Source organism: Homo sapiens, chromosome 11, assembly GCF_000001405.40.
Source record: "Homo sapiens chromosome 11, GRCh38.p14 Primary Assembly".
NCBI classification, from domain to species: domain Eukaryota; kingdom Metazoa; phylum Chordata; class Mammalia; order Primates; family Hominidae; genus Homo; species Homo sapiens.
In genome coordinates this window covers 49,041,181-49,108,123 of record NC_000011.10, presented here as the reverse complement: position 1 = coordinate 49,108,123, position 66,943 = coordinate 49,041,181, and the positions used below count along the sequence as shown (strand labels likewise).

The window sequence follows — 66,943 nt, the reverse complement described above, 5'->3', positions numbered from 1 at the left end:
AAATGGCCAGTTTTCCTTCGGCCTTCTACATTCACCAATTCACAAAGTTCATTTGTTCATGGATAAAGTATAAGCAAGCTGCACGAATTCTAGAGAATTTTTTGAGGGGAAACAATAAAGCAGCCACAGTTATAGAAGTATGTTTTCGGAAACAAATAATGAAAGTTGGAGGGAATGTAGATTTCATCTGAGAGAAATAATTTCCATGCATGTGAATGTTCAACACCTTGACACCCTAAATCTCCTTTCTCACCTGAGCAAGTCCGTATCTGGCTTGTGGCACATTTCCTTTTTAAGATCCCCCCTCTTATGAGCCATTCTGGTCTTATAAACCAGAGCTACATAAACATATACATATACACATATGTATACACACACATATGTGTGTGTGTGTGTGTATATATATATATATATATATATGAAGTTACTAAAAATTCTTCTTGCCCTCTATTTTCAGTCTTTCTAAATTATGTTGTCTGTCCTCATGGAGAAATAGAGGCATCTTCTAAAACTAAACACTGATTATTTTTCTCCTTACATTCATATAATTCTGCAGTGGTATTGGGTTAGCCAGAATATAAACCCATTTATCCATCTATTATTGAATCTTACTGATACTTCCTTGCTATCTTGCTTGTTATCTTCCTTGCTATACTTCAGGCTTATTTGCCAATTGTCAGAATCCATAAAACCTTATTTCCTTTTTTCTCTGCACCAAGAAAAGCTATTATCCACCCTACTTAATAAATTCTTGATGAAGTGCATGTTAAATGAGCCACCAAGAAGAAAAAAATAATTGCCTATTGAAGAAAAAAATAGTTGCTTATTCCTGTCTTGCAACCCATCTTTTTGGAGAGGTAGGACAGCTGGTCCTTAAGAGATGGGTTTTGAAGTTAAATTGGCTGTATTGGAGTTCATTATGGACTCCTATTTCCAAGATTAGACATCTCTAATTTTTGTAATTACTTTTGTGCCGATAGGATATTTTTAAATTTTCCTGTAATGTTATTGGATTTCCTTTTTGTTTGTTTTTGTTTCCCCACCTGTCCCCCACCCCACTCTTTCTCTTTTTCCTCCTTCCTAGTATGACTGTAGAGCAGCGGTCCTTAACCTTTTTCGCACCAGGGACTGGTTTCCTGGGAAGCGGTAAGGGGGATGGTTTCGGGATGAAAGTGTTTCACCTCAGATCATCACGGGTTAGATTCTCATAAAGAGAACGTCGCCTAGATCCAATGCATGCGCAGTTCTCAATAGAGTTCCAGCTCCTGTGAGAATCTAATGTCACTGCTGATCTGACAGGAGGTGGAGCTCAGATGGTAATGCTTGCTCACCTACTGCTTACCTACTGCTGTGCTACTGGGTTCCTAACAGGCCAAGGGTTTGAGGACCCCTTGTTGAATAGGGTGTCCTTTCCCCACTTTATATTTTTGTTTGCTTTGTCAAAGGTCAGTTGATGTAGAGAATGCTGGGTTTGGCTGGTCTTTCAGCTTCTCTCATACAGCCCTAGGCATTTCTGTCTACAGGTTTTTTTATTGGGCTGTACGGTTCGACCTACAAGCCAGTAAATGGTGCTTATGTGTTAGAGCTGGTTTTGACCAACATGGCTGGGTTTATACTTGACCCTTGTTTACTAGGAGAAGCCCCAGGCAATGGGCTGATTCTTGGAGTACACAACGTTCCCGGCTCCCTCCTCAGCTCTGGGGGCAGCTGGGGCAAGATGGGCAGGGCCATACTGGGCAGGTTCACCTACAAGTCCCCCAGTGGCAGGCACAAGCACAAGTACCTAAGGAGAATCCAGTGGGTGGCCACCTAGTGCCCATGGAAAGTGGTTTTTCAGAAACAATTCTTGAGGCTAAATCTAATGGCAGAAGTAAGTCCAAAAATTAGAAGAAATTTGGAGGAGATAATGAAACTTTGAATTAAGAAAGAAGAAATTAAAAATGTGAAGGACAAAATATACCTGACAGACATTTAAAGTTTAATCACTTAATAACACTGTGTAGGGCCTGACAGGATGTAGAGGTTGAGGAATAAAACAGCGTCTAATTCAATTAGGAAAAGAGGAAGTCAAAGTGTCCCTGTTTGCAGACGACATGATTGTTTATCTAGAAAACCCCATCGTCTCAGCCCAAAATCTCCTTAAGCTGATAAGCAACTTCAGCAAAGTCTCAGGATACAAAATCAATGTACAAAAATCACAAGCATTCTTATACACCAACAACAGACAAACAGAGAGCCAAATCATGAGTGAACTCCCATTCACAATTGCTTCAAAGAGAATAAAATACCTAGGAATCCAACTTACAAGGGATGTGAAGGACCTCTTCAAGGAGAACTACAAACCACTGCTCAAGGAAATAAAAGAGGACACAAACAAATGGAAGAACATTCCATGCTCATGGGTAGGAAGAATCAATATCGTGAAAATGGCCATACTGCCCAAGGTAATTTACAGATTCAATGCCATCCCCATCAAGCTACCAATGACTTTCTTCACAGAATTGGAAAAAACTACTTTAAAGTTCATATGGAACCAAAAAAGAGCCCGCATCGCCAAGTCAATCCTAAGCCAAAAGAACAAAGCTGGAGGCATCACACTACCTGACTTCAAACTATACTACAAGGCTACAGTAACCAAAACAGCATGGTACTGGTACCAAAACAGAGATATAGATCAATGGAACAGAACAGAGCCCTCAGAAATAATGCCACATATCTACAACTATCTGATCTTTGACAAACCTGAGAAAAACAAGCAATGGGGAAAGGATTCCCTATTTAATAAATGGTGCTGGGAAAACTGGCTAGCCATATGTAGAAAGCTGAAACTGGATCCCTTCCTTACACCTTACACAAAAATCAATTCAAGATGGATTAAAGATTTAAACGTTAGACCTAAAACCATAAAAACCCTAGAAGAAAACCTAGGCATTACCATTCAGGACATAGGCGTGGGCAAGGACTTCATGTCTAAAACACCAAAAGCAATGGCAACAAAAGCCAAAATTGACAAATGGGATCTAATTAAACTAAAGAGCTTCTGCACAGCAAAAGAAACTACCATCAGAGTGAACAGGCAACCTACAACATGGGAGAAAATTTTCGCAACCTACTCATCTGACAAAGGGCTAATATCCAGAATCTACAATGAACTCAAACAAATTTACAAGAAAAAAACAAACAACCCCATCAAAAAGTGGGCGAAGGACATGAACAGACACTTCTCAAAAGAAGACATTTATGCAGCCAAAAAACACATGAAGAAATGCTCATCATCACTGGCCATCAGAGAAATGCAAATCAAAACCACTATGAGATATCATCTCACACCAGTTAGAATGGCAATCATTAAAAAGTCAGGAAACAACAGGTGCTGGAGAGGATGTGGAGAAATAGGAACAGTTTTACACTGTTGGTGGGACTGTAAACTAGTTCAACCATTGTGGAAGTCAGTGTGGCGATTCCTCAGGGATCTAGAACTAGAAATACCATTTGACCCAGCCATCCCATTACTGGGTATATACCCAAAGGACTATAAATCATGCTGCTATAAAGACACATGCACACGTATGTTTATTGCGGCACTATTCACAATAGCAAAGACTTGGAACCAACCCAAATGTCCAACAATGATAGACTGGATTAAGAAAATGTGGCACATATACACCATGGAATACTATGCAGCCATAAAAAATGATGAGTTCATGTCCTTTGTAGGGACATGGATGAAATTGGAAACCATCATTCTCAGTAAACTATCGCAAGAACAAAAAACCAAACACCGCATATTCTCACTCATAGGTGGGAACTGAACAATGAGATCACTTGGACACAGGAAGGGGAATATCACACTCTGGGGACTGTGGTGGGGTCGGGGGAGGGGGGAGGGATAGCATTGGGAGATATACCTAATGCTAGATGACACGTTAGTGGGTGCAGCGCACCAGCATGGCACATGTATACATATGTAACTAACCTGCACAATGTGCACATGTACCCTAAAACTTAGAGTATAATAAAAAAAAAAAAATTAAAAAAAAAAAAAACAGCGTCTAAACTAAATCTTAGTTTTCCAGTATGGATAAGGAGGTAAGTAGTCATACTGATTCCTGAAACCAGGAAGACAAGATGAGAATAACTTTTCAAGAACAAAACCTGATGGGTTCTTTTGGATGTGAGGAACTTGAAGTGGCTGTAATTTATATTAAGAGCCTGGGTAATATCTAGGTGGCTTTATGAATGTGCAACTCGGAAAAGAAAATAGAGCAAGAAATAAGGATTTGGAAGTCCTAAGAATAAATTGCCTCTTAAAATCTGGACATATATAAGAAAAAAAAAGGAATTCAAACAATATTTAGTAAAGTGAAAATAACCTGTATTTATTTTAATTTGTTGACTATAACATTCTATGTTATATTATTCTGTACTTTCTGGAGGTGACTAAAGAAAATGACTTTTGAAATAAGTTCATAAAATGTAAAGTCAGCTGAGGTGGAAAACTCACAGTAGTGTTGGCCTGAATTAATTGAAAAGTTTCTAATATGTCTTTCTTATAATCTCCAGGGTTTTCTCTTAGCTAACAGAATGTTTAGTATATATTAACTTTATGAGAGTTAAATCTCCCAAATATAAAGCGTTAGCTAACCATGTGTGGGTATTGATTATATTAGTGAGATTAGCTTAGTCTGCCAAAGAATGATATGCAGAGTAATGAAGAAATTATATATAGCTATCTTAATAGTGAAAATAAATCTATTAGTCTTGTATCAGTCAGGGTTCAACTGGAGAAGCAGAACCAGTAGGAGGGCGGGAGGGAGAACAAAGAAAATAATGACATATTACTACAGAGACTGACTACGCAAGTTGGAGATCAATAAGGCAGTCGTTTTGGGGAAACAAACAAAAAAAACAAACAAAAACTGGAGCAGGAAGAAATGTAACTGGCACCATTGGATCCAATTATCCCATTACTGAGTATATACTCAAAAGAAAATAAATTATTCTACCAAAATGACACATGCACTCCTATGTTCATGGCTGCACTATTCACAATAACAAAGACATAATCAACCTAGGTGCCCATCAATTACACACTGTATAAGTAAAATGTGGTACTTATACACCATGGAATACTACACAGCCATAAAAAAGAATGAAATCATGTCCTTTACAGAAATGTGGATGGAGCTGGAGGCTGTAATCCTAAGCCAATTAATGCAGCATCAGAAAACCAAATGCTGTATATTCTTACTTATATGCGGGAGCTAAGCACTGAACACATATAGGCATCAATATGGGAAAAACAGACTCTGGACTACGTGAGGGTCGAGGGAGAGGGATGGGTTAAAAAACTACCTATTGAGGACCATCTCTACAGCCTGCCCCGTCCGTCTCTCTCCGAGTCGCTCCTCCTGCTGCTCTCCTGCTCCTGGCAGGCCTTGTGCCCACCGGGTTACCTGCCCTCAAGCCTCCGCCCAGAGAAGCACAGCTGCAGGGGCGCGTCCTGTCACTCCGCCCCGCCAGCTACCCTCCCCTGAGCCCGGGTGCCCGGCTTAGGCCGCTCCGTGTGAGGAGACCTGGGACCCGGCACCCTCCGGGTCCTACCCAGTGCTTCTGCCCTGGCGTGCGACACCCTCCTTTGCCCTGTGCGGGGCCTGGAGGGGCCCCTTCAGATCGCAGCCGTCACCACAGCTGCTGCCGCCCTCGGAAGAGCATGACATAGGGGTGGCTTTCCCAGCTGGCTGCCACGCAGGAGCTCTAGATGCTTAGCCCTCTCTGTGGAGAGATCTAAAATCAAGGCATGACTTAACAACTTACCTTGTAAGAGAAAAGCTCAACTCAAAGGCAGATTGCTAGTCCGGACTTTATTACAGGCAGGACTGCGATGATGTTTATAGCACTGAAGTGAGTTCCAGGCTAAGTACAGAAAGTGGCTTCTCTGCTTTTCCTCCCCAGCAGAAGTCTATACACCTTGCAGACTTGAATCACTGAAGATGTAAGCCAGCTGTTACTCTTAATATTGGGAGACCCCTGTAGACAGCATGAAGACTGTCCGTTATCAGAGTCTTTCGTGAGCACGAAGGAGTCAAGATTAAAGAATGTGTTTGTTTACCCTGGACTGCATTACTATGGAAAATGAACCAAGGCCTGGGTTTGGGTATGGAAGTCTGTCCTGCCTGTTTCTGTAATCTGGTGCTCTGCATCCAGGTCTTGGCCCTTTATGGACACTACTGTATGTTACTCTGATGATTCTCTGCTTTTCTGTGAGTTCAGACGTGGCACCTTATTTCATTTTTGAGTAACTCTCTGCCGTCTAGAAACTTAGTGGGCCTGTAGAACTATATTGTTCCGCTAAACCTGTGACCACTCATATCTCATGGTTACATAATGGAAAAAAATAGGATAGAAACATGGAATATATTAAGAATCATCAGGGGACTTTGACAATTTTTTTCTCTTAAAGCCTCCCTTTTGGGTTACTACCAATGCATTTCCAATAGGTTGATGTTGTTGTAAGTGGCCCTGTAACAGTATCCATAGCAGTTCTTGGTGATTTTGGTTCATCCACAAAGCATGTTATTACAGCAGAAGAAAAAAGTGCTGGTTTCATTGGCTGCAGGGTACCAGAGAGTAACCCCAAAGTTGAGGTGTGTGCTAAAATCCAGGGGAAGTGGCTGAAACATTCCACAAAGAATTACTTAATCCTTCCATCAGGACAACTTTACATTTTGAATGTATCCTTACAGGACAAGGGATCATACAAATATGTGGCTTATAATCCTGTCATACATGAATTAAAAGTTGAACCCATTGGCCAAAAGCTCCTTATAAGTCACCTTTCTTCAGATGATTTTGACATTCTTCTTCCTGCTTGTTCACAGGTATTAGTTGTTTTTTCACGTATTCCTCTAACCTTGGAGTGTGTGGTTAGTGGGGTCCTGGATCCTCAAGTGTATTGGCTAAAGGACAGGGAATATTGCTCCAGGAAGCAACTGGAAGAAGGTTATATTCTCATGTTGCGACAGATAGCATTGACCCAGTAGACTCTGGAAACTATTCCCGCATGGTGGGAAACAAGACTGGAGATGTAAAGTATGTGACATACATGGTTAATGTGCTTGAATATGCTTCCATTTATAAAGGACTACAGGATCAGTCTCTGGGTGCCACAGCACATTTTACCTGTCATATTCATGGAAACCCAGCTGCCAACCATACTTGGTTTTATATTGCACAGCCTATTCATCCTTCCCCATGACATCTAACTGCAGGAAATTGACTGAAAGTCAGTGGGGTTATCATGGAAGATACTGGGCTGTATCAGTGTTTAACAGATAATGGGACTGGATTTATGCAGTCTACTGGAAGACTTGAAATTGGAAAAAGACAATGGATTCAAGCCAGTTATAATCATGGCACCAATAAGTGCAAAGGTGGTATGTGGAGTCTTTGTCACTGTGTCCTGCAATGCCACTGGGCTGCCAGTGCCAGTCTTTCCTTGGTTATGACAGCTATGGATTAATAGCCAGCCATCTGTCTTAAGTCCTTAGATCTAAGTCCCCAAAGTCACACTTATCAAGACCTGGAATCTTGGACCTGAAGCCTGTCTACTTCATCATGTCCCAAGTTGGCTCTAGCTGTCTCCATATTCAGGATGTGACTCAGAAACATGTGGGGAAACACATATAGGAAGCTGCAGATGGACACAGTACCATGCAGGGAGAAGAATCTCTCATGGTTGTTCCTTTTGAAACAAATACAAAAGTGGAAACAGTCACACTTTCTGCTGCTACTCAGAATGATGAAAGAAATAAAAGAGATGGTTCAGAAACTGGATTGAGCTCATGTCCAGTTAAGGTACATCCCAGTGCAGTGGAATCAGCATCAGAAAAAAATGTTAATGGCATTGCTGTTCCTGACGCCCCCATCATACTGATCTCTTGACAGACCCACACACCAGATACGTACAACCTGGTGTGGAGGGCAGGCAGGAATGGTGGGCTATCCATTAATGTGTATTTTATGAAATATCAAAAGATGAACAATGGGATTGGTTTGGTAGGAATTGGGCATACGGTTCGAGTCCCAGGTAGTGAAAATGAGCTCCATTTAGCTGAACTAGGGCCGTCTAGTCTTTACAAAGTCTTGATAGTAGCAAGAAGTGGAGCAGGTGAAGGATAAACTGCCATGCTTACCTTCTGAAACAGCAAAGAAAAAAGAGCATTGACAAAAAACACCCAGGCATCCTGTCCACCCATGGGCATCCATAAGTATCCTGTTGTTTCAGAAGCTGCAAATAATTTTGGAGTGGTACTTACAGATTCTTGAAGGCACAGCGAAGTTCCAGAGGCACCAAATGGCCCTACTATCTCCAATGCATCAGAGACATTGGTCTATGTCACTCAGATTCTTCTGGAAAATTGGGTTTCTCCAATCGCTGCTTTCAAAGTTGAATATGAAAGGATGAGGACCAGTGATTGGCTGGTGGCAGCTGAAGATATCCTTGCTTCCAAAATTTCCATTGAAGTTCATAGCTTAGAACTGGGTTCAACATACAAATTGAAAGTCATTGCTATCAGTCATTAGGAAGGGAGTTTTAAGAGTGCAGAATCTTGTCCTTATCAGGTGGCTGACTTCCCCAGTCATTTTTTCAGCCATCCAATAATGGAACTCACATTGCCTACACAGAGGCTGTCAGTGTTGCCCAGATAGTGCTAAAGTGGACATACATTCCATGAAGTAGCAATAACACTTCCATTCTTTTATATCTATTACTGACCATCAGATAGTGACAATGACAGTGATTACAAGAGGGATGTAGTAGAAGGTTCAAAGGAGCGGCACATGATTGGCCATCTGCTGCCAGAAACTTCCTATGGCATTAAAATGCAGTGCTTCAGTGAAGGAGAAGAAAGTGAGTTTATCAATGTGGTGATCTGCGAGAGTAAAGTAAAACGTGTTCCTGGAGCTTCTGAGTATCCTAAAGGCTTGAGTATCCCTCTGAATTCTTCAGGAAGTGAAGGAAATGTGAGGCCAGCAACCAGCCCTGCCAGAAGCAGTGACATGTTATATCTGATCCTTGGCTGTATGCTGGGTGTCATGGTCCTTATTTTTGTGGCTTTTTATTGCAATGTGCCTGTGGAAGAATCACCCGCAGAATATCATAGAGAAATATGACCCACTGGGTTATCTCTACCAGGGATCAGATATTAATGGGCAGATGGTGGAATACACCACTCTCTCAGGAGCAAATGAGATAAATGGAAATGTTCATGGAGGCTTCCTGAGCCATGGCAGTCTCAGCAGTGTCTCTTCCCACCTTCACCATAAGGTCTCCAATGGAGTCAATGCAACTGTGAATGGGAGCTTAAATGGAGGACTTTACTCTGGGCACACTAACTCTCTAACCAGGACATGTGAATTTTGAACAGCCTCATCATCTACTGAACGGTGGTGGAATGTACATAGCGGTGCCTCAGATTGACCCTCTGGAATGTGTTAACTGTCAAAATTGTTGAAACAACAATAGCTGTTTCATCAAAACCAACGGCACTTTCAGCAGTAGCCCTTTTCCTGTGGTCTCTAGGGTGGCACTTTGTCCTCAGTATGGTGTGGGAATCAGGCCCTCAGTCAAATGAAGATGCCCATATGCCTGGCTTCTGCATCCCCGATTGTGGCCAGTTGCCTCACGAGAAAATCAAGAACAATGTGGAACCAATCTCTACTCAGCATACTTGCTGTCAGGATAATAGAAACAATGTCAGCTCTAATACACAGAAGATCCAGAAGAGTTCAGCAGAGGAGACAGCTGTGTCTCTTCAGAAATGGACAGCAACATTTTACATTGGAATCCTCTTATTTTTGCCACCTATCTCAGAGGACTGTGCTGAAAAGACAACATGGCCTCCGCCTGGTGTTCCTTTAGACAGCCCCTCAGAGGTCCTCCAGCAGCCCCAGGAAACTGGAGGATGTGCAAAAAACCAGTCACGTTCTGACTTCAAGTCTGTAACCAACTGCACAAAACAGGCCTGTGAATGAACTATGTGAAGGACTTTAATTCCAATTAGAGAAAATCATTATTTATTTCTTTGTAGTATAATGTCATATGAATGCATCTTGAAATGTGTGCCCTTTTATATTATTTATGCCTTAAAAGTTTTCTTACCCATTCCTTTCTTCCTCTCAGAAAGAAACAACCTTGTTTTGCATAGCTTTCAATCACCTGGAGGGCAGAGGGATCATTCCATGTTTTCTAACAACCTTAGTGGCAGTAAGAACTCCTCATGCAAATGATTCCATCTCTTGGCTGCTTCAGCTCAGAGGAAATGCAGGGGCCAACTGAAGGTTGCCACCAGTCAGGTTTTCAGATGGAAAATTGTCTTTTAATAGCATATTATCAGACTTTCTGAGAACACTTTGAAGTCAACCACGGTTTTGACCCAGTGTTTATAATAGCAGACCTGGCTGATGAATTTTATAAGAGTGCCTTCCACCAAAGTGGTAATGTGACTGGATGACTTTCTCTCTATCTGCAGGTGGGCACAATTGATGTTCAGTCTTCTAGTCACTAGTCATAAGCAGTGTCATGGACATGGACATGGTGGAGTGTAAGATGTAGTTGAATGATTGCAGTATGCGGAAAAGGAACCAAGGCCAGAGAGACAAATAATGCCTTAATGTCCCACTGCTTTAAAATTACATTAATTTATAAAATGGCCAGTATGGGGCTCTTTTTTACTGTTTCTAAGAGTAGCAACAAAATAAGATTTTAAGTGGTGGCTTGAAAAGAAAGATACAGATTTTCAGAAGAAAGAAAGGGAAGGGCTGTGGGAAGTTTGTCTTGGAGGGAGCTCTTCGGTCTGTTCCATGAGCCTAGGAGCATGCTCCTGGTGTCACACTGCCAGAAACCAGTCATCCTTTCACTTCCCATGGGGGCAACAGCCTGAAGGTGTGAGTGTCAGAATATACCTACTTTGGAAGAAAAGCGTTTTTTTTTTCTTCTGAAGTTTCCTGCCATTTTTTTCAGAATGTCATCCTTGTAAATAGGCACCTAAAGCATTGGTCGGCAGAGCTCCTGACCACTGCTGCCTCTGCATGACAAGGACATTTGCAGCTGCCTTTGGAAGGCTCTTCTCCACATTAATAAATAACAATAATATGTTTTTTAAAAACTACCTATTGGGTACTATGCTGACTACCAAGGTGACAGGATCTGTATTCAAACATCAGCATCATGCAATACTCCCATGTAACAAATATGCACATGTACCCCCTGCATCTAAAATAAAAGTTGAAATTAAAAAATATATATTGTATAAAATTATCCGCAAGTCACTCATGCAGAAAGCACCTTGGTTTATACTTCACTAGAATATATATATATATATATATATATATATATATATATACACACATATATATATATTTATATATATATATATATATACACATATATATATATTTACTTCATGGGTAAAATAATAGTGCTTGGAAAATTAGCTTACTAATTAAAAAATATACACAAAGGACTACTTTGAAATATATATATACACACACACATACATATACACATATATACACACACATATATTATATATATACACACACACATATATACATATATATATATACACACACACACACATACATGTGTGTATATATATATATAACCTTCATGTGAGAGTAGCTATGCTTTTGGCTTCTGAGGTGAACATATTCATGATGATAAATATTTACCATAAATTCAGTTAAACATTAAACTCAGCAATATCCATATCTATTTATCTCTATTTCTACCTAAATCTGTATTTCAAAAGTTGTGTCTAAACCTCCTAGTTAGATTTTTATCCTTTGTCATTCCATGTGTGTGGCTTGGAGACAGCTTTCACTGGTCAGGAAGTTTACAGTTACATCCCGCATTCAGTGGACTAACAGCTCAGAGGTCCTCTCTCTGGTTACTGCTAAGACAGTACATTGTCAGGCTTCCAGATCACCGGAGATGAATGTGATTTTGTTTTTAAGTCTGGCTTCTAGGAGCCACTCCCTGGAATAGAATAATTTATTGTTCACCCAGTGTTCACTCAGAATTTGTGCTTTAGCTCTATAGCCAGGAGGGCTAAAGGCTCTTTGCTGATGAATCAGTGGTTAGCTTGGGGAGTGCTTACAAATTTGTCCACATTCCACCTTGATTGCTCTTGAGCAGGTGTAGTCTAGCACAGATACATAGCCTTCCAGATCTCCAGAAATTAGTGATCCTAAAACACCTTTTCTTGGCTTTCTCCTTGCCTGGTTTTCTTTGGTAAACTTCGGGCTGTCTGCCAGAAGTTTATTTGTTGCTACAAAGCATGCTAAAGATTCCAAGCTCCTCTTTAATGTTCCTAACCAAGATCTCCATTGTTTTTGACAATGCCCTTGGGAATGTACCTTTTCATGACTGATTCAAAATCAATCATTACTGTGAGGCATTGAGCAAATCTCTCAGTTTTTCTGGCCTGTCAGTCCTCCTAGATTAATCTCTACATCACTGCAAAGGAGTTGACAGTGGCTTCTCTAGCACTCACACATGCCCTACAAGTCTGCCCTGGGGTAGGTAGGGGGATGGTGTCCCCCGGTGTTTTGTCTTATCCCTTGAGGGACGGAAGATACAGCCAGCGGGAAACTTGGGCATAGCAACCCTAGACCTCCTGTTCCAGGGTGGAGATTCTACCCTATCAGTGGAGGTTGTATGTGCATTTTCTAATCCAGTCCTCACAATTATAAGAGAAACATATTTCTCTCATAAACTTATAAGAACTTCCAATTAAACTGAAGCTTAAATTATTGGCCATATTTAGGCCAAGCATGGTGGCTTATGCCTATAATTCCAGAACTTTGAGAGGCTGAGGTGGGAGGACCACTTTTTCTTATAATTGTGAGGGCAGAATGAGATAATGAACTTAAAGTTTGATTATCCACTGCCTGTACCTAGTATTCCTTCTATTAATGCCAGTGATTTTTTATAAATGAATTTTTATATTTTCATGAATTATTCTTAAACTTTAAGAACTAGTCTTATGAAGGTGCAATCATAAAGTAATTCATATTCAAGAACACATTTTAAGACACAGATTATTTTTATAATGAAAGAGAGTGAAACACAAATAATTTAAACTTCAGTTTAATTGGCTGAATTTAGGCCTAGCATGGTGGCTTGTGCCTATAGTCCCAGCAATTTTAGAGGTTAAGGTAGGAGGATCTCTTGAGCCCAGGAGTTTGAGACAAGCCTGGGCAACAGAGTGAGACCCTGTTTCTCAAAAAAAAAAAAAAAAAAAAATTACTCAGGCATGATGGTGCAGCCTGTAGCCAGCTATATGGGAGACTGAGGTTGGAGGATTGCTTGATCTGGGTTGGTTGAGGCTGCAGTGAGCCGTGATCTCACCATTGCACTCCAACCTGGGAGACAGAGTGAGAGACTATCTCAAAAAAACTAAACAAAACAATAACAAAAAACTGGCCGTATTCATCCACTCTTCCTTATTGCTCTAATAGTTGTATTCTAATACACAATGAGATAATATACAAGATGAGGATGGTTAAAAGAGTATAATACAATTAAAATATAAATGATTATAGAATTGTATGTTTGCATTACTCCTACCATTGAAATAACCCATTATGCAACCCATCTGTCATTAAACTTTTGAATTAGGCCTACTGCTTATAGATGGAGTCAGTCTTTTTTAGACTTTGCTGTCAGCAATCTTCATTAAAGGAGGCATTATTGGATTGCTTTAAATAAATTAAAAAACTACATATCAAAAACTTTGGATATGTTTGTTGTGTGCCATATTGCCAGTAATTAAATTAAATACCAGAAAATACACCATTATATATGATATTTGATATACAGTTGGACCTCCATATGATAGGGTTCTGCATCCATGTATTCAACTCACCATGGATTAAAAATATTCAGGAAAAAAATATCAGATGGTTTCATTTGCACTCAACATGTGCAGATTTTTTTTGCTTGTCATTATTCCCTAAATAATTCAGTGTAACAACTACTTACATAGCATTTACATTGCATTAAGTATTTTAAGTAATCTAGAGATAATTAAAGTATACTGGAGTATGTGCTTAGGCTACATGCAAATACCTCACCATCTTATGTAAGGACATCTGAGGATTATTAGCATCCAAGGATTTTGATACCTGTGGGGAGTCCTGGAATCAATTCCCAGTCGATACTTAAGGAAAGGCTTCATACAAAATTAACACGATCAAAATATAGGTATTTCTGATAATAAGGATATTTTAATGCACATGTATTTTAAAACTTTCTAAGAACTAAATAAATTTGGAATTTTATTAAAATGCAATGAGGCTTCTGAGTATTCTGTATTTTCTGAAGCAAAAAGTGAGTTTTATTTTCTATTCTGATAATGACATGTTCCCAGGTAACTGTGTCTGTAGGATGCCATTGGTGAAATTACTAAAATCTTATAGATTTTGAGTCTTTTTATTTGTATCATTGTCATTCCGTTAAGATCTGTGTTCATCAATAGTTTGTGACTGAGCTAAAGAAAATTTGCTGAGCCTATCAATTTGATAAGCAGTCCAATTTACAACTTTATTAAATAATATTTCTCAGTATCCCTATTGATTTTGGTTATATTCAGTAGCCAAAATCAACAGAAATAGAGGGGTAAATTTGGTAGCCTTTTAAACAGTTGTATCACATGTTTTTATCAATTATTTTGTGCATTTATTCTTTTATTCAAACAATTATTGAATGTTATATATTAAGCATTGTGTAATTTCTTGGAATATACCTGTGTGTAGTACAAACACCATCCTTCTCTTGTAATTTGAAAACCAGAAAAGAAGCCCAATATTACATAGTGAGTTTTACAAAGAAAGGTATAAGATTTTCTGAGTCTATACAACAAATAACCTAATCTAGTCCAGGAGCTAAAGAAATAATTCCCTGAAGAAATGTTGAAACTTACACTTGATGAATTGGGACTTAGCAGGTGTCTAACAGAGAAAGGAAAATTCCAGGTCAGGGGGAAGAAACCTGCACTCTTGCATTAGCCCATCAGTTTGGATAAACATACTCAGGTATTTATTTACCTGGACTGGCTTAGAGATCAAGGGAAAAGAAAAGATATAGCATAAAAGGAAAGACATGCACAGTATTCTAAGAGAGTATTTTTATTTAAAGAAAATCAAAACAAATGTTACCTCTACACTTTTAAAAATGGTACAGAAAATGTTTCATAGAAATAGATAAAGAAAATCAAGTAGTCAGTATGTTAGCATTCTCAGAAGCTGGTGTTTCTGACACCTTTAGTCAGGTTACTCACCTATCTCTGATTCCGTGAGTCCAAAGCAAAAGAAAGGTGTAAGAGTGTAAGGGAAAGAACAGGCTACAAATGAGAAAATTGTTGGCCATATAAACAAAGCTTATCATGCCACATTCATAATGTAGAAACACCGCCATCTGGCCTAGAGGCCTTTCTGTATACTGAGGTAATAGTGGGGAAGAGGTCTTGAGATGACACCAGTAGCACTCTTTGACACAAAAAAGTAGAAAAATTTTCTTGGTGTTAACCAGTATGTCATTTCTCATGTCCAAGAAATCTTGCAAAATCCAACAGCCCAGTTCCAACACTCTCCAACATCCTCCTCCCAGTAATATCTTCCAAAAGTGAATGGTAGGGCTCGCCATCAAGAAAACACTTAGATTTTCTTGAACTCGGGGCAGGTTGAGATCATCAGAATCAAAGAGCAGTTGTCTCAGATCTTCAAACAAGGGGAATGTGCCAACTGGTTATTTTATTATCTCAGGAAATATGCACTGCAGGAATAAGAAAACAGTCACATGAAAATATAGTGTTATAAACTTCTAATGGACGTGGGCTTTGCATAGTGTCTATGTATTTCAGGTTATCACTGGAAATATGGGTCAGGACAGCGGGCACACTAGAGAAGTTTACTGATGTTCAAGGGTTACTCCATATTCATAACAAGCAAATCCTGAACCAGAAAAATGGGGAAAAATTACAAATTTTCTTGGAATATATAGAGAACAGAAATTATTGCTAAGCTCAGCTACGTTCCCTAGAACATTTAAATTTGTGGAGTTACTAATAATTCAAAGTCAGTGACAAAAGTAGCTTCCCCTTATTCTCAGAAAATTAGTAACAATAATTAATAATAGTAATAATTCTTATTTTAAATAACCACTTTGTCTCAGATTTATGTATTTTTCACTAAAGCATGTATAGGTGTAATAAAGTAAAAGAAAATACACATATGCTTTTTAAAGTTTTCTTTGTGAGAATTCTCTGCCAGAGTATCTCTTGAGAAAGGGATAAATCTAGTAAAATAAGTTGCCAGCTTACTTTGTGGCTGTTGTTCATAAGTATTCCTCTAATATTCTTAATATAATTAATGATTATACAAAGTATTTTTGTGTAATCTTATACACCACTGTAATGCTCAGTGTCAATAACCACAAGCTAGGGCTTGACAAGCTTAGCTGAGGCAGGCATCCTGCTTCCTAAGACCCAGCTTCCCTAAGTACACCCCATAGCCTTTACATTTGAAGTTGGAATCCACCATCTGCTACATACAAAAGCCACAAATCCTTGAGGATCTGCTTTTTTGCTTATTTACAGCCTGCTTCCAGCTTACACTGTCAGAAACACTTACATTTCCCCTATAAGTCCTGGCATAATTTGCGGCCATTATGCCAATTTGTTTATACACTTTGAAAATTAAAATTGATAATGGTAATTTTCTCTATGTGATTTCTCTATAGTTGCTTGAAAATAATAGCCCTGCCTAACAAACAAAACCTTTCTACCGTTTAAGAAGGGGAAGACTAAATATACCATGAAGGAGGGTACATTATCATAATAAATTATGTTCCCACTTCAGTATTAGACTGATTACTGTCACAGTTATCAAACCTTGAATATAGGGACAAACTTACCTTTTAACACATTTCCAAAATTATGTAAAGAAGAAGAGAGAAAGTCTTAACATTCATCACAAAATTCATAGTGAAGACTTAATTTATTAGATTCCTAAGGATCGGTGAGCCCAAAGTTTATAGCAATTGGTATCCAGGAAATGGCCATTGAGGAAATAATATTGCGTGAATTCCCAAATTTCTAAATATCTAAACATATTTAAATACAAATTCAGAAAGCTTCAAACAAACTTCTTTACTGCAGTTTTTCAGCAATTGAATGAATTTTAGAAGGATTTTTTTTTTCTTGAGTGGTTTCTACTGTTTTTGTTTGTTTTTTGCTCCTGGATCAAGAAAAACTGACTTTGTCTCTTTTATTACTAGACAAGCAACTCACTTTTATAGCTTCATGAAAGCATCATTCCAAACACAACACAGAAGGCAAAGAGAATGAGATCATTTTTTCCCAGTGGACTCTCTTTTTCTCAGTCCTGATCTGGAGCAGCTCCAGGTCTGGTTTATGGTACATTTTCTTCAGTTTCTTATACATTCCTCCTACATCTTTCCCCCTTCATTTCATTCTGTCTTTACTGTCTTTACTTCTCTTTGCTTTCCTATTCCAGTCTCTCCAAGTGACATTCCTCTTCCTCATAAAGCAAATGATAAACTCTCCAATACTCAGCATGGATCATCTTCCTCCATAGATTCGAATAACCCTGAAGTAATAATGAAATCATTGGAACACATAGTCTACTTTTATTCTTATGTTTTATCTATTGTTTTATCTTAAGATATTTAGCAATTTGTTGCAATGAATGAACCAAAAATTATGGACTGGTTTCTCTTTTCTTTCTTCTTTTTCTTCCCTTCTTTTCTATGTGTGTATGTATATATGTATTTGCACCAGAAGTCAAAACCTGTCCTCTAATTATTTTCCCTCAAATATCTACATTTTATTTAAAACTAGTAATTTATGATTTGATAATTATCTTATAATGCACACAAGCCTCATTATTAAATCTGTTTAGTTTATTTATTCTTAAATATTTTACCTGTATGCTGATTCTTTATTCTCACAAACAATAGCAAATATTACTTCATAAAATGAGATAAGACATTTCTAAAATTTTTACTGTTACCAGTTCAAAAACTACATGCTAACAAGAGCCTGACCCCATTAACAAGAGCCTGACCCCATTAGTGCAACTTCCATCTTCTTTTCCAAGGCTTTGCACTGCACGTATAAGCTGACATCCATGCTGTTCTCACAGACATTATTCAACAATCACCTTCCAATATTAATTTCCTGTCTCTCATTTTCTTTTTCTTGCTTTATCTTTGTTATTTTCTCTCAGTTTTAAAACCTACCTTATTTACTCCCATTGTTTTGAAATAAAACTAAGTAGCTACATTGACCCAATATCTTCACTTGATTTTTCTGCTATCTCTTTTGTCCATAACAAAGCATATTTATTCACCACGAGTATGTTCTCTGTACTCATTTGTGAAACTTTCCATCTCTTTTCAAGTCAATGAAATCTTTCATTCCCAACAGTTTACAGAAACCATGTTCTTCATCTCACCACCAACATCCTTTCAACTACATTCTTTATCTGACCACGAACTTCCTTTGCTAAACACACATATTTTTATTCCTATTATTTCTAGTCCTTTCTTCCATAAAACTCATATAAATAAAGTTGGTTTCAGAAAATTATTTTAAAAAATAAAATAAAACTTTCTCTCCTATTTTTCTTCTATCGACTCATATTTAACAGTTTTTCTTTCCTAGCCTGGCCCATTAATGCAGATATTACACAAGGTGTTTCATTTTAACCCGACCCCTCCACTGCCTCCTTGGCACTTTCCTAATTACCCGAAATCTCCAGCTTTGGGGACAACTGGATTCCCTTTCATTACCCTGGATGGAGGCTGGTTTGGGTGGCCTCACAAAGCCCCAGCTGCCTTTACATATATTGGTAGTGATTCAATTGTCTTTCTGGAAAATACTAATTTCAGTTCACTAATTTTAACCCATCCACTTTCTCTTGCAGATACAAAGAGAATGTGCAGGGAGAAAGCAGAGTTTTCTTTAATCCTGGAGCTGTGGATGATGGACAGAGAAACTGGCTGCTTTCTCTCTGCAAACTCTCTGAAAAAGCCCCAGTCCCTCCTCCCTGCAGTCCCTGCAGCCCCTCTCTTTACCCTCCCAAAACCTTTAGTGCTTGTGATTTATCCAGCTCATGTAGGTACTATTCACAGTAACCAAAATCTCCCACCATTATTAACACAAAAGGAAAAGAGGATAAATCCATTCCCCATCTCTACCCCTCTCAGAGCAAGACAGCCACCCCAAACATTCCTTAATCTCCAGAATTTTCCCACTAGTGATAATGAATAGTTAGTTAAGATCAACCCTTTGGGTGCATATTCCTAACCTCATTTCCCAAGTGTAGCTGACTGATTTGAAACATTTTCTAAAGTCAAAAACTTGCACTTGAATTTGCAGATAATTTGCTGGAGATACCTCGTGGTTCCCAGTACCATATCTGAGAGTAAATCACGCAGTAAAGTAATTAGCCATTGTGAAAGATGGGGGTGGTAGCTGCTTGTTATTAGGGATTCTATAAATTTGAGATCTCTCTCTCATATATGCATGTATAATGTACTCTATATATATAATAATGGAAGTAAACTACATATTAAGCAACATATAATGCATATATTCATGTACATGTATAATATACAGATATATTATACATAACTAAATACATAGATATATCGATATGTAGATAGATACCTACCTCTGCCTCTTCGTATTTCTCATTTTTTTTCTCACTGTGTCATCACTCTGTTGCTCAGGCTGAAGTTCAGTGCCGCTATCTCGATCACTGCAAATTCTGCCTCCCACGTTCAAGCTATTCTCATGCCTCCACCTCCTGACTAGCTGAGAGTACAGGCATGTGTCAACACACCCTGCTAATTTTTGTATTTTTAGTAGATAGGGGGTTTCACCTTGTTGGCCAGGCTGGTCTCCAACTTCTTGCCTCAAGTGATCTGTCTGCCTAGGCCACCCAAAGTGCTGGGATTATAGGTGTGAGCCACCACGCTGGGCTTATAATACATTCTTGGGCGAGGTATTATGGGACAAGGACAGGCAGAAAGGCTTTTAGGTGGGGGTTCAGGAGGGATATTGCAGGGACCAAAAGGGGTGCTTGGAGGAGGAGAGGATTAGGACATACTCCAGAAATTGACCTTCAGGAATAACTTGAGGTGGCCAGGCACAGTGATGGAGCTGGATCCAGTGAGGTGGGGCTGAGGTTCTGCTGGGAAGGAAACAGAGAGGACTGCCCAGAAGCACTTCTCTCAAGGTTGCAGCTGCAGAATATAAGCTCACTGTAGCCCTGGCACTAAGGTTCTTTTAAAAACGCTAGACGTTACATCATGAACAGTCATATCAAGGTATACTATTTTGGGAAAGGCACTTTCTTCCCTCTGCACTCTCCTTAAATAAGAAACAAACAACAACAAAAGCATGCCGTATTGATGCCATTTGTATGGAATTAAACTTGAACTTTTATAAGGTAAAGAACGGTCAAGATAGCTTTCCTAGCATCCTGAATCTAGAGCTCTCCTGTTGATTTCATAAGATATTCAATAACAAGACCTTTCACTTTTTGCTCTGTCCTGGTTCTGCTTCTGTCCGCACTTACTTTTTAGAGGCCTTCTCTTTTTTTGGCCCTATTGTTTAATATGTAGCCTTGTTTAATATGTAGTTTACTTCCAGTAAATTCTTCTCAATATGGAACTTGATCCTGGAAGAGAATTTGGTCTGGTTATTTTAAGAGTTGTAGAAGCCATATGGTCTCAGCCTCTTTTTTATCTCATCCTGGACTCTTGCTTATTGATGTGGGCAAACTCCCACCCTACTTAGTTTCTGTAGCTGTTTTTTAATTGCCTTGCACACTTTCTAATGAATCCTTGTTGCTGACTTGAGGGTTCTCAAATCCATAATATATTGTGTTCACCCTCTCTGCTTCATCTTGAAAGGATTCTGATTCCTCATGGATATTGCAGGTCTTCCTGATTTGTCTGTAACTATTTACATTGGGGATTTTTTGTAGGGCACATTGTTACCCAGTGTTGTTGTAAATATTGTTCATGAATTTTAATTTTGTTAACCTAGTTTTTCTCTGTTTTTCTTTAGAGGTTTGGAAACAGTCTGAAAGCACACTGTACCTCTCTGTATTTTCAGAATTTTAAGGTGAAATTTTTAAAAATGTGTAAACAAGGAATGCCTCTAAAATGGATCTCAGTGTGTTTAGCAGTTTCCATGAGCTGTGTGTAACAGAAGACTGGAACAAAGAATTGTAGAAGTAGATTCTCCACAGGCATCATGGCCTTCTTCACTTTGAATGTTTGGGTATGCTGTTTCCTCTGTCTGGACATCACTTCCACTTCCAATACTTCCTTTTTGAATTAATACTTGTTTTATCAAGGACAAATTTTGATTTAATTTCCTTTCAGAAACATTTTTACATTTTAAAAATTGTACTGCACTTTCTATCAATTGCAATTGCATTCAATGCTCTCTCATTATGTACAAATATATACTGTATATATATATATATATATATATATATATGTATACACACAAATACACACACACATACATACACACATATACAGACACAGTCCACAACACTATTTTAAAACATTTCTGGTATACTTGGGTCAAATTTGGGACCAAATTCTAGCAAGGTAGTAGGTCTTTATGTGCATTGCAAATAAATATCATTAATTGCATTTTAATTTATTTAATGTAATATATATTGTTAAGTAATATGCATTACTTAAAGGTTTTCATTGGAATTAAGTAAAGGAGAAATATGGATGATGAAAGAAATAAAGAAGAAAAAAAGGTGACAGCCTAACATTTTCTATAAATCTACTGTGAGTTAGGTACTTTATAAGCATTAAGTCTAACATTTACCTATATCTAATTTCATTGTAATTTTTTTGTTTTGTTTTGTTTTGTGAGATGGAGTCTTGCTCTGTCACTTAGGCTGGAGTGCACTGGTGTAATCAGGGCTCACTGCAACCTCTGCCTCCCAGGTTCAAACAATTACCCTGCCTCAGTCTCTTGAGTAGCTGGGATTACAGGCATGTGCCACTACATCTGGATAATTTTTGTATTTTTAGTAGAGATGGGGTTTCTCCATGTTGGCCAGGCTGGTCTTGAACTCCTGACCTCAAGTGATCTGGCCAACTCAGCCTCCCAAAATGCTGGGATTATAGGCATGAGGCACCACACCTGGCCTAATCTAACCATAATTTTATTTCCAGTTCATGAATGTGTAGATGAGGTAACAGAGAAGCAAAGAGATCAGTATTTTAACCAATGATATTTTACTAAAATAGCAAACTCATAAGTTTAGTTTATATTTGTCAGTATTTGTGGTTTTTAAGCCAAATAATACAATCTTTAACTCTGAGTGTCATGAAGTCAAGAATTGTACTTTTAATCTCTGTATCCCACACAAGGAGGGCAAGTCTTAAAAAGAGTAGGTGCTGAATAAACTTAAAAACACTTCATTTAAAATCACTACTAAAGCCCCAACTGAATTTGTACATCTCACCATCTAGCCTGGGCTATGGGCCTTACTACTAGTCAGTGGCAAATGTGACTTACAGTATCTTCTGAATTGGAAATAAAAAGAATCAGATCTTTAAAGTTAATTTTGCAAACTTGATGTTAAGAGAAACAGAGGACATAATATGCAAACACATTTTCTAAATAAATTCAACCCATTGGCTGGGCGCGGTGGCTCACGCCTGTAATCCCAGCACTTTGGGAGGCCGAGACGGGTGGATCACAAGGTCAGGAGATCGAGACCATCCTCGCTAACATGGTGAAACCCCGTCTCTACTAAAAATACAAAAAAAAATTAGCCGGGCGTGGTGGCGGGCGCCTGTAGTCCCAGCTACTCGGGAGGCTGAGGCAGGAGAATGGCGTGAACCCGGGAGGTGGAGCTTGCAGTGAGTGGAGATCTCTCCACTGCACTCTAGCCTGGGCAACAGAGCGAGACTCTGTCTCAAAAAAAAAAAAAAAATTCAACCCATCAGCCATCAAGAATTCATATAAAAATACCTAAATCTCCAGAATCTGTAAGAAAATGGAAGTATGATGGTAAATTGTATGTGTCAGCTTGAACTGGTCTCTGTAAAGTAGGCTTCCCTCCCCAATATAGGACGTGCATTATCCAACCGATTTAAGGCCTGCATAGAACAAAGGGCAGATGATAGAGGAGTTTGACCCTTCTTTTCCTGTCTCACTGTTTAAGTAGTATATCTCATCTTATCTTCCCCTACGCTTGAATTAGGGTTTACACCACTGGCTGCCCTGCTTCCCAGGCCTTCAGACTCAGATTGAATTACACCTCTGGCTTTCTTAAGTGTCCAGCTTGCAGATTGCAGATCATGGTATTTTTTGCCTCCACAATTTTGTGAGCCAATTCTTCATAATAAAATTAGTCTCTTTGTGTCTCTCCTCTCCGTATTATTCTATCACTCTCTCTGTCACTTTGTTTCTCTATGTTGGTGGTTCTGTTTCTCTGCAGGATGATGACTAACACAGTAAGAAAAAATTACATAAATATATGATAAAATAAATTTGTTAAAAATCGATATGCATTAAAAATTAAAAGCAAATAATAAATGTAAATAGCAATTTTCTTATTTTTAATAATTTATTTCAAATGTACACATCAGCATAATTTTCATGATTTTAAATTCTGTAAGCATTAGGTTAAAAGTCAGAAGCAAGCCAAGAACAGATTATTCTTATTATTTAACATTATTCTGGATATTTTAATCCAACACATTTAGAAATTAGAGGTATAAAAATGGTAAACATTGTCATTATTCTCTGAAACTTATTATTTATTTAGAAAAAACTTATAAGTAAAATTTTCCTAAGATATCTAGGGACAAAATAAACACTATTCAATGGTTTTTATACAAAAATAATACAACTAGTTCTGTGATGCTAATATTCATGAGAACAAAATATGAAAATAGCCAGAAATGTTTAATAGAATAAAGGTATACTGAGAAGGCACTAACTTCAGGTAGATTTTCAAACATATTAGTAAACCAAAAAATTAAAACAATGTGACACTGGTGCATGAATTCTTAGATAGAGCAGATAGTGAAACAGGATAGTGTACTCATCTATATCTGTCTTTCTCTATATCTTTGTATCAATCCTGAATGCTAAAGGTGAGATTCACTTGCATCTGAAGCAGCAGGAAAAATTTGGAGCTTCAAGAATAAATGCAGATATAACTTAGAGAAGCTGCACCCAATGTCACAAATGATTCTGTGGAGGAGCTCTTTCAGATTAAATCAGTAACTTTTTATTTTGTATTTTCATTTTTCTTTTGAAATAAGCAAGAAAAGTCTAATCGAGAACTAAGAGTCAGATATACATGTAGAAATATTACTCCCTACTCTCTGGCATGGGAATGGCCAACTCCTTACTTCAGGGAGGGAAGGAGAGAGATATCAAGAGTGGGACAATTCTCTTAAGACACCTACCCCACCTTTCATCAAATAAATATCCCCGACCCTAGATTTAGTGCAGGAGTCCTTAAAAACATTTCCACAGGGAAGTTCGGGTCCCAGGCTTATGGGTATCCCCCTACCACCTTTGGCAGGACAAAAATGAGTAAAGCAAAGCTTCTTGCTTCAGAAATATTCAGTCTAATACAGTGTGTACCCCATAATGTAATCATCTCTTCATTTCAGAAGCCTTAATTGCATAAAGTTCCTTGGGAAAGGGATGATATTTGTTTGTTTGTTTTTTTAAGGATAAGGCCAGTATTGGCTCAAACTTGTATTTATTCTTCCCAAAGAGTTCCTCCCAGGTTCGTAATCTTGATGTAGGAGAGTGCTGCACCAAGTTGCTTCTTTCTTCCCAACCTGTCCTACTTTGCGGGGGGAAGGAAGAAAAGAAAAAAAACAAAAAAAAAAAAAACAAGGAAGCTGCACTAGAGCCACTGCCCTCAGACATCAACTTCCATTTCTTCTCCACTGCTGCAGTCTGAAGAGTTACTGCTTTCTTCCTCTTCTCCATCTTTCTTCCTGTTCTCTTCTGGTTCCATGGAGACATGACAGTTTACCCAAATAGTCTGTGATGAATCTGTTCCTGCAGCCTGGAGCCCTTGCCCCTCCCCAAACCCTTCTTGCAGACCCTTTGTTGATGAGGACTGCGGATCTGCTTGTTTCAACCTGGGGTCCGGGCCTCCTGTCATGGCCATATTCTTACCCTTAGCATAGGTCGATTCTTTGTATGCAGCATAATTTTCAGGTGACAAAGTCTTGAGCCAGAGATCCAATTTCACCTTGTATTGCTTCTGCAGCTCCTCAGCCTGGCTCTTAAAATGATCCTTCTGGCTCTGCGGGATGCGTTGCCAGCGTCTGCCAATCTCTACCATGCGCTCCCTCACTGACAAATGTTGCAGCTCTTTACTTGACCAGGAATCTTGGTGAAACTTGTGGTATCCATTCATGGGGGGTTTCTGAGGCTCTCCATGAAATTTTACCTTCTTGAAAAATCGATCCGTTTTTGGAAGAGACCTCACTTCTTCAATATTTTTCTGAACCTTCTTTTGCACTTTGTTTTGAGTCCTCTTGGAGACACCAGATTTCTTGGCCTTCTGGACTAAATCAGGGTGTTCTTCACTGAATCGAGCAAGTTTTTCCTCAAATTCTTGCTTTGCCTTCTGGAAATCCTGAATATATTTCTGTTTCATCTGCTCTGGGAGTTCCTTGTATTTCTTTGACAGGATTTTGGTCAGTTCCTGGCTTCTCATCCCAGGGTACATTTGGGAGTACTGGAGCCAACTCTCCACGAAGAAGCGATTATAAGCAGTAAGGGGCCTCTTTGGAAAGTCTGGACGGTTCCTGCTTTTTTGGCTTTTGTTCATCTTTTTAACACATTTCTTAGCTTCCAGGACTAATTCTTTCAAAGTACCGAATTTTCTCAAGTTGCAAGAAATCTCTAACCATCTGAGTCTGTACATTTCACCAGAAAAGTTTTTAAAAGCTACTTTTCCCCAGTCCATGTGTGACTGAGTTGAGTTAAACGTGCTGTTGTCATCAGATGGGAGATTATTCTCCATGCATTCCAGTAACCTCAAGATGTCTGTGTTGGACCAATGGCCTTGGCTTCTAGGCAAAGCCATTTTGATGTCTTTGGCTTACTTATAAGATCCCGGTTATGTAGACACCAGAGCAAGAACACAGAGTTATTTACTTTTAAGACTCAGTGGATGATTTATTTCTGGAAGTATTGCAGTATGTGTGATTCTGTATTTCTGAGGAGAAAGAAAGTTACTCGCCTTCATTTGGATTAATGAAGCAAATTACATCCTATTTGCCATATGTCCCTTGCATAATTCATTTGACCCTTAACCATAAATAAACATTGCCTGTTTCTGAATTAAATTTATGTTTGCCTTTCATATGCTACATGCGCAATATTCAGTATCTCCACACCCCACCCCAGCCTGCTTTCTGCCAGATCTCACATGAACCTATCTTAAATTGAGTTGCATAACACAAACACCAGACCACTCATCACTTAAGAAGCTTAATATAACAGAAATGCCCTGAAGACAGAGTCAGAAGTTAAAGTGGAAGGAGAAATGCCTAAACAGGAAAGACTGTTCATTCTACAGTGCCCTGAGTATGGCTGTTTTCTAAGCACAGCCCAAATAGCCATAGTTAAAGGTGCAGATGAGAAGTTAAAGATACAATAAGACAAGCCCAAGAGCTCCTCCAGACATGCATCCAACTGTTACCTTTTTATAAGGGAATGTGAACCTGTGATAAAAGACTGAATTATAGCTTCTCCAGGACCTGTGCATGGGAATTAATGCTTTCTTTCTTTCTTTCTTTCTTTTTTAATTGAGACGGAGTTTCCCTCTTGTCGCCCAGATTGGAGTGCAGTGGGGCAATCTCCGCTCACTGCAACCTCTGCTTTTTGGCTTCAAGTGATTTTCCTGCCTCAGCCTCCCAAGCAGCTGAGATTACAGGCATATGCCACCACGCCTGGCTAATTTTTTTGTATTTTTTAGTAGAGATGGGCCTTCACCATGTTGGCCAGGCTGGTCTCGAATTCCCAACTTCAGGTGATCCACCTGCCTCGGCTTCCCAGAGCGCTAGGATTACAGGTGTGAGCCACCACTCCTGGGCAGGGAATGAATGCTTTCTAAGAACCATACTGCTTCTCCTTTTAAATATCAAGGATTTAATGACAATTATAAAACACTTCAGTTTTATTTGGTTAATTGTTCATCATATTTAAGCCTCAGTGAAAGTTTGGCTTCCTCCAGAAACTCTCTCCAGAATACCTGCCATTTTTCATTACAGAGCTTGAAAACATGGCAGATCTGATGACTACTCCTTTTTCTTTTTCTTTTTTTTTTTTTTTTAGCAATTTTTTCTTGCCTGAAGTAATTCTTCTGGTAAGTGATTTCTGGATTCACTCTCGAAATTCTCATAACTCTTTCACTAGTCTTTTTAGGATAATCTTCTATTCTAAGACTAAGCCTCACATAAGTAAAATTGTGTACAAATACATGCAACATTAAATAAAACCGAATCTTAAATGGAGGGTGAATAAGGAGTGTAACAATGGGCCTTCAGGGGGAAAATATGCATTAGAAGGGAAAGAGAACAGAGTTAAGATACTGGTGGAAGTTTAAATTCTGAGAATGAGTTATGAATATCTGAGAATAATATTTTTGAGAACTATTTTTAATTCTCAGTAGAGTATAGAAGGATGTAGCCTTTGAATGACATTAAAAATTCACTAGAAGTGTAAACAATAATAGTCATAATATCACGTAAGTCACAAATGTCTCAAAACATAGATTAAAATGTTCTGAAATATTGGAATATAATTAAAGCCCAAATTTGAGATAGAAGAGAAAATAAATAATAGCTTATATATCAAATTTATTATGTGAAAAAGACTTTTGGGAAGTTGTTCCATAATAAATGAAGATATAAATAACAATAATTAAAATTTACCAAAAAAAGCATTAAAATAACTGTGAAAAACTTAAAAGAATGTAAAATTGAAAGTTATTAAATTTTTAATCTCAAAAATCATAAAAAAGTCATTTCATCAATGTCCTATGAAAATAAAATAAACTTAGTAATGTAACAAATAAAAAGAGTAATTAAGAAAAAAGTAACTTTCACAAATGAAATTTTAAAAAAAAGAAAAAATAATGGATTCCATACTTTGTGTTTAAGATCAGAACATAGTCTCAAATGGTTCAGAAATAAAAAAATCAAACTTCCAAATATATTGTGGTGATTATAAATAATAAAAATAAATAAATATAAGATGTATTCTAACTCAGAAAAAAGGGAAGTCACATAGAATTGACATTAGAAAAGAGGTGTGAAATATTCAGAATCTGAATTTAGGAAAAAAGAAGTACCATCTTCCCAATTGTAAAAGTTAGGGTGATGCGTGTAAAGCAGTGGAAATAAAAATACAGTTGTGTTTTTGTTGTTATGTGGCTGTTTTGTGAGCCAGGCAGGCATTTTTTTCAAATTGCCAGTTAAAGAGTGGCCCCCTGAAATACATGTCTAAGTCCTAACCCCTGAAACCCGTGAATATGGGCTTTCAAAAATAGGATCTTTGCAGATGTAACTACCTTGGTAATCTCCCAACGAGATTAGTCTGGGTTTAGGGTGGGACCTAAGTCCAATGACTGGTATCCTTATAGAAGAAATAAAAGGAAGATCTGAGACACATAGACAGCCATGTGGAGACAGAGGCAGAGACGGAGCTCACTAGAGCTATGCTGCCACAAGCCAATGAAAGCCAAGGATTCCCATCACCCACCAGAAGCTAGCAGAGAGGCAGGAGGTGGATTTCCCCTCAGAATTTCCAAAGGGAACCACTCTATCAACATGTTGATTTTAAATGTTAGGCATTCAGAAATGTGAGAGAGCAAATTATTGTTTTATCTGTGATAGTTTATTACAGCAGCCCCAGGAACCTAATATGCAAATGTTTTACATTTATTATTAATATCTTATTTCTCTCCTTAAAACTCTGTGAGCTCATTTTATGCTTGCTGTTCCATTACATATATGATGAAACTGTGACCAGGCATGGTGACTCATGCCTGTAATCCCAGCACTTTTGGAGCCTAAGATGGGAGGGTCGTTTGAACTCAGGAGTTTGAAACAAGCCTGGGCAACAAAGTGAGAGACCCCAGTCAAAAAAAACAAAAAACAAAAACAAAAAAAACAAGAAAGACAGACAGAAAGAAAGAAAAAGAAAGAAAGAAAAGAAAAAGAAAGAAAGAAAAAGAAAAGAAAAAGAAAGAAAAGAAAGAGAAAGAAAAAAGAAAGAAAGAAAGAAAAAGAAAGAAGGAAAGGATGGGGGAGGGAAGGAAGGAAAGAAGGAAGAAAGGAAGGAAGGAAGAAAGAAGGAAAGAAAAAGAAGGAAAGAAAGAAAGACAGAAAGAAAGAAAAGAAGGAAAGAAGGAAGGAAAGAAAGAAACTGGGAAAACTAAGAATTTATACAGGGCTAGGCACAATGGCTCTTGCCTGTAATTTCAACATTTTTGGAGGCTGAAGCAGGAAGATTGCTTGAGTTCAGGAGTTCCAGACCAGCCTGGGCAACATGGAGAGACCCCATGTCTACAAAAACATAAATTTAGCCAGGCCCACACTTGTAGTGCCGGTAGTCCCAACTACTCTGGAGGCTGAGGTGAGAGGATGGCTTGAGCACAGGAGGTCAAGACTTCAGTGAGCCTTGATTGTATCACTGCACTTCAGACTAGGCAACAGAGTGAGACTCTGTCCCAAAAAAATTGACCTTGTCAATGTTGTGTGATTTTCCCTTTTCTGTGTTATAATCCATCTAATTTTTATTTTTCATTTTTTATCATAATCACTTACGAAATGCTTAGAAGTTTAAGACATCATTTTATTCCTGAACCATTTGAGAGTAAGTTTTGATCTTAAGCAAAATGTATGAGCTCCTGTGACTTTATGAAGCTGCATGAATTGTTAATTTTTTAAATTTTTGTAACATAAAAGATAAATATTTGGCCAGGCACAGAGCCTCACACCTGTAATCCCAGCACTTTGGGAGGCTGAGGCAGGCAGATCACGAGGTCAAGAAATCAAGACCATCCTGGCTGACATGGTGAAACCCCATCTCTACTAAAATACAAAAGTTAGCTGGGCATGGTGGTGAACCCCTGTAGTCCCAGCTACTTGTGAGGCTGAGACAGGAGAATCGCTTGAACCTGGGAGGCGGAGGTTGCAGTAAGCCGAGATCATGCTACTGCACTCCAGCCTGGTGACAGAGTGAGACTGCATCTCAAAAAAGGAAAATAAAAATAAAATAAAATAAAATAAACTTTTATATAGTAGCTTCACAAAGTCACACATATGATATTTATTATCAAATTATATTAAATATAATAAAAATATCAAAAAATAACAAGCAGCTTTAAAAAGAGGATTCAAACAACAAAATAGATTTTGTAAAATAAAAATACCATTACAGAAATAAAAACTTCAGTGGAATATTAGGAAAATAAAAAAGTGCCTTTGAGCACTTTAAAAACTTTGCAGATGACCAAGGCTGCATTCAACCTGAAGTTAGAGACAACACAGAACTTTTCATATTCTACAATAAAGGTTTCCAATTAAATTCTAGATATCATGCTATAGATAAAACTGTATAATATCTAGGACTTTCCCTCCAGAAGTTCACAATTTGTATAAACAAGGAACAAAAAATTAAAGGAAATACTCACCTGAATATTCTATAACTGGTCTGAACAGTGCTTGCAGGAAAGTTCATGCATTTGGCTCGGGAGTTCTGTGTCCTCTGGGCTTTCTGGACAACAGATGTTATTTTCTGAGGTTTCCACAGTCTAGCAAATTCCAAATGCCTCTAAAATAATAAGACTTGCTTTTTGGATGCCAGTATATTATAGGATTCTTAAAGCCCCTCCCTGATTAGGTTTCTGCAGTACAAAGTATCAATAAAAGGATTTACCTTTCAACCGTTGATTAAATTAACTCCATTTGTAATCTCTGTAAATAACCCTCTACAAACACCCTCTAGTGCTGGTTTATATTGTCATTGATTTTTAAATAACACACACGTGGAAAATTCATGTTTGATTTTTCTGGGGCAACAAGTCTACTTTCATTTCTGTTCCCACATCTGACAGTGTTTTTATATGATATTTGAATATACACCATTCCATTCTTTGATAATTTCTGCCCTTTCTTCACTGAAATCTAAGATCTGTTACCATCTCACCTTCCTCCTGGACATGTAATTCCCTTCAGTACTGATCAATTCCTACCAGCCTTTAGACTTGGAGATCAAAATGCTAATGATGATGGTGGCTGGTTTTGGAAAAAGAGAAGCAGGAGCTTGATGTCTGGCATCTCTGGCTGATTTAATTTTAAATTTAGGGAAATGAAATAGGTACTGCCTCCCAAAAAAATTCAGATAATTTTGTTTTTGATCAAATTCAAACTAATCAAAAAGATACCTTTATTTAAATGACAACTTATTTGAACAAATTTTAAAATTGTTATTTTTAATCAATATATAAAAATTGCACATATTTTTATAACGTACAATATAGTATTTTGATACATGTATAAATTGTGCATTGATCAAATTAGGGTTTGACAATATGAGGTTTCAGAATTTATAAAACAGGTTTCTGCCTTTTAAACATTTTATATCTAAAGTTGCCAACTAGTAATTAACTGAACGTATGAAATAACAAGATATTATTTGAAAAAGCCTAAATTAATAAAATGTTTAAATACATTTTTAGCTTTAAAATACAATAAATATAACTTATTTTGAAAAAATTTTTCAAAATTATAGACAAAGACGGATATAGACAAAAACATGTACAGAAAAATATCAGAAGGATTAAACTCCTTGGAGATTTTAATGGTAAAAACTTGCTGATATTATTTTTAAAAATTACCATTTTTTTCTTTATATTTTATGGTTGTTAATGAGAATAAACTTCTATTGAAAAAGAAAACTTTACTCCTGTAAGAATATACTCTCAGACATGTATCTCTTATATTACTCACATAAATAATTATTTAGACATTGTAGTTACAATTAGTTTTATATGGTGGGATTTAGGAATATCTATAATAATAAGCCCTGTGGATAATTCTGACACATGCTAGAGTTTGAGGATATAAGCTCAAACTGTCACCCACGTCGTGACTTAAAACTTGTCTTCTACTCTACACCACAACACACATATATATGTGCACAAGCAAATATATGCAAATAAAACATTGTGGTGAAATAAAATACCTTTTTTGTTTGTTTGTTTTGAGAAAAGCTCTAGTTCTGTTGCCCAGAATGGGATGCAGTGGAACAGTCATGGCTCACTGCAGCTTCAAACTCCAAGGTTCAAGTGATCCTCCCACCTCAGCCTCCCAAGTAGCTGCAACCACAGACGTGTGCCACCATGCTGCTAATTTTTTGAAAAATTATTTTTATAGAAATAGAGTATCTGGGGCCGGACCCAGTGGCTCATGCCTGTAATCCCAGCACTTTGGGAGGCTGAGGCGGGCGGATCACTCGAGGCCTGGAGTTTGAGACCAACCTGGGCAACATGGTGAAACACCATCTCTACTAAAAATATGGAAAAAAAAAAAGTAACTGGGCATCTTAGCGCGTGCCTTTAATTCCAGCTTCTCGAAAGGCTGAGGCATGAGAATTGCTTGAACCCTGGAGGCAGAGGTTGAAGTGAGCCCAGATCGCGCCATTGCACTCCAGCCTCGGCGACAGAGCAAGACTCCGTCTCAAAAAAAAGAAAAAAAAGAAAAAAGAAAAAGAAAAGAAAAAGCTTATCTCAATGTTGTCCAGGCTCATCTTGAACTCCTGGATTCAAGCATTCCTCCTGCCCAGGCTCCCAAAGTGCTGAGATTAAAGGCATAAGGCCCTATGCCTGGCCTTGAAAGGAATTTTTATTCAATCTCATCCAGATGTTTTTGCTTTATTCTGGCGCTAGTCGTAAGAAAATTAAGAAGTCCTAAGAAAACTCTTCCCAACAGGTTAAAGATGCATTAGTTAGTTATTATGGCAATATACCCTGCATAAGTAATTTTGGTGATAAGCTTCTGTCTCATCATTTCTAGAAAAATATTTTATTTCTGTCATAACCTCTAATGCTTAGTAAAAAGGCCCTTACTTTGTGTGTTGAACTTCTTCTTGCAAATTAGACACTCAGTATTAGCTAGTATTTCATTGTTGAGGACCAGCCCTGTGCCCTGTATACATGAGAATTTTGTTTTCAGGGCTGCTACTTATCGTGGTAGCTGATGTCTGTGGTCTTTCTCTGTTCCTTGCTTCACTTCACTCCACAGTATCTCACACAGGACAAAAAGCAGAGCAGATATCTTCAGATCCTCTGATGTTAATTGAGGCGACTTTGCTTTTCAAGAAATACAAAATGTGGTTCAAAAGCATCCATCCAGATTGTATACAGAGTCTAGGGACCTCTCCAATATGACCTCATGCTTTAACAGAATCAGTTCAGGTTCTGGATATTTTTACAAACTCAAGTTAGCTTTAACTGCTCCAGTTCTCATAAATTCAGATACAAAATCATTCACTTTCTTTGATTTCAACAATAAGAATCACAAAACAAGATCTTGCATACAAGTACACCTCACTAAATTGGGGGGGGTTGGTAAATAAATTAAATTAAATGTGATTATTATCTATTGCTATTCATATCTTTCCCCCTAACCATTTCCGATCTTGGTGCCCATCTCTCATCAGATGGTGCTTGGCCCTTCTTTGTGCAAATGCCTCTTCCTCTATTTCCACAAAGTCAAAATGCTGCTTCCTGTATGTAGGAATACTATCAACTTGTTGTTACTGTTGTCATTATTTCATAGTCACCTACTTAAATGTACAGCTCCTAAACTAAATATGCCAAGGAATTTTACTCAATGAAGACAATTCCATGTGGAATTTTAGTTGTGTTTCTTTTTCCACACCTCAGAAAACTGTGGCTTAGAGAAAATGGGAACACATTAGACACATTAGATATTTTTTTTTTTTTTTTTTGAGATGGAGTCTCACTCTGTTGCCCAGGCTGGAGTGCACTGACGCAACCTCAGCTCACTGCAACCTCTGCCTCCCGGATTCAAGTGATTCTCCTGCCTCAGCCTCCCGAGTAGCTGGGATTACAGGCTAATTTTTGTGTTTTTAGTAGAGACCCGGTTTCACTGTGTTGGCCAGGCTGGTCTTACTGCTGACCTCAGGTGATCCACCGCTCTCAACCTCTCAAAGTGCTGGGATTACAGGCGTGAGCCACCACGCCCGGCCTAGATAAGTATTTTTGAGGGATTAGATGGTAATACCTGAAATATTTGGCTAGAGATGTTCTTTATACTGTTTTTACTTCTATCTCTCTGTCTGTTACTTGTATCCTATACTAACAATCAAGAATCCTTTTGATGGAAATTATTTTAATCTCTTAGCTGTTGCCTCTTTCTGCCTATAGAACATCTTGCACAGCACTACCTGACCAGTTTTTATAACTCAGCATTCAAGTGAAGCTCCTATCATAGTCTAAACTCTTCCTTATGGTATCCTTGCTTTTCAATACTAATCTGAGATACTCCTGCTGCTTTTCTTCAGAACAAATAACTCTTATTAGCTTTATTTTGCCACACACAATTTTTTTCTTTTCTTTCTTTTTCTTTTTTTTTTTTTTTTTTGAGACGTAGTCTTGCTCTGTCACCCAGGCTGGAGTGCAGTGACGCGATCTCAGCTCACTGCAACCTCTGCCTCCCGGGTTCAAGCAATTCTCCTGCCTCAGCCTCCTGAGTGGCTGGGATTACAGGCATGCACCATGCCCAGCTAATTTTTGTATTTTTAGTAGAGACGGGCTTTCATCATCTTGGTCAGGCTGGTCTCAAACTCCTGACCTCATGAATCGCCCACCTCGGCCTCCCAAAGTGCTGGGATTACAGGCATGAAGGACCATGTCTGGCATTCTTTTTTTTTTTTTAAGATGGATTCTCACTCTGTCACCCAGGGTGAAGTGCAGTAGCACAATCTCAGCTCACTGCAGCCTGCACCTTCTGGGTTCAAGCAAGTCTCCTGCCTCAGTGTCTCAACTAGCTGGGATTACAGGTGCCCACCACCATGTCTGGATAATTTTTGTAATTTTGGTAGAAACAGGCTTTCACCATGTTGGCCAGGCTTGTCTTAAACTCCTGACCCCAAGTTATCTGCCCGCCTCAGCCTCCCAACATGTAATTTTCTTTTTTTAACTACATGGGTAAACACAGCTTCTTTTCTTCCTGGTCTCAAGTTCCTCAATGTTACCTTTATGCTATCGCTTTCCCACAATTTCATCACAGACCATGATCTCTTCTCATTTTGTATACTCTTCCTTTTACAATTTCATCTAATCTCTCTGGTTTGAACTACACACATGCTATGTCTCCACATCAGTTTTTAACTTTTAATTTTATTTCTGTGAAGAATTTAACTTCTGTCCCACAAAATGTGACAAGGCAAATGGATCAATAACCTCTTCAGGAGGTGAGGAGTCCTAGATTTCTGATATAACTGGAAAGGCTCCCAGTAGTTTCACCTTAATTTTATTTCTCAATTTTAGGAATGTCCCAGATGATAATAATTCTAATAGAAGTTATCAAAACAGAAGAATGTAACAAGTTTTTGGTTTAATGGCTAAGAAAATTTACCAAACTAATACGCACTTTCCCTTCGTCCAAAATTAAAGTAATATCTTAAATGTCTACAGTAGCTAATACCAACTGTATGTACAAGTAAATCTAAGCTAAATACGATCAGCTATAAAATTTTCTTTGAATAAGTGACAAACAAAATTGGTAACAAGATAATATTGAGAGTGTAATACCTGTTGCTTATAGAAATTTTTAGTGTCAATAGAGAAAGCTCAGAAACTTTTGGTGAAAATAAAAAGGAGAATTGAGTTGAAAGCCCAGAAGGCAAAATTCTGTAATCTGAGATCAGTTGGAGAGACACAAATCATCAGAAGGTGATAGACTTTTCCTGTTCCCTAGGAAAGTGCTGCAAATAAGTGTGTGGGAGGAGAAGAGAGAAAGTTAAATAAGGAGTCTAGGTAGTACAGACAGAAAGAATAAGGAAGCATTGCTAATAAGCATTTTCATAATTTGTATGATCACCTTGAGTTAGTGATCAATTTAAGAGATTAAAAGACACATAAGATCCTTCTTGCCATATGACCCTTAATTAGCCAGTTGCTGAATGGGGAAACACTGGACACTTCGACAGTGGTGAAAAGCAGAGTTTACTTATTCCTGAATACCCATTCCCGGTTCTAACTAAAAGCAACTCTAGTAAAGGATCACCTGATTTTCATTGAACACAAGCTCTTGGGCATTTCTTCTGCTGTGCTGTCATTTAATTTTCTTTTTCTTCTAAATCAAAGAAAAAAAGTAAAAGAAAGAAAGAAAAGGCCAGACACCGGTGGCATGTGCCTCTAATCCCAGTGCTTTGGGCAGTTGAGGAGGGTGGGTTGCTTGAGGTCAGGAATTTGAGACCAAAAAAAGAAAAGACCAGACACAGTGGCACATGCCTCTAATCCTAGTGCTTTGGGCAGTTTAGGCGGGAGAGTTGCTTGAGGTCAGGAGTTCGAGACCACCATGGGCAACATAGCGAGACCTTGTCTCTAGCAAAAGAAATAAAAATAAAATAAAGGAAATAAAAATAAATATTTTAGTGTGTATTCAGCATTTCCGGATACATCTTGCAGTTCAGTGTGCTGTATACCTAAGCTTGAAGCAATAGGATAGGAACAGAAGTACTGAGGAAAACACCAGGTCATTTCCTTACATTCAGGTCCTCTTGCTCAGGATGTTTTTTCAGCTTTCTCACTGAACAGGAGATGGCAACAGATTGCACTTTCTTGCACGTAGAGAGGAAATCCAGTTGATGAAAGTGTCAATCTTCGTTTTGATTACCTCCTCTATTTGAATAAGTACGTGAGAAAAACATAGTCTCCCATTTATTTAAAATTGGAATCTTGCTGCTCAACATTACCAGAGCCTGCAATCTGTGGGATCAGTCGAATATGGGTATTCAGCATGATGTGTCAGAAGAAAATTGCTTCTCGCATGATTGAATGCCTAAGGAGTAACTTTATATATGCCTCATATTTGAGTAAAGAAGAAATTGCTTTCTCAGATCCCACTCCTGATGGAAAACTGTTTGCAACAGAGTACTGTGGCACTGGTCAGTTTCTGGTGTATAATTTTATAAATTGACAGAATAGCATGTAAAACAAATTCTTGCCTACACAACTAGAAGACATCTATTGAAGAAAATGGATTGGTTGCTGACTTTAACCAGGAACTAGGGCCATTTTTGTTACAATGAACTCAAGACTAGCAACAACCATATATTTGTTCCATTTTCATAAAATTGGAAATAATGCAGTAATAGCTTATTGTTTTGTTTTTAAAGAAGATATTTTATTAACTTTTGCAGAAATTTATGATTGATGTATTTTATCTATAGTTATTTAGACACGTTTACATGCAGCAGATAATTGTTCATAGCGGACTGAAAACTAATGCAAGGACTATGCTCTCAGCAATGAGGATATTGTGAAGTTCTCAAAATGGAAATATACCAGTGTAGCTTGGTACTGTATTTTTTATATTGATCTGCTGATACCAGTTATAGGCGTAAAGATTGTATTTTCACTGAGTGGAAATGAGTTTTTTTAGTTATTGTTCAAGGAGGGTGCAACATTAAGTGTTTTGGAATTCGAAGCTATTTTTTTTTTTTTTTTTTTGAGATGGAGTCTCGCTGTGTCACCAGACTGGAGTGCAGTGGCACGATCTCAGCTCACTGCAGCCTCTGCCTCCCAGGTTCACACGTTTTTCCTGCCTCAGCCTCCTGAGTTGCTGGGACTCTAGGTTAACAATGAGAATTCACAATCCGTGTGAATGGGAAGTATAAACACATTTTAAAGTAGACAGTCTGCTCATCTGTTTATTTTTCCCTGGGTGATGCTGTTTGCTTTATTAAACAGCTACAGAATTCAATGTGGGTTAAACCCTTTTGGTTCCTGCTCAGACATTGCTAGCAACTTCTCAGAGAAGCAATAGGTTGTACCATTTAGCTTATATCTGTAGATGGATATTCTATCTAGGTTTTTATGTGTGTTCTAATGTTCACACAATGATAAAATCGCCTAGTAATGCATTTCTCAGAATGTGTTTTTGTTGCCATAGGATGCATGACTGTTAAATTCCTATTCTGGCCCAAAGATTCAGTGAAAACTTCTGTGTAAAATAAATTTTTCCGCCTAAAGTGGTGAGGTGTAGAATTTACTGTATTAATGGGAGAGAGCTCTCACACTTACAAGTGTATTGTACGAAATCCTGTCTGTCCATTATGTGCAAATTTTGTTCCTGCATGGGATCATTAAGTGGGAATCACACACCCACATATTTCCAGAATTCCATCCAATAAATTCACAAACACTTGAAAATCACAATACATATTTTAGGTAATGGGCCATAAGAGATTATTTTAATTGTAAGAAAATGTACAAAAATGTTTTGCATTTTACATATCTTCTATTTAATACCAATAAAATGAAGTGACACTAAAGTAGAAAAAAGCCTGAACAGTATGATTTCTTTGCATCAACAGTGAGGGGCTCCCTTGTATATGGAGTTCCCGAACAGTCAGGTTTCTTAATCCTGGTCATCTGTGGCCAGTATAAAAGAAAGGCCTGACAGGAAAATTTAAGGAGCCAGTCGGGTAACTCCATATGAGGGAACTCTTTGTGACATTCAAAAAACTCACACTTCCACTTTCAAAATCAAGAAACACACCAACCCGGCCCAGAGGTTTCTCTACATAGTCAGGAAACATTGGGGAGGTGGTCAAGAGACTGAAATGATTATCCACCTTAACACATAAAAGAAGAAATATGTCCTTAGATTTAACCATTGTACTATTCTTCCTTATCCAGGAGTCCTTACAGACTCCCAGAGCCCAGTCCCAAGAGTTGTCCACATCCAGCTCCCAGTAGTGTTTGCCAGAGGAGAAGACCCAGGCTCCCCATGCAGCAAAATTGTCAGATCTGTCAGAATTCAAAGATCCACATCTAAACATCAAACTTCTCACATCCTCAAACAGCCTGATATTGTAATTGGTTACTTCCCAAGTGAAGGAAGTTTCCACTGTAGAAAAAAGAGAATGTTCCAGTGAAAAGCAGTTTATAAATTCTTATGTTCAGATAAGAAAGAGATTCTCACTAGAAAACACAGGTCAAGATTAGAAAGAAACTTCTGCCTGGAAAAATGTTGGAATCAAAGGGTGTTAGGATACCTGCACAAGTAAATGGCTCAACTTCAATGATCACAATTTCTATAAACTCAAAAAGTATAAAGGGGAGGAAGGTCATGTCTATGTCTAGTTAGCGACCTTTCACAACAACTGAAAAATGGGAAGCTCTTGCACTGCAGCCAAGTCCACAGCAATAAAATTAACCTCCATTGCCTCTTCTCTGTCAGGGCAGAGCAGGAGGCTGGGGACAGGAGATGAGGTGGGGAGCCATTCTTAGACCCAAATAAAAAAGTTATCACTTTCCAGAAATATTATATAATCTGCCACTTAAACTAGCAAATTCATACTTAAAGAGAAAATCTGAATCTGCCTTCTGAAAAGTGCAGATTCCTTGCAAGAATTATCTGACTTTCGTGCCAGATTCAGGCACAGACTTCTTTTATTTGCTGGATTTATCATGATCTATCCTGGAGTTCTATCTAAGGCCTCATCAACCACCAAATCACGTTCCTATTGTTCACAGATTCTCAGTGTTTGTGTTGTTATATAAGTTACTCATGTATGCTTTAATTGATTAAAACGCACATGATTAAAATTATAAATGCTATGAAACTTCACCTGAAATGTATTTAAAAAAACACTGTCACTGAAATCAGTCATTAACTACACTGAATTTGAAATTGAAATGTCCTGAATTAATTCAGTTCTGTATACTTCATGTAATAATTGTATACATGAAATTGTATCACAGTTGAACCATACATGAATGGTTCTACATCTAAAGAGCCCCTCTGCATGTTTTACTTTTCCAAGAAATTTGTTATATGGCTGATTCCACCATCTTTTATTTAGTTTTGTCTGTTTGATAATAGTGAAACTATAAATATAAATACCTATTCACAGACTATTCTCTTCTTCTAGATGAAAAATCATTACACTGGGAAGGCTGCCCATAGAAAACCATAATTGAAGGCATTGCATGTTGATTCCACCAAGAGGGCCACACTCACCTCGGAAGTGGTTGAGCCTGTCCACCGGTCCTGTGATGGGCCCTATAGTGAGCTCTGGATTCACAGGCTGGGGCATGTGCAGCAGCACGGATTCACTCCTGCAAGGAAGCAGGTTGAGTTGGTTAAGTTTCTGATGTCTGTGTTTAAGAAATAGATTCCAAAGAAAATGCTTCATTCAAACCCACTTCTGATATTGTAATGTACCTCCACAATCCTAGGATGGGTTTGTGGCCCTTAGGGAATCTTTCTAACTCTTCACTCCATTTCTAACCTACTGTCACTGAAAGATAAATGCCTCTCTCCTTATCTGCCACCAAATAGTTGATCTCTAATTATGATTCTGAATCCTAAAAAGAGGCAATTATATTCTAGCAACTTCTGCATTGAACTCTTCAAAACATAACCCCCTGAGTCAGTTGGAAAAGTAAGAAAAGTTTAATGTCTGATAAAAGGCATAGGTAACATTCAACATACCACACAAACACATAAGTACACACACATACACACACAATCACACTGACACATTATGGTGTTAGTAAATTATGTTTTCCCTTTGTTGGAAACAACTTGATGTTTTTCATAGCATGCCTTGTGCTCCAGCTTGCATTGATGGCCAATAACATACCTTGCCACCATGTCTCCCAAATCCTGTAGAGAGAAAGAGAGAGAGAGAAAAAAAAAAAACGACTTCTTTAGAAAGTTGTTATTCTTGTTGGGTGAGTTGGCTCACACCTGTAATCCCAGCACTTTGGGAGGCCAAGGTGGGTGGATCACCTGAGGTCAGGATTTCCAGACTAGCCTGGACAACATGGCAAATCCCCAACCCTATTAAAAATACAAAAAATTTAGCCAGGTGTGGTGGTGCATGCTTTTAGTCCCAGCTACTAGGGAGGCTGAGGCAGGAGAATAGCTTGAACCAAGGAGACAGAAGTTGCAGTGAGCTGAGATTGGGCCACCGGACTTCAACCTGGTTGACAGAAGTCTCTGTCTCAAAACAAACAAACAAAGAATCAAAGAAACAAACAAGTTGTTATTCTGCCCATCTGCTCTTTAGGTTTTGAAAACTTCAGAATTACTACATACTATCACTGCAACACTTTTAAAATGTATTCTCATCTCTAACACTTATACCAGTAAGACCTATTGACAGAATCTATTTCTGACAAAGTAATGATGGCAGGGCTTCATCTGAATGCATTTATTCTACTGCTCATGGAAAGGAGTGTCATGCCATGTTAGACACATGAGAACATTCTCTGCCTAGTTACCAGTGGCTCCAGATCTTCATGCAGTTATGGAAACCCATGCTGCAGATTCTGGAGAAGCAGCTCAGACCTCGTGCAGACAAGAGTTCTTCAAGAACCACCTTGACTATGCAAAGACTATCAGGCCCAGCAACAGTCTGAGCTGGATGAGAGATGGAGCAAAGCTCCCAGGAGCAGCAGAAGCTGTAAGGGAGGGAAAAGGGAAGGAAAAAACCTTAGATTTCAGGATATCCCCTTTACATCTGTGAGAATATCAGCACCCACAAGGCCACCATTCCTTTGTCTGACTCCTCTTGGATCCAGGAGTTTTCCTGAGTTAAGCCATCCAGGGATAGGACAGGAGATGCCATTTGGCTCTAGGAGCAGAGGAGAGAAACTCAGCAGGAAGAGTGTCTCTATGGGAGGAAAATTCAGTTGAGCACGTTTGTAGGGTCACAGGGCTGGATATGGGTAGAGTCTAGTGTACATGTTTAGAAGCCACAGTTCCCCCAGATCTTCTGATTCTAACGAGTACACAGAGCCAATCAAATGAAGGAGGGGGTGGGTCAAGGGAATTCAGGGACAAGGGGAATGAGGGATGATTAGTTGCAGGAGGATGCTGTCGAGGTCAATAGGCAGACATTCTCCCCTCCTCTGATACTGAGAAACAAGTAATGAAGCTTAAAAGTGTTGCTTGTGCTCTGTGCCAAAGGCAGCAGAGCACTTGTCTCTGGTCTCCATATACACTTGACATATTTACTTTCAGTATTCTGAGTAAGATTTTGATTCATTTCACACTGAATAACACTCACCTACCATGCTTAAATTACCGTACATATTATGAGACTTTATTGACCATAAATAAATTACTCTCAACCTTGAGATCTGGCTTCAATTTTCTGTATTCTCATTCCTTCTCCTTTATATCAGAAGCTTCATAATAGACAATGGGGGCAAATATGGTGTGGAGAAATAATCAGTTTATATTTAGATATTTTTAATGTAGTTATCGCTTCCTAAAAAGCTAGGAAAAAGCTGAAATACATGAAATAGCCACGCACCTTCGTTTCTAGCCTCCTTTAGGTATCTGCCCAAATATATTCTATACTATGTCTTTTCTGACCGTTATATTAAAAATTCAATTTTGGGCCGGGTGCGGTGGCTCACGCCTGTAATCCCAGCACTTTGGGAGGCCGAGGCGGGCAGATCACGAGGTCAGGAGATCGAGACCATCCTGGCTAACACGGTGAAACCCTGTCTCTACTAATAATACAAAAAAAAATTAGCTGGGCGTGGTGGTGAGCACCTGTAGTCCCAGCTACTCGGGAGGCTGAGGCAGGAGAATGGCGTGAACCTGGGAAGCAGAGCTTGCAGTGAGCCAAGATTGCGCCACTGCACTCCAGCCTGGGTGGCAGAGCAAGACACTGTCTCAAAAACAAAAACAAAAACAAAACAAAACAAAAATCAATTTTTGTCTATTAGTCTTTATTTTCATTTCCTGCTGTATTTTTCTCTAAAGCACTTATCACAATGCGCCACTCTATCAATTTTGTTTTCTTTTCGAAACAGGGTCTTGCTCTGTCATCCAGGCTTAAGCATGGTGCAATACCAGCTCAACGCAGCGTTGACTTCCCAGGTTCAAGAAATCCTCTCACCTAAGCCAGTGTCTGAGAATACAGGGACGTGCCACAACCCCAGCTAATTTTGTTTATCTTTTCTTAGAGAAAAGAGCTCTCACTTTGTTGGTGAGGCTGGTCTTGAACTGCTAAGCACAAGTGATCCTCCTGCTTCAGAATCCTGAAGTGCTGGTATTACAGGCTAGAGCCACTGTGCCAGCTTCACTTTTTGAATGTTGTATTTTGACTTGTTGACTTGTGTTTCTCACCCTGCAACCTCATTAGCTCTTTAGGTGCAAGAAAATCTGTCTCATTTGTTCATTTCTGCATTGGCTTAGAATGTTTATTAAGACATAGTAGGCACTTGATATTTTGAAGAAAAAAGTATTGTAAGTACTATCCTTAAGGATATCACCTTTAAAGAATCAAGATGACTTATAATATAAATAATTAAGCTCATGTTATCTCTCTCTTTCACACAGAGCCAATTTCTTTCTTAGTGCTTAGGAGTGTCTTTAATATTATTTGTTTTACTTTTCCATCAGGAAATCTTTACTTCTTTCAGAATGTATATGTAATTTCATTTCATCTCTTCTCTTCACAGTATTCATTTTATGTTTGAATCAGTAAATGATCAATACAGATTCTTCAGCCTTGCATCTAGGCCCCATCTTGAACTACCCTATGCTACCTTTTCTGCTACATCTCTAAGCACTGCCTCTCTCATCATATATGTGTTAATCACATATGTGAATTATGTGGAAATCCAATAGTACAATGGTTTATCTAGTATATAGTTTCCAGCACCCCCGCCCCAATTTACCTGCCTGAAATTCCAAGAAATTTCCTATTAAATTTTTTTATGTAATGTAGTTTAATTTTATTTAGAAAATCAGAGAATATAGTTTTAAAGCTTTTGACCTATATATACTGTTGACCCTTGAATGACACTGGTTGGAACTATGTGAGTCACTTATAATTGGAGTTTCTTCTGCTTCTGACACCCCTGAGACAGCAAGACCAACCCCTCCTCTTTCTCCTCCTTCTCTGATTACTCAACATGAAAATGATGAGGATGAAAACCCTTATAATGATCCACTTCCACTAATTATATTTAGTATTCTGTTGATGAATATTAAATGTATTTTTCTTTTTATTTTCTTAATATTTTCTTTCCTTTAGCTAACTTTAGTGTAAAAATACAGTATACATATAACATATAAAATATGCGTTAATCAACTGTGAATATTATCATTAAGGCTTCTAGTCAACATTAGGCTATTGATAGCTAAGTTTTGAGGAAGACAAACTTTATACGCTGATTTCTGACTACACGGGATCTTGACACCCCAACCACCATGGTGTTCAAGGGTCAACTCTAAGTTTATTAAATATCATTCAAATAATCTGAGAATCTCTTTGTGAACATTCAAAGACTTTATCTTTCTGTGAAACCCTGTGTTTATCTCATGCACTAATTATGGCATTTCATAATGATAGTGTATTTTATCATGCTTATTGATATTTTATATCATTTCCCAGGAAATAAAATTTTTTAGCTGAATATTTTGATATTAGCAAGAAATCCTAATAAAAAGTTTGCTTCTATGTTGAAATGATTAGATGGAACCCTTTTGCTATTGTTCTGCTGCTCACAGTAGCATAACAATTGACACCTTGGTTGTGCCCATTGCTCTGTCTGGTACACTGAAGCATACGCTCTCCATGGATTTCTGATAATATTGTGAATTATATTAATCTTTTTGAAAGTAATAGTTATATATTGCTAAAGTGTCCAAGAACTGTCACAAAGTTCTATATTTTGTCATAGTATTTTCATTTCTTGAATTATTTCTTAAGAAAAAGTCTCCAATTTGGAAAAGAAAAACTGGTTTGAAAAGGACTTGAAGTCTAAAATGATAATAGCGGATCACCTGAGGTCAGGAGTTCGAGTCCAGCCTGGCCAACTTGGTGAAACCTTATCTCTACTAAAAATACCAAAATTAGCCAGTCACGGTGGCAGACACCTGTAATCCCAGCTACTCGGGAGGCTGAGGCAGGAGAATCACTTGAACCTCGGAGGCACAGGTTGCAGTGAGCTGAGATCATGCCATTGCACTCCAGCCTGGGTGACAGAGGGAGACTGCGTCTCAAAAAAGAGGTAATAATAATTATTATTATTGTGTAAATAATTATTATATACTTTTAAAAATATGAATACATAACATTGTTATAGTTATGTACATATATATGTAAAGCATCACTTTTAAAATTATTCAAAAATGTGGATGAATAAAAAATAGATTTTATTTTCATATAAAACAATCATTAGGAAATAGTCATAAAATAGACTATAAGACATACAATAGCCATAAAATAGGCTATAAGACAAACAGGCTGATACAACTAATTCTATCAACCGTTATAGATACAATTATGTGAAACACAATTGAGTTCCTTGCTATACTTTTTTAAACAAGAAAGTTACACAGCACAGATGTGTTGGTAATCCCAGTTAATGTTTTATCTTCGAACATATTCAGATAAATAATGGCTAGGCACATAAGCAACTATAATTTTAAAACAGAGTGAGAAACAAAATTTTAAAGTTAGCATGTGGCCCAGTGCAGTGGCTCACGCTTGTAATCCCAGCACTTTGGGAGGCCAAGGTGGGCAGATCAGATGAAGTCAGGAGTTCCAGACCAGCTTAAGCAATGTGGTGAAACCCTGTCTCTACTAAAAATACAAAATTAGCTGGGCTTAGTGGCAGGTGCCTGTAATCCCAGCTACTTGGGAGGCTGAGGCAGGAAAATCACTTGAACTCGAGAGGCAGAGGTTGCAGTGAGCTAAGACCGAGCCATGGCACTCCAGCCTGGGCGACAGAGCGAGATACCGTCTCAAAAGAAAAAGAAAAGTTAGCAAGTGATAATATTTAATGAAATAATTGTAGTATTTAAAATATTTCTTTTTTTTTTTTTTCTTTTGAGACAGAGTCTCGCTCTGTCACCCAGGCTGGAGTGCAGTGGTGCTATCTCGGCTCAGTGTAAACTCTGCCTCCCAGGTTCAAGTGATTCTCATGCCTCAGCCTCCCAAGTAGCTGGGATTACTAGCGCCTGCCACCGAACTCGGCTAAGTTTTTGTATTTTTAGTACAGATGGAGTTTCACTATCTTGGCCTGGCTGGTCTTGAACTCCTGACCTCGTGATCCACCCTCCTGGGCCTCCCACAATGCTGGGATTACAGGCATGAGCCACCTCGCCCAGCTACTTAAAATATTGCTTTGAATAAACTGTGTTAAGTCAACTTTCTTGCATCTCATTCCAAACTTGTCTGTTGAGCTTTGAGCCCTCAAGTCTGGGTTTCAATACTTTATAAACCTAATCAGCTAATTTACCCATTTCTGTGCAATCTAATCAATCTCAGGAAGTGGTTATGGTCTTTCGTGGGCCCAACTGCTTGGGTCTTTTCTAAGCAATCAAGTAACTGTCTTAGTGATTTTACAGAAAATCAATATAAAGTATCTTCAATTTGTAAGATATGGTTTGTGTTCCCTTGCTATTTGATTCTTTTTATGTGACTGTTTTCTGTATTGTTAGATTTTTCTTAAGTGAGAAAAGATATATTTCCATAGTTTCATGCAATGATAGAACCCATAAAATACCTAAAATATTCATTAGAATGTGGGCATGTAGTAATGGTTGTAACGTACACCAAAGTGAATGTTAAAAATGTTGAATTACTTCGAAAATTCTTGTTGCAAAGGTCTTATTTGCTGTGTCTTCAAAATTTGCAGTTTGCAGACTAGATTTGAAAGCTGTTGAAAATAGATGTAATCGGCTGGGCATGATGGCTCATGTTTGCAGCCTAGCACTTTGAGAGGCCAAGGCAGGCAGATCGCTTGAGGTCTGGAGTTAGACATCAGCCTGGCCAACATGGTGAAACCAGGTCTCTACCAAAAATACAAAAAAATTATCTTGGTGTGGTGGCGGGTGCCTGTAATACCAGCTACTCGGGAGGCCTCGGCTGGAGAGTTGCTCGAACCTGGGAGGCGGAGGTTGCAGTAAGCTGAAATCCCGCCACTGCACTCCAGCCTGAAGTCAGAGCGAGACTGCATCTCAACAACAACAACAACAACAACCACCAAAAAAAAAAAAAGATAGAAAGAAAGAAAGAAAATAGATCAATAGATCTAATCAACTGGCAAGAGCTCCCAAGAGGCTGCAACTTCTAAGTCACTAAGGGGAAAGGTGAATTGGTGGCCATGCTTCCATTAACTGCATTCCTGGATTTTCTAGTATTGAGTGGAAAACCTAATACATATCTTCACTTTTTTTGTTATTTTAGAAGATAATTAATTGCTGATTAATTCCTGTTAATTATTATGTTGAAATATTGGCTATTTCAGAATGTGAAAGTGTTCTCTCTAATCATCTGAATTGACAATGGGAAAAAACTTTCCTAAATTAAATATAATAGATATTAATTACATTTAATGTATTGAAAGGAAGAGTTTTGATATTAAAGTTAAAAGGACAAATTTAATGATTGATAATTTTAGGAGTTGACAGTCCACTCTGATTACTCAATCTTAGATAAAAGCTACTTTATTTATAATTGCCTGAGCAAACTTCATAGGTGAGTTTGGAGGCAGGGAGTATAGAATAATACCATAGATACTAAGTGTGTTTCGTATATTATCATCATGGAATCACTGAGAGAGATAGAATGACAGAGACAGGATGACATTCAGAATGTGCTTCTTCATTAATTAGCTTATATAAGTGACTCAGAAATCATCTCAGCTTTTACCCTCCACCCAGGTTTTAAGCTTGTCTAAGTAACTGAGAATGATTGAGAGCACGGATTGTTTAACAAAAATGCCATGAGGACTCTCGTCTCATTTTCTCATTTGAATCACGGTTTTTCATATCCATGTTTCATACCCGTGGATTCAACTAACCTCAGATAAAAAATATTTACAGGAAGAAAAAAGCAGCTGTACTGAACATGTACTTTTTTTTCTTTTTTTTTTTGAGACAGAATCTCATTCTGTCACCCATGCTGGAGTGCAGTGGCGCGATCTCAGCTCACTGCAACCTCCACCTCCTGGGTTCAAGTGATTCTCCTGCGTCAGCCTCCCGAATAGCTGGGACTACAGGCATGTGCCACCACGCCCTGTTAATTTTTTGTATTTTTAGTAGAAATGGGGTTTCACCATATTAGCCAGGATGGTCTTGATCTCCTGACCTCGTGATCCGCCCGCCTCGGCCTCCCGAAGTGCTGGGATTACAGGCATGAGTGACCGCACCCTGCCAAACTTGTACATATTTTTAATCTTCTTGCTGTTCCTAAACAGTATGGCATTACAAGTATTTATACAGCATTTACATTGTATTAGGCATTCAAAGTAATCTAGAGATAAAGTATTCAGGAGATGGGTTTAGGTTACATGCAAATCCCACACCATTTACTAATAAGAGACTTGAACATCTTAGGATCTTGGTTCTCAGGGAGTCCTGGACCGAACCTTCAATGGCTATTGAGGGAAAACTTTATAAATCCAGCATGTTTGCATTTACTATGTCTCAGTTTGTGCTGGAGCTAACTTATTAGACATATTGGACAGAGCTCAAGTAGAAAGGAAAATTGTCCACTGGCCTTTTTTTCCTTTTCATCGGGGCAAATAAAAATAAGAGAAAGAAATTCTTACTTTTTTTTTTTTTTAATTTCAAGAAACATGGATTCAGACACCCTGCGAGTCTTCCAGAATGAGCTCATTTGCTGCATTTGCGTGAACTACTTCATAGACCCGGTCACCACTGACTGTGTGCACAGCTTTTGCAGGCCCTGCCTCTGCCTCTGCTCAGAAGAAGGCAGAGCACCAATGCGCTGCCCTTTGTGCAGAAAAATCTCAGAGAAGCCCAACTTCAACACCAATGTGGCACTCAAAAAGCTGGCTTCCCTAGCCAGACAGACCAGACCTCAGAACATCAACAGCTCAGACAATATCTGTGTGCTCCATGAGGAGACTAAGGAGCTCTTCTGTGAGGCTGACAAGAGATTGCTCTGTGGGCCCTGCTCTGAGTCACCAGAGCACATGGCTCACAGCCACAGCCCAATAGGATGGGCTGCTGAGGAATGCAGGGTACGTGATGCCTCTAAGGCAGTTTGAATTATACAGAATATCAAATAAGAATGATGAGGGCCTGTGATAATGATGGTGATGAGAATGCAGATAGTGGAGGTGGCGATTATTCCATGTCAATCATAACACATAAATGTGTCCTTTCAATGTTGCTGACTAATTTGGCACTCTAATCATAGCTGTGTTGAGACTTCACTAAAGGAGGTTTCCTTAGAAACATTGTTCAAACATATAGGATGGAGCTGTGGAGCTGGTGGCCAGCACCAAGAACACTTTTCAAAGTCAGGTTATGTAAAACCCAGTTTCTCAGAAAATTGATGATATTATCTGAAAGGTCCCTTAAAACTCTCTATTATGTTTCTATCACTTTTCACATCCAAATTATTAGAACCATATTTGTTTAACTTGGAAAAATCTGACCACTCCACTCTAACTTAATTTATGTTTCTTTCAATTACGGCCTTTTTTTTATTGATAAAGGGATAAGATCTACTGTCTTCATCATTGCTAAGCTTCTTGCTTCTTTTGCAAGAGAAACTTATAAAGGAAATGGACTATTTATGGAAAATCAATCAAGAGACACAAAACAATCTAAATCAGGAAACTAGCAAATTTTGTTCATTAGTGGTTAAGAATGAAAATGTTTCCTTTGTTTTTATGCAAATAAACACAAAGTTGGCTTATACTTTTTAGCTAAATTCAAACTACCAGTTAAAAGATAGTGATTTCACCTCAAGAAAATGTAGTGATTTCAATTGATATAATAGGAATTGCAAACAGAGAAGCCCACACAAGCTAGCCAAATTAATTCTAGTATATTGGATAAACGGCATGATGTGTATTCTAGTTCAAATTTGAAGGTTGGCATAAACCTTTTCAGACACTGCAGATGAGACAACCTTTCACTAAGACTGGGTGTCAGGAAGACAAAAGAAATAGAATAGTATATAGAGTAAAAATATAGTAAAAGTAAAAAAATACTGCATAATATGGTGCATGGCTAAATGTTTTTTAACATTTAGGCAAATTAGACATGGAAAAATCCTGAAAGAGAGATTAATAGAGGAAATAATTGACTCAGTAAGAACTGTGAAGAAGCATTACAGTGACGGAAACCAGGAGTCTTTATATTGGTTTGATTTAAAAAGGGAGAGAGAATAGGAACATTGAAAAAGATGGACAGAAAAAGATAGCAAATATTCAAGACTCTTTGCAAGAGTGAAGCAGAAAGTTTATAAATTGCTTGATTACACCCAGCATATAATTATTTGAAGTTTTCTATTGAGAGTGAGAACATGTAATCCTTTTAACCAAACGTCTCTGCAGGACTATGTGTCATTAAGGAAGGTGATAATCACTATTCAGTATCAAAAGATGCATATATTTCTCGATGAGGAGGAGCAACGGCATCTGCAGGCACTGGAAAGAGAAGCAAAAGAGCTTTTCCAACAACTACAAGACAGTCAAGTGAGAATGACCCAACATTTAGAAGGGATGAAAGACATGTACAGAGAGCTGTGGGAGACATACCACATGCCTGACGTGGAGCTGCTCCAGGTGAGGAGGGAGGGTCCATCCTCAGAGACAGGAAGCCTTTGCTGGACAATGCTGCCAGGACATGCAAATGTCATCAGCATATGTCACTGCTCTAAGCTAAGTGACACATGCTGTGTGACTTCCACCATTACATTTTTCCAGTCATTTATTACTGCATACTTTGGTAATCTTTGGGAAATTTTTGCCATTTTAGTAGATAACATATAACAAAGTTCTCTTCAATATAATTTGGAGTACTATCCACAAGAGAGATCATCTAAGATCATTAGAACTCTAGGCCAGGGGAAGGTTAGTAATATCCATGTATATGCCCTAGTTCCTCCTCACTCTCTGATGTCCACACAGCAGTGATTTGCTGAAGACATTGAGGGGTTTCCCCTTGCCTGGGCAAGGTTTGTCAAAGCGGCTCATCAATGTCCATGTACTCTGTTTCTCATATGGTTCTCTGTTTTGTTTTAATAGTTGTCATGTGTGGTCAGACCTTTCCTTGGAAATAAGATTAGGAAATTAATGAGACTGGAAACCTAGGTATCTTTGCTTTACTCCACCGTCTCTTGCTGAGCTCATTTCGTCTTAATGCCCACTGATGAAGCTTTTCATTGTTTAGTTGAGGTTCTGTTATTAACATAGCCTTGAATGATTCCTTAGAGGGGAATAAAAAGATATACATTATTAAAACACTAAAACAGAAAGAAACAAGAGTATGAGAAAAGATGCAGAAGGAAAAATCTCTCATAATTAACATTACATTTTATTTTTTTTGCAGGATGTGGGAAATATATCGGCAAGGTGAGTTTACACTAAAAAAAATGCTATTTCTGAAAAATTTGTTCTCTTGTGAATGAAGGGGATGTATACATTTTGAGTACTAACATCATTCTCAGTGGCTATTTCTGATTTTGTTTCAAAAGAGGGCCTGAGATCTTCTTCTCTTTGGTTTGGAAAGTTTCCATCTTAAAATTTGTATGAATTAAAATATATGTAAAAACAATTTGCCATTCGGAAGTTTGTTCTCCTAATCCATCCTTCCTGTCCAGCCCTACCCCAGAGATCTTAATACAAAATTACTCTGAGGAATCATAGAGGTGTCTTCTACTCTAGAGGGGTGGGAGGTTAAAAAAAAAAAAAGACAGATCGAGGAGAGATATTCCCTAAGGATGGGCTGAGGCGGGATGTTTTGTTCCTAAAAGCATCAATGACCCGGGCTTGCTCCATCACCATACACCCAGTTCTAGGAAAGACCTCAGGAAAATGGTTGCCTCGGGACCCTCAGCAGCAGGGTTCTCAGGCTGGAATTAGACTCCTTTGTTTTGCACAAAAGATTAAAGCCTTTTGTCTCAGCGAACATTCTCTATTAGACACTGACTAGCATTAGTGACAACTGCAGCCTGAGGTCCCAAAGGTTTTTGTCTGAGTTTTCTGCTCTCTGAAATATTTCCAGAATTTCTGCATACCCTCAGGGGGTGTGATGGGCAGAGGGAGGCAATGACTTTTAATGACTTCAGAAGTTGTATAATGTCTGAGAATAACATATCTGGAGAAATTGGGTTTTTATGCAAGTAAAATTTAAAAAAATTAACATCCTTATGGCCCCTAGAGTGTGGAATAAAATGTACATCCAGTTAACCAAAACCGGCAGAATTCTGAGGAAACATCTTATATGAAAATATGATATCTTCATATGACTGTGTGATTAGCTCTGGTCCTGGAAATATAACTGAGGCCATTTTTTTTTTGCAGAACTGATTTGGCACAGATGCCAAAGCCCCAGCCAGTGAACCCAGAGCTCACTTCATGGTGCATAACTGGAGTCCTAGACATGCTCAACAACTTCAGAGGCAAGAGCCAGCTGCTTGGCAGTCCAGCCTCAAATTATTTCCTTATTGGGTCCCTTGGTTGAGGCTTCTCCCATTTACGTTTTATTAGTTTTGACATGTAGGTAATACATAGTTTTCCAAAACATGTGCATCTTCTCTACCTGCATAGTAATATTACAATGATCAAAACTCAATTTCCTGACTTACAGTTTGATGAAAATGTAAAGCAAGATACATACTTTATCTGCAGAATAAGAGGACAAAGAATATTCAGGTCATGTAGTTACGAAGACACTAGTTTTCATGGTGGCATCAGTATTTCATGTTTATTCAATTTAATTCAATCTTAAAGGCTTAGATTTGGCATAATGGTTTTTAATTATTTCTATTCTTTGTGCATTTACATACATTCTATAAGTAATTTTTATTATTTACAAAATCAGAACATTTTGATCAACAAAGAAAATGACTAAAATATCCATAATGAGGACAATTCTAATGCCATCAGAAACATCTCATAACAAGTGAAAGGTGAGGGATCTGTGAACATGGCCTAACAATGTTAGGCCCATTCTAGAGAGCAAGTCTAGGTGGCAGAGGGCAGGAACACAGAGTAGATTGAATCAGGGGCTAAACAGATAATGTAAAGCCAGAGTATTCTTTTCAGAAACTTATAAACTTTACATGTGTTAATTTCTACCAAATTTTTGATGTTTGAGACTATAACAGGCATAACTTACATTCCAATAAATACTCACATCACAGCAAATTGATGTCTACCTGTTGATTATCTTAAAGACAAATAATACAAGAAGATTTTTCTATTGAAGAAAAAAAACATTTTAGATATGTTCTGAAACAAACTATGAAGAGATAGACATTAAATCATTACTTTGCCCAGTGATATGGTCACATTTTTTCTCTATTATTTAAGAAATAATACATAATTGTATATGCTGTAGAGGTATAATAACATTTCATCTTCATGGATGCATGGGGCTGAACTCTCTTGGTTTCCTTTTTTCTGTATTTCCTTGGAAGAAGAGCAAATGAAGTGAATAATTGGGCCACAGAGCCTCTGTCCCTCATAGCACTCACTAATATAATATTTTTTCCTTGTCAGTGGATAATGCTCTGAGTACAGAAATGACTCCTTGCTATATAAGCCTTTCTGAGGATGTGAGACGTGTGATATTTGGAGATGACCATCGCAGTGCACCCATGGATCCCCAAGGAGTGGAGAGCTTTGCTGTGTGGTGTGCGCAAGCATTCACCTCCGGCAAGCATTACTGGGAAGTGGATGTGACCCACTCCTCCAACTGGATTCTGGGAGTCTGTCGAGATTCTAGGACAGCAGATACCAATATAGTTATTGATTCTGACAAAACATTTTTTTCAATTTCTTCAAAGACGAGCAATCACTATAGTCTCTCCACCAATTCTCCACCTTTAATCCAGTATGTGCAAAGGCCTCTGGGTTGGGTTGGGGTGTTTCTGGATTATGATAATGGATCTGTGAGTTTTTTTGATGTTTCTAAAGGTTCTCTTATCTATGGTTTTCCTCCTTCCTCCTTCTCTTCCCCTCTGAGGCCTTTCTTTTGCTTTGGTTGTACATGAAAAGTTGGTTTCATGATGATTTATTGTGAGCTCCCATATATGAGGCAAATAGTGTCCTAAGACCCTATGTGTGAGAGCCTGTGAGCTTATTGTAACTTCATGGAATGTAATTACTTTATGGTTATAAATGGGATAACCACCTTGAATGTGTACATTCGTTAATTAAGTTATTTTAATTAATAACTTATTGTGGAACCTTTACTAGAACATCAATAATGGCTTTTTTTGTACAAGTTTTGTTGAGGTTCATTCACTTACTGTGAAAGTCATGTTCTAATGTATTTAATTCAGAGATTGTTAGTATATCACACTTGAGCAGCCATCAGAACTCTCTACTGCCTGTACACTTTTATCACTTCCAGAAGAATCCCAATACCCATAAACATTTATTCTCCATTCACCCTCCCCCATTCCTTCAGAACACTTAATCTACTTTTTATGTTTTTGCATTCAGGTAAATAAAATCATACAATATAAGTTCTTTTTTAAATCTGATTTATTTTTCAGAGAGTATGTTTTCAGTTTGTACACACTGTAAACCGTTTGTCTTACTTGTATATTTGAACCAGGCTGGGGTAGAAAACTGAACTGGTGGATATCTTATCTTACAAAGAATAAAGAAGTGTGCTTATTTTCTTTCTAAGACTGACCAAGTTAAGTTGACCTCACAGACTTTATTATTTCTCAACATCCTAGTTATTAATCGCATTTCAGCTCATACAACAGTTTTTCAGTGCTGGGTTGCTCTGCTATTACATCTTCTCGAGTATATTATATCAGATTATAACATTCAGAAAACTCTTATACTTATTACTACCAGATTGAAAATTCCAAGGTGGCAATGGCAGTATTTGTCTTCTTTGCTAATATATTACCATTATCGAATGCGATTTTTAGAATAGATTACACAATAAATAAAATGAATAAATGGATAAGTAGAGGAGTTAACATGTATAAATATTATTCTAACATTAAGAAACTTTTCCAAAATGTAAGTAACAAAATAGGATAGAACATACTAATGAGTATCTATCAAAAGATAAGAAATAAATTGATTTTTGGATTGATATCAAAGATAATACTATTATGTTAGGGTTTAAAATAATTGTAGCATAATTTTTATAGGATTGATTTCAATTGTCTTAGGTTTTTTAATATAAACCATTGAAAAATGAAGGTTCCTATATAAGATGATGGGGAACAGGAGCAGGACTTAGAGTAGTGGAGACTGGACTTAAACTGACATATAAATTTAATTACTAAGCATAAAGTGGTATAAACCTTCTTACGCAGTAGAAAGAACAAAATTAGTTTACACTTTAAATAAGAATCCAGATGATACAGAATGGAAAATTCTATAATAGAATGTAATAGCTACGTCTCCCAGGGCACCAGCTTATCTTCTCTAACAAAGACCACAAATTTGAAACGATTCAGAAGGTGCATTTCTCTAACATGTTTTTACCAATATAGGAGTTGGTCAAGAAGAAGACTGACATCTTCAACAAGTGAATTTTATCTCTGTGTGCAGGAAACTCCCATTTATTGCCATGTCCCATGCAGCAGGAAAGCCAGAAGAAAAGTAGGAGGGACAAGAGTATTTGGCTTTAAGGAAATCACCTGGTGTTTTTCACAATGCATTTATTCCCATCCTATAGGTTCAAAATTAGGCAGATGGCACACCAAGTTGTAAGATATATCTGGGAATGCGGTTTACACTCAAAACCATATTTATTCTTATCATTTGATTCAGAAAACAAATTAAATGACTGGCACAACTGAAAATAACCCAAGAGATTTGTTCAATGAAACAAAGCTGAACCTCAACCAAATAGATAAGCTGCTGCCTAAGATTAGCACAATTTCTTAGTATTCAAGAGTGAGTAAACCCTGCTTTTTACCACTGTCGAGGTGTCCAGTGTTGTCCTTTTTAGAGCATGGCTAGCTGAGGGTTAGATGGCAAGAAACATCATACTTGTATTTTACTCCCTTAAATGAATGATTTAGATAGGAATGATTCTCCAAATTTTGAAAACACTTATCAGAAATGTTCTCTTATTCCTTCACTCTATACCATGTAGACTATAATAAACTGTCTCTCTTCTGCCTTCACACATTTCATGCAGAACATTAGGGGTTAGCAGAGAGAGAGCTTATCACCAGCTTCTTTTGGACTCGCTGCTTTTTTCCAAGCGATCTGAGATGATAAAATTATTCACCTTAGGGCTCCAACCCAGCACTCCTTTTTTGATTTTCACCTATGTTTTGTGAGCTTTTCTGTTGATGCTAGAACTCTATGCAACAGTCAATGCCTCATAATTTAATTACATTATTTGTTCCTAGTTTTCAAGGAAAAATTTATTCCTGACATTCTTTTAATTTAGCTCAGATTCACTTTGCAGAAAGACAGTATTAGCTACTTTATGATCATTTAGTATTTGACTCTGATTTTGGAAGATGAAAAAGTTTTTTTGTCTATTTACCATGTTTTCTCAACCATTTAACCAAGATAATCTTATTCTATTGATTCTCCTAGAGATACTTAATTCATTTATTCTCTTCACCTGTCAGAATTTATGTTAGAATATCACCAAGAATTACTTACAATTGAAATAAATCAGAGAGACCACTAAGAACATTGTCAATCATTAATCCAGAAATCTTGAACTTTCTGAGTTTTTTATCCCTAAAAGAAGTTATTTATCAATAGCCTGGTTACAGATTTTTTATGGAGGCTGAGGCAGGATAATCACTTGAACCAAGGAGGCAAAGATAGTAATGAATGGAGATCATGCCACTGCATTCTAGCCTTGGTGACAGACTGAGTGAGACTCTGCCTCAGTGAATAAATAAACAAATAAATAAATAAATAAATAAAATCATCTCTTGAATGGAGGGTGAAAAAGGAGTATAACACGAGGACTTGGGGGAAAATATGCATTAGAAGGGAAGGAGAACATACTTAACATGCCAGTGGAAGATGAAATTCTAAATATCTGAGAATATTTTTGAGAACTATGTTTAATTCTCACTATAGAAAGATGTACCCTTTGAATGACATTAAAAATTCACTAGAAGAGTGAAGAATAATAGTTAAAATGTCACATAAGTAACAAGAGTCTCAAAACATAAAGTGTTCTAAAAGTTTAAAGTCCGTATTTGAGATAGAGGAGAGAATAAATAATAGTTCATTAATTAGACTTTATTATGTGAAAAGACTTTTCTAAAATTCTTCCATAATAATTGAAGATATAAATTACAATAATTAAAAGTTACAAAAGAATAAAAGCATTAAAATAAATTGTGACAATTTTAAAAAAGAGTAAAGTTGAAAATTATTTAATTTTTAATCCCAATAATCCGAAAGTGATTTTATCAATGTCCTAAGAAAATTAAAATAAAAACAAACTTAATAATGTAAAAGAAGGGAGGTTTCCGCCGGGCTGGGGGAGGGAGCTAGGGCTTCTCTGGGGACTCAGTAGTGAGAAGCATGGACCTTGGCGGGCCCCAGGCTTTCCCGGACGGTGCCGCGATCCCCCGCCCACGCCTCCGGCATGGTGCTGCTGGCTGGGACTCGGCCGCAGGGTGGCGAGGCGCGCTGCATGATCCCGCCACCGCCATCCCCACTCCTAGGCGCGCAGGTCGAGGAGGACCGCACTGAATTCAAAGAGTTCCAGGACTTCTCCAGTCTGCCCGACACTCGCAGCGTCGCCTCTGACGACTCTTTGTACCCTTTCCAGGACGAGGAGGAGCACGGCGTCGAGGGCGTGGAGAGCGTACCGGAGGAGGGCATCCTGGAGGCGTGGGGCAGCTGCGGACGCTGGTGCGGTGTGGGGTGAGCTTTAAGAAGGCGCAGGAGACTGACCACAATGGCTGGACGGGCCTTAATGTCGCCTGATACCACGACTTTGTGGATATACCGTGGTGGCCTTAGCTGAGTACCCCCACATTGATGTCAACTGGCAGGACAGGGAGGGGAACGCAGCCCTAATCATAGCTGCACAGGCAGGAACTGCCCCTGGCCCCATGGGCACAGTTGCCTTAGACACTGGCTCTCAGCCTTGCCCTTCCTGCGTCAGCATCACCTGGGCTGGTTCATTTGAGCTTTAACACAGATCTGGTGGAAACGGGCTGCCAGGCCCTGCCGCTGGAGTCTTTCTTTGAATAGGCCTGGGGTGGGGCCCAAGAATGGGCAGAAGAACAGGCTTCCTGGTGAGGCTGATACCGCTGGCCCAGGGATCCCACGTTGAGGACGGAGGGCTTTGAGTTTTCATGCCTGATGATGGCCAGGAACCCTTCTCAGTAGGCATTGAAGACCAGCAGAGTCCCAGACCCCAGGAGAGATGTCGTCAGACGGACACAGGCATCACGGAATTAAAGTGAAAATGAAGAAAGGAGCTGAGCATCTGTTTCATGACTTCCCTGCGTTGTTTTACTAAAGAAGCTGTTCTGGCCCAGTCAGGGCAGGCTATCATCACCAACTACTTGTTGAACTATGTCCTGGGTCTTGACCTTGAAGGAGGGATGAGTTTGGGTTGAAAACCGCCATGCAGGGTCGAACCGATCACATCGGAGCCCTGAGCTAGCAGGGGCGGGTGTCCACACGAGGGTCCCTGCCGTGGGATGTCGCCAGAGGAGTGGCCACTTACACGTCCGCCTCATGCAGAGGCTCTTGGAGCACCCCTGCCAGGAGCGGTTGGGGGAAAAGTACCAGCTTGAGCTGCCTCCGCTCCACGAGAGGGCGCAGAAGCCCGAGGGCTCCAAAAACTGCCTGCAGAGGGTCAGGGACTGCGAGCTGTCCGCGCTGACGCCGCGCGCCGTGCGTGGCCCAGAGGACCGGGGCGCCCTGGACCACATAGTCAGGATGACCACCAGCCTCTAACAGCACCGCCGTGGCCTTCGCGTGCCAGACCGTGTGCCCCGAGAGCACCCTGTGCGTGGGGAAGAGGCGGCTGGCGGTGCAGGAAATCCTGGCGACTCAGGAAATTCTGGCGGCGTGGCGTGGGGTCGGTGGGGGCGGCAGGCGCAGGTGGCGGGCGAAACGGAGGGCGCAGAGCAGCACAAGCGGCCTGGCCTAGAGGCGGCGGGCTCCCGTGAGGAATCCCCAAGAGCCGGCCTCCCACCTGCCCCGCTGCCGGGGTCCTGGGGCTCTGCCGACCCCTCCCCGCGGAAGGCTAGCCTCCTGCCCCTGCAGCGCCTGCGGCGGAGCAGCTTGTGGCCAGGCACGGTGGTGCCCCGGGTCCGCCTCAGCAAGGCACCCGGGCCCACCTTCCAGCCCAAGAGGCCAGCGCGGAAGGGCAGCACCAAGGACAGCGGCCACCTGCGGATACCCAAGTGGCCTAACAAGGTGGCCAAGGAGGAGAAACCGGAGGCGGAGGAGGCCGAGAAGAAGCGCCAGGCCAAGGTGCAGGAGAAGCGCCCGCTGCTTTGGAAGAAGAGGACGTGAGAGTCCGCGGGTGCTTGACACGGTGTGAGGGCAGGGCAAGGCCACGGGGCTGGGCACCATGGCAGCTCCCGGGACCACCGGGCCGCGTGTATTTCCGCGCTGTCTCTCTAGGATGCTCCCAGGAAGGGGCTGGGGGAGCCACATCGATTCGCCTGACAGCAGCCACCCTAGCAATCAGTACACCTAGCGGGCATGTTGCCTAAAAGGCTCCCTTTAGAGAACCTCAATTAAGATGTTTTTAAAGATCAATTTATTAGGCCGGGCGCTGTGGCTCAAGCCTGTAATCCCAGCACTTTGGGAGGCCAAGGCAGGCGGATCTCCTGAGGTTGGGAGTTTGAGACTAGCATGACCAACATGGAGAAACCCCGTCTCTACTACAAATACAAAATTAGCTGTGCATGGTGGCACAACTACTCGGAAGGCTGAGGCAGGAGAATCGCTTGAACCCTGGAGGCAGAGGTGGCAGGCAGCCAAGATCGTGCCATTGCACTCCGGCCTGGGCAACGAGAGCCAAACTCTGTCTCAATTAAAAAAAATCAATTTATTAAAGGGTATTTTCTGTGTAATTTTGTATTTTTAATCGTTATCCAATTTGCCAATTTTTACAAGTTATAGGACCCCTTGTATCCAAGGCAGCTTTAATACGCTTGCCTGAAGACCTTTTATTTAAAATACTGTTCCTAGCAATAAATATTTATGATATCTGTAGGAGTTTACACAGAAATCATGGGATTCTCTCCTTTTGGGCTGTTTGCTTTGGTCTTTTCTTCTCATCATGGGTGCACGTGCACACTGGGTGTTTTTATTAATTAGATTAAGTGATGCTGGATATTTCTATTTGTTGGAAGGATTGACTCGTTCAGCCACATGATCAAGTGAGACAGAGAGATCAGATTTTATTGTTTCTTTTTAAAAAGTGTTACCCATACCTCATATATTGGGGAAAGACTTTTATCGTCAAATTATAAAACAATGCAAAGATAAGCATGTATGTATTGCTAGAATTAAAGTCATTTTAAGCAAGGAGTTTCAGATAAACTGGATACAAAATCTTTAACACATTAAAAAAAGATATGAGACAAACGTGTCATTTGATAAAATGGGGGAAATATAATAAATGATTACCAGAAATACAAAATTAAGCCATATATGCGCTCAAGTAAATCGAATCCAGGCATCCTTAAAGTGTAATAAAGGATGCAACAAGAGTAAGGAGCCCAGAATGATGCAAATTAAAGGAATGGGGAGGAGGTGATGTTTACAACAAGCAAAGAGAATGCAGTGGGAAGCAAACATATTTTAGGCAAATTCTCCTGGAGTGGACCAGGCAGCCCTCTCTTCCAGACTCAGTTCCAAAGAGTCCCTTATGTGGGTATTTCTTTTATTTTTCCTTTGAGGACTGCACTTGGTGTTTAGTTCAACCTCATGTGGACCTCATGGAATTTCCAAGATGTGGGGCCTTGGCATTGTGGCACCTTCCTGCTACACGTACCTAATTCACAGCATTACCAAGTCACCATGAGCCCTACCCTCACCTATGTCAGCTGAGGACTCAGCCAGGCAGTGCCACATGGTCTCCCAGGCATGCTTCTCCAAGCTGGCTATCCCTGCTATGAAAATTCTCAAGGCACTGGTCCAGGGAGATGAGCCCTGGGCCTGTCCTAAAGCTCTATAGGTGATTGCACTACAGCCCACATGGAGAGCTGCAGCTCTAACTCAGGGATTTTGAGAGGCCTCAGTCACCTTTAAGTGGCCACTTTGTGGAGCTCCCACAAAGGGCTCCACCTTCCCAAGAACGTCTAATTGTCGTTGGAATAGCCAGGGTTAGGCAGCTTCTGCTCGGGTTGATGTGGCATCTGACCCTTGTTGGGTTGCCAGGCATTCCTTCCTGTTTCCGCCATGGGAAGTTAAAAATCATTTAAAAATCAAACTTGGGTTCCAAGGTGGCCGAATAGGAACAGCTCCAGTCTACAGCTCCCAGCGTGAGCGACACAGAAGATGGGTGATTACTACATTTCCAACGGAGGTACTGGATTCATCTCACTGGGGCTTGTCAGACAGTGGGTGCAGGACAGTGGGTGCAGCCCACCCAGCATGAGCTGAAGGAGGGTGAGGCATCACCTCACCCAGGAAGTTCGAGGGGTCAGGGAATTCCCTTTCCTAGCCAAGGGAAGCTGTGAAAGATGGCACCTGGAAAATCGGGTCACTCCCACCCTAATACTGCGCTTTTCCAATGGTCTTAGCAAACGGCACACCAGGAGATTATATCCTGCGTCTGGTTCAGAGGGTCCCACGCCAACAGAGCCTCACTCATTGCTAGCACAGCAGTCTGAGATCAAACTGCAAGGCAGCAGTGAGGCTGGGGGAGGGGCACCCACCATTTCTGAGGCTTGAGTATGTAAACAAAGCGGCCTGGAAGCTTAAACTGGGTGGAGCCCACTGCAGCTCAAGGAGGCCTGCCTGCCTCTGTAGACTCCACCTGTGGGGCCAGGGCATAGCTGAACAAAAGGCAGCAGAAACCTCTGCAGACTTAAATGTCCCTGTCTGACAGCTTTGAAGAGAGCAGTGGTTCTCCCAGCACAGAGTCTGAGATCTGAGAACAGACAGACTGCCTCCTCAAGTTGGTCCCTGAGTAGCCTAACCAGGAGGCACCCCCCAGTAGGGGCAGACTGACACCTCACATGGCCACTTACCCCTCTGAGACAAAGCTTCTAGAGGAACGATCAGGCAGCAACATTTGCTGTTCAGCAATATTCACTGTTCTGCAGCCTCTGCTGCTGATACCCAGGCAAACAGCGTCTGGAGTGGACCTCCAGCAAACTCCAACAGACCTGCAGCTGAGGGTCCTGACTGTTAGAAGGAAAACTAACAAACAGAAAGGACATCCACACCAAAACCCCATCTGTACATCACCAGCATCAAAGCCCAAAGGTAGATAAAACCACAAAGATGGGGAAAAAGCAGAGCAGAAAAACTGAAAATTCTAAAAATCAGAGCACCTCTCCCCCTCCAAAGGAATGCAGATCCTCACCAGCAATGGAACAAAGCTGGATGGAGAATGATTTTGACAAGTTGAGAGAAGAAGTCTTCAGACGATCAAACTTCTCCAAGCTAAAGGAGGAAATTCGAATCCATTGCAAAGAAGCTAAAAACCTTGAAAAAAGATTAGATGAATGGCTAACTAGAAAAACCAATGTAGAGAAGTCCTTAAATGACCTGATGGAGGTGAAAACCATGGCAGGAGAACTACGTGATGAATGCACAATCTTCAGTAGCCAATTTGATCAACTGGAAGAAAGGGTACCAGTGATTGAAGAACAAATGAATGAAATGAAGTGAGAAGAGAAGTTTAGAGAGAAAAGAGTAAAAAGAAGTGAACAAAGCCTCCAAGAAATATGGGACAATGTGAAAAGACCAAATCTATGTCTGATTGGTGATGAAAGTGATGGGGAGTATGGAACCAAGTTGGAAAACACTCTGCAGGATATTATCCAGGAGAACTTCCCCAACCTAGCAAGGCAGGCCAACATTCAAATTCAGGAAATACAGAGAATACCACAAAGATACTCCTCAAGAAGAGCAACTCCCAGATACATAATTGTCAGATTCACCAAAGTTGAAATGAAGGAAAAAATGTTACAGGCAACCAGACAGAAAGGTCAGGTTACCCACAAAGGGAAGCCCGTCAGACTAACAGCAGAACTCTCGGCAGAAACTCTACAAGCCAGAAGTGAGTGGGGGCCAATATTCAACATTCTTAAAGAAAAGAATTTTCAACCCGGAATATCATATCCAGCCAAACTAAGCTTCATACGTGAAGGAGAAATAAAATCCTGTATAGACAAGCAAATGCTGAGAGATTTTGTCACCACCAGGCCTGCCCTACAAGAGCTCCTAAAGGAAGCACTAAACATGGAAAGGAAGAACCAGTACCAGCCACTGCAAAAACATGCCAAATTGTAAAGACCATCAATGCTAGGAAGAAACTGCATCAACTAATGAGCAAAATAACCAGCTAACATCATAATGACAGGATCAAATTCACACATAACAATATTAACCTTAAATGTAAATGGGCTAAATGCTCCAATTAAAAGACACAGACTGGCAAATTGGATAAAGAGTCAAGACCCATCAGTGTGCTGTATTCAGGAAACCCATCTCATGTGCAGAGACACACATAGGCTCAAAATAAAAGGATGGAGGAAGACCTACCAAGCAAATGGAAAACAAAAAAAGTCAGGGGTTGCAATCCTAGTCTCTGATAAAACAGACTTTAAACCAACAAAGATCAAAAGAGACAAAGAAGGCCATTACATAATGGTAATGGGATCAATTCAACAAGAGGAGCTAACTATCTTAAATATATATGCACCCAATACAGGAGCACCCAGATTCATAAAGCAAGTCCTGAGAGACCTACAAAGAGACTTAGACTCCCACACAATAATAATGGGAGACTTTAACACCCCACTGTTAACATTAGACTGATCAATGAGACAGAAAATTAACAAGTATATCCAGGAATTGAACTCAGCTCTGCAACAAGTGGACCTAATAGACATCTACAGAACTCTCCACCCCAAATCAACAGAATATACATTCTTCTCAGCACCACATCGCACTTATTCCAAAATTGACCACATAGTTGGAAGTAAAGCACTCCTCAGCAAATGTAAAAGAACAGAAATTATAACAAACTGTCTCTCAGACCACAGTGCAATCAAACTAGAACTCAGGATTAAGAAACTCACTCAAAACCGCTCAAATACATGAAAACTGAACAACCTGCTCCTGAATGACTACTGGGTACATAACGAAATGAAGACAGAAATAAAGATGTTCTTTGAAAACAACGAGAACAAAGACACAACATACTGGAATCTCTGGGACACATTTAAAGCAGTGTGTAGAGGGAAATTTATAGCACTAAATGCCCACAAGGGAAAGCAGGAAAGATCTAAAATTGACACCCTAACATCACAATTAAAAGAACTAGAGAAGCAAGAGCAAACACATTCAAAAGCTAGCAGAAGGCAAGAAATAACTACGATCAGAGCAGAACTGAAGGAAATAGAGACACAATGAAACCTTCAAGAAATCAGTGAATCCAGGAGCTGTTTTTTTGAAAAGATCAACAAAATTGATAGACTGCTAGCAAGACTAATAAAGAAGAAAAGAGAGAAGAATCAAATAGACGCAATAAAAAATGATAAAGGGGATATCACCACTGATCCCACAGAAATACAAACTACCATCAGTGAATACTATAAACACCTCTACGCAAATAAACTAGAAAATCTAGAAGAAATGGATAAATTCCTGGACACATACACTCTCCCAAGACTAAACCAGGAAGAAGGTGAATCCCTGAATAGACCAATAACAGGTTCTGAAATTAAGGCAATAATTATGAGCCTACAAACCAAATAAAGTCCAGGTCCAGACGGATTCACAGCCGACTTCTACTAGAGGTACAAGGAGGAGCTGATACCATTCCTTCTGAAACTATTCCAATCAATAGAAGAAGAGGGAATCCTCCCTAACTCATTTTATGAGGCCAGCATCATCCAGATACAAAAGCCTGGCAGAGACACAACAAAAAAAGAGAATTTTAGACCAATATCCCTGATGAACATCGATGCAAAAATTCTCAATAAAATACTGACAAACAGAATCCAGCAGCACATCAAAAAGCTTATCTGCCAAGAGCAAGTGGGCTTCATCCCTGGGATCCAAGGCTGGTTCAACATATGCAAATCAATAAATGTAATCCAGCATATAAACAGAACCAAAGACAAAAACCACATGATTATCTCAATAGATGCAGAAAAGGCCTTTGACAAAATTCAACAGCCCTTCATGCTAAAAACTCTCAATAAATTAGGTATTGATGGGACGTATCTCAAAATAATAAGAGCTATTTATGACAAACCCACAGCCAATATCATACTGAGTGGGCAAAAACTGGAAGCATGCCCTTAGAAAACTGGCACAAGACAGGGATGCCCTTTCTCACCGCTCCTATCCAACACAGTATTGGAAGTTCTGGCCAGGGCAATCAGGCAAGAGAAAGAAATAAAGGGTATTCGATTAGGAAAAGAGGAAGTCAAATTGTCCCTGTTTGCAGATGACATGATTGTATGTTTAGAAGACCCCATCGTCTCAGCCCAAAATCTCCTTCAGCAACTTCAGCAAAGTCACAGGGTACAAAATCAATGTGCAAAAATCACAAGCATTCTTACACACCAGTAACAGAGAAACAGAGAGCCAAATCATGAGTGAACTTCCATTCACAATTGCTTCAAAGAGAATAAAATATCTAGGAATCCAACTTAAAAAGATGTGAAGGACCTCTTCAAGGAGAACTGCAAACCAATGCTCAATGAAATAAAAGAGGATACAAACAAATGGAAGAACATACCATGCTCAGGGATAGGAAGAATCAATATCATGAAAATGGCTATACTGCCCAAGGTAATTTATAGATTCAATGCCATCCCCATCAAACTACAAATGACTTTCTTCACAGAACTGGAAAAAACTACTTTAAGATTCATATGGAACCAAAAAAGAGCCCTCACGGCCAAGTCAATCCTAAGCCAAAAGAACAAAGCTGGAGGCATCACACTACCTGACTTCAAACTATACTACAAGGCTACAGTAGCCAAAACAGCATCGGACTGGTACTGAAACAGAGACATAGACCAATGGAATAGAACAGAGCCCTCAGAAATAATGCCACCTATCTACAACCATCTGATCTTTGACAAATCTGACAAAAACGAGAAATGGGGAAAGGATTCCCTATTTAATAAATGGTGCTGGGAAAACTGGCTCGCCATATGTAGAAAGCTGAAACTGGATCCCTTCCTTACACCTTATACAAAAATTAATTCAAGATGGATCAAAGACTTAAATGTTAGACCTAAAACCATAAAAACCCTAGAATTAAACCTAGGCAATACCATTGAGGACATAGGCATGGGCAAGAACTTCATGTCTAAAACACCAAAAGCAATGACAATAAAAACCAAAATTGACCAATGGGATCTAATTAAACTAAAGAGCTCCTGCACAGCAAAAG

At 39.1% G+C, this 66,943-nt stretch overlaps 1 protein-coding gene and 3 pseudogenes across 1 annotated transcript; 3 read left to right on the top strand and 1 right to left on the bottom strand.

Annotated features, from left to right (window-relative positions):
- Positions 6,198 to 9,963, top strand: CDONP4 (CDON pseudogene 4; annotated as a pseudogene).
- On the bottom strand, positions 25,027 to 26,208 carry UBTFL7 (UBTF like 7 (pseudogene); annotated as a pseudogene).
- On the top strand, positions 49,012 to 54,410 carry TRIM64C (tripartite motif containing 64C). Its single transcript, NM_001206631.1, has 6 exons — positions 49,012 to 49,423; positions 49,952 to 50,046; positions 50,746 to 50,976; positions 51,743 to 51,765; positions 52,717 to 52,814; positions 53,917 to 54,410. The coding sequence occupies exons 1-6, from the start codon at positions 49,012 to 49,014 to the stop codon at positions 54,408 to 54,410; spliced, it is 1,353 nt and encodes a 450-aa protein (NP_001193560.1).
- A 3,554-nt stretch (positions 54,411 to 57,964) lies between these two features.
- ANKRD33BP3 (ANKRD33B pseudogene 3) lies at positions 57,965 to 59,856 on the top strand (annotated as a pseudogene).
- The last annotated feature ends 7,087 nt before the right edge of the window (positions 59,857 to 66,943 follow it).

Coding starts and splice junctions, on each gene's coding strand:
- TRIM64C (NM_001206631.1), top strand. CDS start 49,012: ATGGATTCAGACACCCTGCGAGTCTTCCAGAATGAGCTCATTTGCTGC. Junction 50,047..50,745: donor GCAAATTTTGTTCATTAGTG/GTTAAGAATGAA, acceptor ACGTCTCTGCAG/GACTATGTGTCATTAAGGAA. Junction 50,977..51,742: donor CTGACGTGGAGCTGCTCCAG/GTGAGGAGGGAG, acceptor TTTTTTTTGCAG/GATGTGGGAAATATATCGGC.